The sequence below is a fragment of the Chelon labrosus genome (assembly GCF_963514085.1).
Source record: "Chelon labrosus genome assembly, chromosome: 5".
Classification (NCBI taxonomy): Eukaryota; Metazoa; Chordata; class Actinopteri; order Mugiliformes; family Mugilidae; genus Chelon; species Chelon labrosus.
The window spans coordinates 4,074,722-4,133,500 of record NC_140341.1 but is presented as its reverse complement, the minus strand read 5'-3'; the positions used below and the strand labels follow the sequence as shown (position 1 = coordinate 4,133,500).

At 41.5% G+C, this 58,779-nt stretch overlaps 2 protein-coding genes across 2 annotated transcripts; both read right to left on the bottom strand.

Annotated features, from left to right (window-relative positions):
* Nucleotides 1-5,286: 5,286 nt before the first annotated feature.
* LOC311488650 (uncharacterized protein) lies at nt 5,287-14,470 on the bottom strand. The gene is made up of 4 exons (XM_084545471.1): nt 8,211-14,470; nt 7,877-7,946; nt 7,398-7,572; nt 5,287-6,242 (listed from the first exon to the last, which is right to left on the bottom strand). The coding sequence occupies exons 1-4, from the start codon at nt 8,364-8,366 to the stop codon at nt 6,083-6,085; spliced, it is 561 nt and encodes a 186-aa protein (XP_084401597.1). The 5' UTR covers nt 8,367-14,470; the 3' UTR covers nt 5,287-6,082.
* A 4,444-nt stretch (nt 14,471-18,914) lies between these two features.
* pde1a (phosphodiesterase 1A, calmodulin-dependent) lies at nt 18,915-54,919 on the bottom strand (the record flags this gene model as incomplete). Its single annotated transcript, XM_084545089.1, has 16 exons — nt 18,915-18,979; nt 19,058-19,240; nt 20,209-20,393; nt 20,722-20,842; nt 21,919-22,000; nt 23,115-23,235; nt 24,434-24,535; nt 25,227-25,352; nt 26,336-26,436; nt 26,765-26,905; nt 27,842-27,958; nt 28,942-29,008; nt 32,756-32,938; nt 33,023-33,136; nt 40,308-40,334; nt 54,381-54,919. 16 exons carry the CDS (start codon nt 54,917-54,919, stop codon nt 18,915-18,917), a joined length of 2,274 nt encoding a protein of 757 aa, XP_084401215.1.
* Between the last annotated feature and the right edge of the window lie 3,860 nt (nt 54,920-58,779).

Genomic DNA, 58,779 nt, shown 5'->3' with positions numbered 1-58,779 from the left:
CCCTTCGCCTCCGTATCTCGCCACGGAATCAAAACAACGCCTTGTTTCGTGATTTCCTCCCCGGGCCGTACAAAAGAAATAAACAGATCATCGATTTGTACGCGCTCGGCCCGAGCTGATTTGCATTTTCATTACACAGTCCAACTTACTGCTCAGGCTTATTTACGAGATAGGACCTCAATTACAAATTCAATCAGCTTTCCTTATGACTATGTTGCTCTCCATCTCATGCGGGACTCAGGGACATATGAGAAAGATGGTAAATATTTGATGAAAGAGGAAATTAATGAGAAAATCCGCCTGAATTCTTGGAGTATAAAGCAGATGGGTTGGCGGCAATTTAATGTCACAGAGACTGTGCTCTGTCATGAAGATAAGCTGTCATCTATTCCCATCAGAAATGGATTTCAGCAGAGCTTGCAATGTAAGAACTCAATCTGACTGGCAGCAAAGTACTTCAGCACATCTTCTGTACCCATCACATCCCCATTACATCCACCGCTCCCACGGAAGCACTTCATTCTCTTCTTATAAGCACGGTGAATAGTGATGTGACACATGTCTGGGATTGTAAAGAATTGAAATTCAGCTCACAGGTGAATCTACGGAGCGGCAGAAAGTCTCGGAGTGCAAGTGTCCTCGTTGGAGATAGATTCCTCTTTTCATTTATCTCAACAGACCAGACAGACGCAAAATATTTCTGCTAGCATGCTGGCATAAACACATTCAGTCATGCTGACGCATCCTGGCAGACGTGTATTTTATTCGGTTTATTTACATAGTGCCCATAACAATTCAAACTGTCTAAAGATGCTTTACAGAACCCAGAGCCTAAAATCCCCAGAGAAAGCACTTTGGTGGCAAGAGAAAAATCATTTTTAATAGAAAGAAACCTTGAGCAGAACCCAGATCATTTGAGGGGACCCATCTGTTTGAGGCCGACCCAGTACAGACAATATTCATCTGCCTGAGACCAACCAGGTAGAGACAGTACTCATCTGCTTGAGCCTGACTGGCTAGAGACAGTACTCATCTGCTTGAGACCGACCGGCTTGAGATAGCACTCATCTGCTTGAGGCTGACCAGCTAAAGACAGTACTCATCTGCCTGAGGCCGACCGGGTAGAGTCAGTACTCATCTGCTCAAGGGTGTATAGGCAGAGACAGTATTCATCTGCTTGAGGCCATACAGGTAAGGACAGTACTCATCTGCTTGATGCTGTACATGTAGAGAAAGTACTCATCTGCTGGAGGCCAACTGGGTAGAGACAGTACTCATCTGCTGGAGGCCGACTGGGTAGACACAGTACTCATCTGCTTGAGGCTGACTGGGTATAGACAATAGTCATCTGCTTGAGGTCGACCGGGTAGAGACAGTACTTATCTGCTTGAGGCCGATCTGGTAAAGTCAGTACTCATCTGCTCAAGGACGTATAGACAGAGACAGTATTCATCTGCTTGAGGCCGTACAGGTATAGACAGTACTCATTTGTTTGAGGCCAACCAGGTAGAGGCAATGCTAAAGTAAAATAGTTTTACTAGTATTAAATGCTACTGATGATGCTGAGTTGTAGCCTGTTTTTATACAGGCTATACATATCTGCAGCTCACAGTATGTAGCACATGAGCTGTCTGTTCTCAGCACATGTATTCAGGTCAAGAATATAGATTTAACTGTTGGACAGCATTACTTTCTACTGGGTTTTTACTAGAGCCGTCATCAGCGACTAGTCAGTGTCAACTTGACTTTCATCAGATATCAGTAGACTCTAAAAAATCTGAAGTCCTGCAACCCCTAAAAAAACATGGAGTTTGTTTTTATGCAAAAAGAACATTTATTATACATGAAATCAGGCTGTCCTCTTCCTATTTAACCTTGATGGGTGTCATTTCTATGCAGCTCTGTGTCTTGTTTATCAGCAATAGTGATGAAGTGTGGGTGATAAAACAAACACAGTTGACAACATTCCCTTTCAGCGGGAAACTGAATGAATCTATTCAAAATCCAATTATTATGATACTCGGTCTGGCGAGTCCTCTTCCTCCCTCTCAGTCTGATGGTATTAGTCACGCCATCAGCCCAAATAAAGAACTGACAACACACTGAGTGTCAACAACGAGACAGATGCTTTATTCGCATCTGAACAGGCTGATAAATGAGCGGCGGGCAGTCGCTTCTCTGGGAGCTTCACACGATCTTCTAATGGTCTTTTATATTTAAACTCCACCAAATATCTTTTTTTCAGAATCCCGACTCTGCAGCACAGTAATAAAGGAGGTTCACCAGCAGAGCTGAGTACTGGTGGCTTCAGTTCAAGAGTGTAACAGTCAGTTTATGACTGTGAGAGATTGGGTTATTGTTTGGAGGGAGAGGCAAAGCTAATAACAGCCTGATACGACGCCTCACGCTGCAGCTGAGTGACACTGGCTTTGATTAGATGGTACATTTTTCTTGTAGGGGTCAGTTTATTCTTCACAGCTACAGAACTTGAATAACATCTCTGTTCATTTTGGAAAATAAAAATAAAAATGTTGGATAATACTCATTTGCTGGCAGTCGGTCCTTCGTTGATGTAGATTATTCCAACCTGACAGAATTTGTTGTAACTCTAGAGGAAACGTTGGATTCATTTTCTGGGGAACATGAATGTCTGTAAAAAAGTTAACAGCTCAGCTATTTGGATATAAGATCAAAGAGGGGGAGCAGCATTGCCCGCCACTAACAAATTACACATTAGACACTTTTTTTTTAACAAATTTCTTCTTTCTCCAAGTTAATGTGCATGTTGATGTTGTGTTACCAGAGATGGCACCCAGTAAGTCCTGATTCAAACTGCTGACAGGATTTAAAGATGAATGAACCATCAGTGACGTCACCCAGAGCGGGTTTCAAACTCAGCTCAACAAAACATCAAAAATCAGAATTGGCAAACTAATAAACTAGACCAAACCAGCAGAGCAAGCAACGTGAGCAATGTGGCAACTGCCACCACAGGCAGAAACAAACTTTTTTAACAAACCAACGGACGAGCCCCCATTTTCCATGACCTGGCTCAAGTGGCCACAACAACGGAGAGACACACCAACATTTCAACCAAACAATACTTTATTTCTTCACCAGATTAAATCAAGTTAACGTGCCAAATTAAGGATAAACATGTGAGATGTGGAAGTCAGTAAAGTCAGTGGTGTATGATGGGCATGAGTGAAGAGTATGTGTGAAAATGCTGTAAAGTGTAAAAGACATACGGCTACTCAAAAGGAACAGAACCAAAGAGTCTTATAAAGTGTCTGGGAAGAAGAGCAGAGAGCGACTGATTACAGAGCTGCCAACTCTCACGCTTTCGCCGTGTGACACACGGTTTTGCCTGTTTTCACACGCACTCACGCCACACATCCAATTTCTATACTAACCTTCATCCTCTCTAATTCATGGAGGGAATATCTCTCCATATATTTTATTGTGCCTGCCTGAGATTTTGGAAGAGATCAAATGAAGTGCCTTTTTTTTGCTGCAGCTACTTCACAGCTTTTGTTGAAATGAAGGGATTCCATGGTGACAAAGGGCTTTTCAACCATCTGAAGGCGCCGAATCTGAGAATGGAAAGAGCCCATTCAGAGGAAAGATGTTTGCTCACCGGAGCCGAACGAGCTGCAACAACCTGCTTTTATTCCTCAGCTGTTTCTCAGACTCTAAAGGAGCTACCTGAGAGGATGCTCAGTGTGATCTTACATTATGAATTAGACTCACTTTCAGATGTTTTTCTGTTTCATACTTGGTGAGAAAGACTTAGTAGTAGTAGTATCTGGTTTATCTGCATTTTATTTTAAAGGAAAGTTTCTGCTTTTTCAGCACAAGCAGATGGTTGCGACTGGACAGGTGACCTCCAGGTTACTGCTGCTGAAATCCAGAAAATATGAAAAACAGTTCAGTACATTACAGTTAATTCAGTTCCTCTGGTCCAAAGTGGAACAGGATAAAGAATGTGCCTTAACAGAGTTTTACAGGAGATATATTATGCACATTTCCAGGTCTGTATTCTTTTTCTTGGGCTTTACAGGAATATGTTTTGAATGATTTCCAGTTCAGAAACTATGAGCTGCACAGTACAGCCTCTGTCGGAAACAGGTTTGTGTTTTTGGCCGACTTACAGAAGGATCTGGAGGTTGAGATAATTAATAAAAGGAGTAAGATTCAGTTCTTTTCCTTGTTCTTTTATGTACTAACTTAAATACATCTGTACTAGCCTGGAAGTACAAGCTAGAACTTCCAAAGTTGGCCTGGAGTCTCTCCATTGGGAATTGATTATGCTCTGGCAAAGATCTGCCGGGCCAATCAAATCATTTAGAAGGGGTTTATGAGGTGATGGACAGAATAGGAAGAGCAATGTAGTCATACACTTCATCTGAGCACCGTGGAGTTGAATTTATTTACAATTTAATGACTCTGATTGGTTAGAGGACTACTAGTTTGGCTTTGTCTCTGGTCTGTTTGTTGGATTCTTATCTTTGCTTCCTCCCCGTCTCAGGTGTGCTAACTGCTTGGTGTTACGCTGCCACCTTTCTCCACTTATCCAGTTGAGCCTGCACTGTAAAATATTTTGCTGTAAATTTACAGTAATTTACTGGCAGCACGATGCCAGTAAAATGCTGTAATATATTTCACAGTATGTTTACTGTGATTACATTTACAGTACTATTTGTATTACTGTAAATTAAATCACAGTACACAACTGTGACAATTCAAATTACTGTAAACCTAGTCACAGTACATAACTGTGAATATTGAATTTACTGTAAATCTAATCACAGTACACAGCTGTGAAAATTTAATTTACTGTAAATCTAATCACAGTACACAACTGTGAATCTTTAATTTACTGTAAATCTAATCACAGTACACAGCTGTGAAAATTTAAATTACTGTAAACTCAAAATTTGTATGTTACTGTAATTTTACAGTTTAATTTTCTTTACTGTGAATCTAATCACACTACACAACTGTGAATATTTAATTTACTGTAAATCTAATCACAGTACACAGCTGTGAAAATTTAATTTACTGTAAGTCTAATCACAGTACACAGCTGTGAAAATTTAAATTACTGTAAACTCAAAATATGTATGTTACTGTAATTTTACAGTTTAATTTTCTTTACTGTAATACAAATCAGTGTTTGTCTTCATTGCTATGAACCCAATTACAGTACATAGTTGTAATCAATGATATTATTGGCATCTTAAAATATCTCACTGTGCTCTAGAAAATTTCTGTAACATATTACACAACAGCTCTTAACAGTAAAATGCCATTTATTTCTTCAGGAAAGCAATAACACAGAGTATTGTAACAACCCTTTAAAGTGCAGACTTTAAGAACCACTTAAAAATCTATAAAATGTCCTCTGATGGCCAATGGGCCTAAAAACTTTGTTTCCCATGTGGCTTTTAACAATAAACATTAAACATCAATTAACATTGTGGGGTGAGGTACTGTTAAGTACACAGTATAACCACCATACACCATCATTGTAAACACTGTACAAAATGTTAGCTCAGTTTAGCTATGATTAGACCAGTCTGTGCTATGAAGGTACAAACACAACTCCTCTTACAAAACAAATCACTAAATTAACTTAACTTACATTTTTAAACATTCTGTTTTTCAAGTAAGTTGAACAAATATTGAGGTGCTTACATTGGCAGTTGCAATTTTACCTAAAAGGAGGAGGTGGCACAGCTACAATGCAAATAAGTTTTCTTTTGAATCAAACACAACATTTTATAGAAGGGGTAGTCTCCCTTCCTTTCCTGAGTTTTCACTCTTTTCCCTAAAAGGTGTCTATTTTAATAATTTTGTATCATAGCTATCAGCTGTGCAGCATCCTTCTAAAACGTTTGCTATAACTTTTCTGGAGCGGCATGAAGGAATAAGAATAAAGAATGAAAAAAGGTATATGCCAGAACATATACTATGAAGACCTCAAATACTAGGCTGTCAACAAATCCTAGAAAGTCAACCCCTCTTTTCTCATTTTGCAAAGCCTGCAAAGAGAGAATTTCACCTAAGTTGTGACACATCCTTAATAGTTTTGCAAATCAAATTCTACAATTTCCCTAATCAAAGTGGCCACGCGGCGATTCAGACCTGTGCTCTTTCTTTGCACCTTCTTGCCGGATTTCCTGCTGACCTGTGTCTTGGACGTACACTTCGAGCCTTCAGGGTTAATCCTCAGGAAAAACCTGCAAGCAGAAGAAATAGTCTGTTAGTGCTTTTGTATGGAATGAATTTACTATCATAATGCAAGAGCATTTTACATTGATTCGAGAGCAGAATTTATCGATTTCATTCTCAGATTTTGTGATATTATCTCTCAAAACTCTGCTCTCGCTCTCAAAACTCTGCCCTCGCTCTCAAATTTGCTCTGCGCGTGCTCAAACTGTGTCCACGCACTCGGGTACGATGCTGCTCGCGCAGATTTCCTGCGCTCGCTCTCGGATCATTTGCGCTCACGGATTTCTGCTCTGCTCTCGGATTTTTGGTGTATCAACGCTGTCAACCAATAGAAGGCCGGCTGGTAGTGACCAATCAGATGATCCCTGTTTGTATACGGGTGCGTTGGCTGTTTTTCGAGGAGCGTCGCATACGGGCGGACACTCTTTCAACAGGTTTTATCCACTCCCTACCCCCGGGGCAGTAATAAATGTGATTTCTTTTATTTGTTGGACCACTGTTCGAATAAAATATCATTCAACACATACAAGAGCGTCCGAGCTTCTCATTAAAATGGCTATATTGTATAATAACACCCGCATCGAACTGTTCTTTGCGGTGTGCTGGTGCAGAAAACAATATATATAATATATATAATATAAAATATCACAAAATCTGAAAATGAAATTGATAAATTCTGCTCTCGAATCAATTTAAAATGCTCTTGCATTATGATAGTAAATTCATTCCATACTTTTGCTCCATCAATGATATTCTCAGCCACAGCAAATACAAATACAAAATAGATCCTAGTAACAGTGACGATAATCATGACATCTATTAACCACTACACACATGGACAATATAAATAATAACTATAATGTGTCATTAAAAAAAAATAGAGGCTTTGGTAAACGACAAAATAGATTGTCTGTGCTGAAACATTTAAAGGAGTAGTTTACCCCCAAATGTTTTTTTTTTCTTCCAATAGAGTATGCACATGCTTAAAGTGAATGGCAAATCGAGTGGATTAGAATACATTTACCACCATCGATTCCGGATGGGGAAGCGAGTGCACTGATCTCAAGTAATCATGGCACAAGTAATCAATAGGAAAAAAAGGAATTTGGGGGTGAACCACTCCTGCGATCTAACATGTCATAAGAGGCAAATGATGTGCTAACCTCTGAAAGAACTCCAAAGTACTGGCTGCCTCTTCCTGGTACTCTATGTTGAAGACATAGTAGCAGGCCATTAGGACAGCTGCTGCTGAGGAGAAGTCAGGAAGGTCCTCTGGCTGAATGAGGACATCTCCTTCCATAGCCAGCATCCATTTCTGAGCCTCCAGAACAGAGTCACCTGTAACACACACAGCAGGTAGAACAATTATTGTTATAGTGCATATGAAAAAGTGGACAAACAATTATTTCTATAATTAAAATACATGTGTAAATCATGTTATGGTACATCCAGGCCTTGACTTGACCCATGTACATGTAATCTCCTTCCAAATGGACCAATCCTAGAGTTGTATCAGATTCCTCAATGAGATTACCATGTGTTCAGTTGTGTGAATCTATTACATAAAATGAGGATGTTTTCATTTGATCACACTGACACGTGTCCTTCCACCTCCCATAGGCAGAGAGAATATTACACTTACCAAGAGCCAGCAACCTTGGTGTGCTTGGGAGTGAGAGACTGGCTTCTGCATCTGCTGAGGTGGTTGTCACCTAAATAACACAAAAGATCAGACAGAAAGACAGAATATTATAATATTTCAAATCATAATGTTTTTAGTCAATGCCTTTCTCATCAGTTATTCAATAAAACTTTGTCTTGTATTGACCTGAACAGTAAATGGTGTGGAAACGATGTGGACAACAGCGTACTATTTGATTACATTAGAGGAGAGTACAAAATATCTATATCCCTAAGCACAATAAATATTCAGTTGAAAAATATGTTCACAGCATCCATGTTCACAAAGTACTTACATCAGCCAGAAGAAAGAGTGAATCCTCTTTTTCTTTGAAGTAGGCCATAGTGACAAGTAGAGATGCAACACCATGGTTGATGTTGCCCACCTCGCTGATGTCTTTCAGGATAAATGTGGATAAATGACACTGCTTGCAGACAAAATGGTTGACCATTTTGATTACCTGCCTTGCCAACAGACAACTAAACAACAACTAGACTAACCACCATAAAATGCAAGATTCAGGTTAAAATGCTGCTAGGCCTACCAGTTTTGCAATGTAATTGCATAGTGTGCTTATATAAGCACAATCATTGCAGAGAAAAAAAGGTTAAATTAAATGGATGAGAGTTAATATGAGCAGTCAGTTATGTCCTCCAGACTATGGTCAAATCTGTCTTTTTCAAATTTGCCCTTTCCCTGGATTATAAAATACAATGATGAACATTAAGTAAAGCATATATAGACAACAAAATAAAAGATGAATTAATACTGCAGCCAAATACAGTATATGCAGTTTGCTCCCCTAACTACAGCACACACTGACCAAATAAAAATACTAAATTAGAGTTAAACTGCTGCTAGGCCTACCAGTTGTAATGTAATTGCCTGCTGTGCTTATATACTGTAAGCACCATCATTTTAGAAAACAAAGTTATCTTTAATGGATGAGAGTTAATATTAATTAACAGATGAGCAGTCAGTTTTAAAAAGGAGAAAGTTGATATTTAACTTGAGTTTAGCAGCTTTTTAGCAAGTTTACATTCATTTGACTTACCAAAGTAAGCTGCAGCCTTTGTGAGAATTCCAGACTATGGTCAAATCCGTCTTTTTCAAATCCGCCTTTTCCCTGAATTATGAAAGACAATAAACGAACATTAAATGATATATAGACAACAAAAGAGAAGCTTAATTAATACTACAGCAAAATATAAGCAGTTTGCTTAACTAACTACAGTACACACTGAGCTGCATGTGTTTCTCCTGTCATGAAGGAACCAAAATGGAGCTGAATTAATCAAACATATCTGAGCTATAGCCTACTAAAGAAATTGCAAATGAAAGACTAGCACAGTTACAGTATAGCCAGTAAAATGATACACAAGATTTAAATGATGTTCGTTTTGAAAGAGGAGTTCTAACAACTTTTATTTACAGGTAGCATGCTCTAGCTATATGACTTTCTTTCTCTCATTTATCTAAACATACCAAACATCATGCAAATCTAGCTTGTTATATTTGCAAATGTTGACTTCTCTGAATGAGACTAATCTATAGATGAAAGAATAAACTCACTTGTTTTCATGTATTGCCTCTGCAGCCTCTCTCTGGGCATTCAGTGCTGTAGCTCAGAGAAGGAACAATATGTCCTGTTACGCTGTTTTCCCTCCAAAACACTGTCTTCTTCCCACAATCCACTGTCGTCTTCCCACAATGCACCTCAGTCTACAGTAACTTACACTATACTAGTGTGATTTTAATGTATGTTACTGTAGAAACATTTATTTCTTTTTTCTTAAGACTTTTATCATTTTTTAAGCACAGAAATATTGTGGCAATTTTTAACACACCACATATTTGTATTTAATGATGTATATTTAATTAAAGTGCATCTTTGTAATTACATTTAGAGCACATGGGTGCCTCATTGGACATGTAAACAGTGGGCTGATGCAAAAAAATAAGCAGAGAGGACCACAAGGATAGTTATCTTTTAACTTCATTGTGCTAATTTCAACATATTTTGTGACAGTATGCTCTGGAACTATACTGTAGCATCCTGCTAGTTTATTATTCAGTGGGGGTGAATCCCACTCCCACCTATATGCCCGTGGGCACAAGTCCTAATACTATTGATTTGCTTTTTATTTGTGTTGTGTGGTTTTATGGTTTTAATGTTATTGAGATTATGCAAAATTCTGCTTGATTGTCAACAATACCAAATACAAAATGACAAAGTAGTGATTTACTGATGAGGAATCTAGTACCCTCTTGCTGTCTGCTTCAAATCACACACACCATCAGTTATGAGCTGTTCTACAGAACTGGCCAAGAACTATAGGCCTATAGGACTTTTTCTATTTGCTCATCAACAAGGACAGGATTCAGTCATCTCATCTGTCGTCCCACCATTACCACTATCAAGGCTGAACATTGATCTACGCTACCTGCAACAATTGAGGAGAGTGACTCGCGGAGCGGATGATGTAAGGTGAGTTTAATCGTCTCTAATAAAAAATGTTTTTCCATTAACAGTAGATGCGGTAATGTAATAACTGTGGATTGTGTTTTTTGATAGTCTGGTAATGCTGAATTCAAGGCCGAACTTGAGCTAGCAAATTAGCTTGTGCGAGCTAGCTTAGGTTCAGTCAATACATCGTCATTGTATTACCCTGAAGGTTTAATTTTATAAATAGCTTTGTTTTTTCCCATATACGGCAAATGAGTTGTCAGTCTCCAGTCAAATGACATCAACTTGCCACTACAGTTCAGGGCTACAGTTCGGTGCTCAGTCCTCCAGCCGAGCCACTATAGTTATTTTCCACCGTTTCTTCCTCTCCCTGACACTTTTTCCGCACTACTAGTCCTAGACCTTAATTGACGTGGAAACCGCCCAATAAGTTAATAAAATATTTATTCTTTGGCTGAGACAACTGTGTTCAAACTGCCACACCTCGGTCATTTTTCACAGTACAGATAAAATGTAAGCATGTACGTGTTCAGTAACAACTTCTGTTAGTTTAGCTGTAATTTGCACTTGTTCCAGGCCTCCTTTATAGCCACTCTCAGGCAAAATGCAGCTGCATCTTGGCCTCTGTGGTGACTGCAGGTCAGCGCTCTGTCACAGCCAGCTAATGACACTACAGTAGAGTAATTCCTGCAGCTCTGCTTTTTTTTTTTTAAATGAATACATTAATAAATTGGTTTAATTTTTCATACATGTAATTTACATTTGTTTTTTCTGTTCACAGAAGACATCAGGGATGTCCAGTTCATGAAGTGGAATTGTAAGTTTTAATTAGATTGGGGAAAAAAAAGTCACGTGTCACATTTGTGAAAATGTCTTCTAACTTCCTCATAATTTTAGATGTTTTACAATGATTGGCAAACCCCTGCAATTCGTGCCTCAGAGTGATTTGGCCTTTTCCCCCTTTGAATGTCTTAAAAAGAGAATGCAGAATTGAAATAATGGTAAGTAAATGCATTTGAACTCTTTTTATTTTGGAAAGTGTTTCACAATCTGGTGTCCATTTGTCTTTGTGTCACTCCTAGGCTGCAGGGTGACCCAAAATGTGACCCAAAATGCCATAAAAGTGACCTGGCGCCGGTGTGAACTTTAACCCCGTTTTTGAGGCACTTCTGGGAGGGCTACAGTCATGAAATTTGCATCATTTGTACCTGGTGAGTCAAAGTTTCAGAATCTGGTGTCTGTTTGTCTCTGTGTCACTCCTAGGCTACAGGGCGACCCAAAATGCCATAAAAGTGACCTGGCGCCGGTGTGAACTTTGACCCCGTTTTTGAGGCACTTCTGGGAGGGCTACTGTCATCAAAATTGCATCATGTGTACATGGTGAGTCAAAGTTTCATAATCTGGTGTCCGTTTGTCTCTGTGTCACTCCTAGGCTGCAGGGCGACCCAAAATGCCATATAAGTGACCTGGCGCCGGTGTGAACTTTGACCTCGATTTTGAGGCACTTCTGGGAGGGCTACTGTCATCAAATTTGCATCATGTGTACCTGGTGAGTCAAAGTTTCAGAATCTGGTGTCCGTTTGTCTCTGTGTCACTCCTAGGCTGCAGGGTGACCCAAAATGTGACCCAAAATGCCATAAAAGTGACCTGGCGCCGGTGTGAACTTTGACCCCGATTTTGAAGCGTTTCTGGGAGGGCTACTGTCATCAAATTTGCATCATGTGTACCTGATGAGTCAAAGTTTCAGAATCTGGTGTCCGTTTGTCTCTGTGTCACTCCTAGGCTGCAGGGCGACCCAAAATGCCATATAAGTGACCTGGCGCCGGTGTGAACTTTGACCTCGATTTTGAGGCACTTCTGGGAGGGCTACTGTCATCAAATTTGCATCATGTGTACCTGGTGAGTCAAAGTTTCAGAATCTGGTGTCCGTTTGTCTCTGTGTCACTCCTAGGCTGCAGGGTGACCCAAAATGTGACCCAAAATGCCATAAAAGTGACCTGGCGCCGGTGTGAACTTTGACCCCGATTTTGAAGCGTTTCTGGGAGGGCTACTGTCATCAAATTTGCATCATGTGTACCTGATGAGTCAAAGTTTCAGAATCTGGTGTCCGTTTGTCTCTGTGTCACTCCTAGGCTGCAGGGCGACCCAAAATGCCATATAAGTGACCTGGCGCCGGTGTGAACTTTGACCTCGATTTTGAGGCACTTCTGGGAGGGCTACTGTCATCAAATTTGCATCATGTGTACCTGGTGAGTCAAAGTTTCAGAATCTGGTGTCCGTTTGTCTCTGTGTCACTCCTAGGCTGCAGGGTGACCCAAAATGTGACCCAAAATGCCATAAAAGTGACCTGGCGCCGGTGTGAACTTTGACCCCGATTTTGAGGCACTTCTGGGAGGGCTACAGTCATGAAATTTGCATCATTTGTACCTGGTGAGTCAAAGTTTCAAAATCTGGTGTCTGTTTGTCTCTGTGTCACTCCTAGGCTGCAGGGCGACCCAAAATGCCATAAAAGTAACCTGGCGCCGGTGTGAACTTTGACCCCGATTTTGAGGCACTTCTGGGAGGGCTACTGTAAGTCCAAAATATTTCAACCAATGATTTCATTATTTTGTATTTAAAAGTTTTGTGTAATTTTGCTTAATTAAATCAATAGTTTTTAATCAATCTGTAATTACAATCTACTTAATTATATCAAGTGTCACTTTGTTGAACCCGAATGTTGTTTGAGAAACACCCTGTGTTTGCTGTGGTAAACAGCTGGGTGGAATGTTGACAATGTAACCCAAGAAATGTTTTACCAATAAAGGTATTTTTGGACAAATGCAATACTTTTGTTTTCTTCTATCATGTAAAATACAGTATAAGTTAGAACACATTTTAAATTTGAATCCTCTTAACTTAAAATGGGAAGTTGCAAAAAAATATAGCACGCAGAAATGCGGGTTTGATCAACTAGCTAAGCAGAGTTCTTGTATTGGTGAAGTTTAATATTTTTTTGTTTTAACTTGCATTATTAAGTTGACACAACAAACAAATAACAGTTTTCTTCTACAAAGATTGTTTGTTTTAACTCAAGTTATCAAGTTAAGACAGCAAGTGATAAATTGTTAAATAATTTTCATAACTTGAAAAGCAAAGTTGAGTCAACTACAACAATGTAGCACAATACATTTTTTAAACTTTAATTCACGAGTTGAAACAAAAATAAACCTCAAAATGAGTTAACATCCGTTTTAAAGGCAGCAAGTGAACTTTGATTTGCAAGTTGAACTGGCATGGAATGTTTTACAGTGTGGAGATCCTTGATGTCATCAGTGTCTGTGTGTCTGATAAAGACGTCAAAGGGCGAGGTCGCCTCTCACCCATAGGTTGTTTTACATGAACTAAAGTGGGGAGTACTTGCAGAGGCCAGAGCCTACTTTTCCCAGTGTGCAGGAATGGGCCTACAATTAGCCTACTATCATTTCACCCCACACCCACCAAACAATAAAATATGTATATTAGTCATTCACAGTAAAATATGGTATGTATTACAGTAACCAGTTGTGGAATTAACAGTCATATACTGTAAAAATCATTCATAGTAACTCATTGGATAATCACAGTAATGCACTGCTCATAATACATAACTATTGTTGAATTACAGTTATATTTTGTAATATGATTCACAGTAAATTACTTATTATTTACAGTAAGACTGTAGTGTTACTGTGAAAGTATGTGTAATTTACAGTGCTCTGCTGTAAAAACATACACAGTAAATTAGTGCCAATTGTACAATAGTCCATTGTAGAATTACTATACTTAACTGTAAACATTGATCACATTAACTTGTTGGATAATCACAGTAATGCACTGCTCATAATACGGTAACTATTTGCAGAATTACAGTTATATATTGTAATATAATTCACAGTAATATACTTATTATTTACAGTAAAAGACTGTAATGTTACTGTGACAGTGTGTGTGATTTACAGTACTGTAATGTGAAAACATTTACAGTAAATTAGTGTCAATACTACAATAGTCCATTGTAGAATCACAATACTTTATTGTAAATATGGATCACAGTAATGCACTGTCCATAATACAGTACCTTACTGTGGAAATCACAAAGATTCGTTACAGTGTGAAGTTGTATTTAAGGACCTGCTACACTTCCAGTTCTTCAGTTTACCTCTGTGTTATCTAGCTTTTGTCTGGTTTCTTCATGCAAATTCTTAGTTTGCTTGTTTTTCCTCTTTGCTGTAGCTGCAACCCATGTTCAAATGTTCTCAGTAACCTGTTCTATGCTTAGATTCACTGATCTCTGAACTACTGATTTTGAAATCTTTGTGTATTAAATTCCTGGTTTTGCGCCTGAACTCTCAAGTCCGTTTTCTAAATAGTTGAGTAATTCTCAACAGTTTGAGTCAAAATCTGACCCAATATATGCGACTGGACAACTCACCAGCACAACACATAACAATTGTAGCATTGGTCTTAGCAACAAAGGCTGAAATATACACCTGTTTGAGGACAGGTACAACGTCTGTTCAATGGGGGAGTAGAGGTGATCGTTGCAGACTCAACTTTGTTCATGTATTACGTAATATTCTGAAATTGGTACGCTACACGCTAGTTGTTGGGTTTTTGAAAAGAAGAAATCAAAATACCTTTTTATTTCAGCATGACATGAATGATGGTTTTCTAGAAATTCAATCATCAGTACAAACAATTTGTCACAACAGATGAGTAAGTTAATCTTTAAGACAGCATTTTGGGATGAAGCCTGAACGTTCATGAATTGGCAGCTTCTATATCAGTTGCAGAAAATGTCAGTGTGTGCAAGTGTTTGGAAATGGGTACATAGAACAGACTTTCCAACTGGCTGTCCTGTTAGTTGGTACACTTGTTAGTTGGGTTTTTACTCCTTTCAGTTTACCTACTCGAACGTGTGTTGTGCTTGCAAACAGTTTCCTCGGCTGCTGCGGCACTAACCGAATTTCCACTGGGATCAATAAAATCTGTCATTGTGTCAGGTGCGAGCCAAAACAAACAGTAAATCGAAGATTTTGAAAAGCGATCAGCGTTTCTGCCTTTGACGGGGGCAGTGCCACTCGCTTAAATTAAGTTGGCAAAGCTGAAGGCTTCTCCAACCGCTGACACAGGCCTGTCTGCTGGCAAACGCTGCCAATTTGAATTATAGTCTTAATTATATTGAGTTTGGTTGGACTTTCATTGGCTCCTGTTGGTTTGGCTCTTCGTCCTCGAAGTATTTTACTTATTAAGGCCCAAATTCCATTCCAACCCCTTCGTATTCACTCGTAGTCTGAATGTGGATGGTCAACTATATTATCGCAAGATCAACTAGTGTGAGATTGGATATCAATCTGTACATCAGAATAATTATACAAAATGATTTTATAAATATCAGAAAGTGAAACTTTTACCTGAGTATTTCTATGTTATGCAACTTCGTGATTTTATGTTATGTTTTTTTTATCTATCACAATTAAAACAATTGTTGTGGTCTTATAATATAAAAGGATTGAGGATTCTGCTGGTCTGAGTTGAAAAGAGTGTTTTTAATAAGTGTTTTCTTGTGTTGCTGCTGCTCCTAATGAGAAACTGATTGACTGTAACTGAAGACCAGTCTCTAAACTGGACCAATGAATTGATAAACTGCATTGACGGTTTCTGTTTGTAAATGAAGTATCTGCTGCCACCTGGTGGTTGGTATTGACACTGCAGCCACAAAACGAGGACCACCACTAGTTTATTAACACTGCCCTCTGTTGGCATCTGACGTGTATTGCAGCACATGGAAAGGTTTATGTGCATGAGCACACTTTCAGCAATTTTTTACATTTTGTCTGAGCGCAGACTGGGTTCTGGTCTTTAACTGGAATCAGATCCAGGCTGTCACAATGTTCTGGACTACTACACTCTGTCTAGGAGACAAAAGACTCTCCTGACTCACAGGTCTGGAATATTTTTCACAAAATTACATTTATCGCAAAATTTTGCATTAAACTAAATAAAGTCTGTTGCAGCTTAAAATGTTATTTTAAAACAGTGTTTAGTGCAGCTTTAAACTTTCTGCGAAAAACAACATTCAGTTGCAGTTTTAATCTTTCAATTAGATGAATGTTTAGGGGAAGCTTTAAACTGTTGTGTTTTTTTGTTGTTTTCAGCTTTAAATCTCCTGTTAAAGCAGCTTTAAAATTTTTAGCTAGACTGACGTATAGTGCAACTTTAAACTTTCCGTTCAACATTTAACAAACCAACAAACTTCCTGCTAAAGTGACATTTAGTGCAGCTTTAAACTTTTAAACACTTTAATGCCTGTAATCTTTCAAGTCAGACATATAAGTCTTTCCTTAAGACAAGAAAAGTAAAAGTTTGGATATTCTGCATGTTTCCGTCACATTAAGTTATTCTACATACATACATCTTATTAACATAGATCTTAATTTAGGGATTCTCCTCTCTCAGATCTTTTCTCTCATGGCTGCTGTTGTTAACGAGGAACTGAAGATGCTAGAAGTGTCTCCAAACTGGACCAGTCATTTGATAAACTGCAGTACGTGGATGTGTGTTATTTCTGCAGGGTGGCTCAATGAAAGGGTCACAGCAGAGGACTGGAGTTATGCGTGTTTAATACAATAATACAGAAAACAGCTGTACAGTATACAGTGCACAAACACTCACACTAATACACACACACACACACCCCTCAAATCTCACTCACTCTCACACACACACACACAGAGCCAAAGAGCACACAATGACTGTAGCACACGTTGCATCAACAAACACAGTGCTCAGAGGATCTAAAGAATTTTCACCGCCGGCCATTTTGACTCCACACCCCTTTGCTATAGAAACCGATGCGGTTGCCCTCGTCACCGTGGCGACACTATGGCGGGCACTTATTCACAGTCGGGAGAAGTGACGGCGACGCAGTCGAGAACAGGAACGACAGGAGCCGTCTGAACTCTGAGCCCCCGTCACTTTAAAGGATTATTCATGTTCTCAAACAATCCGATCGGAGATGGAGAGTATAATGTGAATGCTACCCTACGGGTACACTGGCCCAAAGCACAACAAGACGACCCACGTTGTTAAAAAATAAAAAATAAACAAATCCCTTAAGGTGGTCTCGTAAAGAAATCCACACTGGTTCACTGCTGCTGCTCTGCTCTGTGGACTCAAACATGTACAATAAACCTGATCTCTGCTTTCATATGAGCCAAATGATGGTTTGGGATGTGACTTACACCAATCAGGCATAACATTATGACCACTTTCCTAATATTGTGCAGGTCTCCCTTGTGGTGACTCATCAAAGAATGGACATGGGCCTTCTGAGGGTGTCCTGTGGTGTCTGGCAACAGAATGTTGTTGGGGGGGGGCTTTGAGGGGAGGGGCCTCTGTGGATCATCCCACAGATACTTGATCAGTTTTGGATCTAGTAACTTTGGAGGCCAGGTCAACACCTTGTGCTGTTCCTCATGTTTTTTTGAGATGTTCCTAAAGCGTTTTTGTGGCTGCATCCTGCTGGGGATGGCTGCTGCCATCAAGAAGTGTCATTGCTATGGGGTGGGGGTGCCTGGTCTGGTCTAGGTGGGTGCTACATGTCTAAGTAACATCCACACCAATGAATGCCAGGTCCAGAAGTTTCACAGCAGAACGTTTTTTGTGAATTGTCACAAGATGGTCAATGTTATTCACTTCTCATGTCAGTGGTCATAATGTTGTGGCTGCTCTGGGTTGCATTGTCTAGTCTGCATAAGTTTGCACAGGTGCACTTTATGCTCAGTCCCTTGTATCGTACTTAGTCCTGTGTCTTCATGTAGCTCCATGGTTCTGGAGGAACATCCTCTTGTCTCACTATGTCCTACTCCTGCTATAATATATGGTTGAAATGACAATAAAAACCTCTTTGACCTTTTAAACGATTATTTATTTATTGGGCAGGGTTTTAATTGCGTCTTCTCAAAAATAAAATGTCTTGTAACATAGCTGTATAAGACTGTTGGACTCCTGCACTCTTTAGGATTGAGCCACTTTAAAATCACGACAAGTTCAAAGATCACTTAAAACCAAACCGAGAGCAGAGCAACCGCCGCTCTTCGCGCAAACCTCCACGACTGCTTCTACACAGCTCCATGTCTCACCCCTCCTGATAGCGGACAAAACCTCTTCTTTGGTTTTCACCTTCGTTTCCATTTAACTGTTGACATTTCCACTGAGTCTCTAATAAAACCACACAAACACTTTCACCACTGTGAATGGTACCATAAAGCTGCTAAGAAGCCGTTATCTGATGAATGTCGCCACTTTGAATGTGATATTTTTATAGTCAGTTGTAAACATAAGGTCTGGTTGCCCTTTTCTGTTTTTTGGGGGGGAGGGGCACCGAGGGGGCCGCCGCTCTGTCCGAACAGACGAGTCTGAACTTCCATCGCCAATGCGCCGTGCCGCCTGTCGCCATGGTGATCTGCCACAGTCAGATACAGTGGGGGAGGTGGTCGCGTTGCGTCGTCAGGCGTTTTCAGGCACTTCGTCGTCGCCGTCCTCCCCCTTCCCCTCCTCCTCTGGCCCCGCCCCTGCAACGGTTACCACAGCAACAAGTGAGCATATGCATGTTGAAGTTTTTGTTGTGAGAATGAATTTTGGGCTCGTACCGTTCCAGGTCAGGTGATCTGCTGGCAGCTGCTCGGGTGACTTGTCGTCGTTTATCTCAGCCGGAGGGGCGTCGTCGGAGTCCTGTGACCGATCAGAGGGGTGTCCGTCGGGGACACTTTGGCCGTCCGAGTTGGCGTTTAACTCCACGTCCTCTTTTTCCTCTTTCTCCTTATCAGCCAGTTCTGTTCATGACAGACACAGCGGGACATTTAAGACTGGGATGAGTAATAAAAACGATATACAGTGACGTTTAAAAGGTTTTGCAGCCTTCAGAAGTTTCTACATTTCTGGTTAAAAATGATTCAAAACATCAGTGGATTTTCACACAAGTCCTGGAAGGAGACAAAGAGAACCGGATCAAACAAATGAAACAAAAATGTTATACTTGTCAATTTATTTGTGCAGGAAAATGAGCCAATATTACATATCAGTGAGGTGCACCTCTAGGATTCCAAGTTAATGTCAAGGCCACTTTAGAGTCCATCTGTTCAGAAGTGTTTCCAATCAATGCAATGAGACTTGGGTGTCGTTCTTTAATTTTAAAACTCAGGGATTTGTCTCAGTTGGATCTTCTCAACACATGTTTTTGGAAGTGCATGGTGGCAACGGACATAGGAGCTTTCTGAGGAGCTCAGGAAAAGAGTTGTTGTTGCTCATGAGGCTGGAAAAGGTTAGAAAACCATCTCTGAAGAGTTTGGAACCCACAAATAATCCACAGTCAGCCAGACTGAGAACAAAACGACTGTTACCCTCTACAGGAGTGGTCCACCAACAAAGATCACTCCATAATAGTCTAAGAGGTCCCAAAGGAACCATGGGGAACTTCTAAGCACCTAAATCCAACATCAGGAGAACACTGAACAACCAGGGTGTGATGGAAGAGTGGCAAGGACAAAGACACTGCTCTCCAAAAAGAACATTTCTGCAGTTTGATCAACATCATGTGGATAAACCAGAAGACTATTGGGACAATGTTTAGTGGACAGTTTTATTCATTTTGAGTCATTCTTATGCAGAAATGTAGAAAAATCTCTCAAGATTGCAAAAGCCTAATATTGCAGAATTTAAAGTGCACTACATACACATACATTTAACTAGAGAAAGTATTTCCATTATTTACATATACGTATCAGTTTGTGTGTGTGTGTACCGTGCACAGACAGCTCTTTCCATCGGTCCTTGTTGCTGGTGATGACGCTGGAGAGGTGGAGCCTCAGAGCGGGCAGGTCGATCGCCGTCAGAGAGAAGTCCATCTGCCCATCGTCGCTGTTCCCGTGGCGACAGCTGCTGTGTCTCTGCACCGACTCCACGGTGACTGAACCGCTTCCTGTCAGACTGCGACAGAGCAGAGTTGCGGTTGAGTCAAAAGTAGTGGTGTCCTTGGACTCAAAGACGGCGGGTACTTGAGGTTATTCATCCATCTTTATGTACAGTCCATGGTTTGGGTTTTTCAGTGTCCATTCATACTTTGCATTCAGTAATACACAGGAATGCAAAGTTTTATTTTCTAAATCTTTTATACTGATGATTCATTGGGGAGAGTTTTATGTCAAAGCCTTTTAAAGTTGAGCTTGTTGTGATCCCATGTATTTTTTATTACCAACCTCACATCTAATATACTTTACTGTGCTGGATGAAGAGGTAGCGACAGTAGTCATAGTACCTGGATCTCCTGTTTCCAGTCTCCCTGGCCTTCCTGTCCTCTTCTATCAATGGACCAATCACCTTCTCTGTCGTGTCAACCAGAACACTGAATGTCGGTTCCACGATGAAATCTATGAAACCTACAACCAGAGAGAGAGAGAGAGAGACAGACTGAGGAAAGAAGGAATAGGTGAAAGGCTAGGGATGTCCCGATCAAGTGCGTCTGCCCCCGATTCAATACCGATCTTTTAATATTCAGTATCGACCTATCCGAGTCCTGATCCGATGTTTAATGTCCTAAAGTTGGTCTCCTCTGGCCTAAAGTCTCTCCTTGTCTTCCTTGTCTTCTCCTAGAGTTGACTGGATTCAGTCCAATAAATCTTTCTGTCAAAGTTAATGTAGTGTGGAGAGGGTAGCTGGTACCTTGTGTTCTCTACTCCAGAAATGTTCTGGTCATCCAACGCTGCCATAAACTCCCTAACCCTCTCTGGAAGATTTTTCTCCTTGACGCTGTCTCCAGGAAACTTTTCTCTTCTTTTAAACGTTCAGTGTTTGTTGTTGTTGTTTGGGTGCAGCCTTTGACTGAGTGGACTCCATGGATTCTGTTTAGATGATCAACTACTACCACCTCACCAAGCATCCACGTTCAACTAGTTACTAAGCTAGCTGACGCTTGCTGGCTGACTCACTTCATTTTACACAGCAAACATGTTCAGTCACGTGATTTTGGTGATTTGATTGGTCAATGCTATCTCAAGGCAGGTGGACTCAAATGCTAACCAATGGAAATACCCACGTACAACAGCCTCTGTTCTACTTATCTGTGTTTTTCTGTTGAATGGAATTGCTTCTGTAACTTTCACAAGCAGTGAAGCCCATTAGCGAGGAAGGACTTTCGTATAAAACTAGATAAATCTGTTTGTTTCAGTGTTCAGTTAAATAATGGTTTCTTTCTGTGTGGAGTTTGCATGTTCTCCTTGTGTCTGCGTGGGTTCTCTCCAGGTCCTCCAGCTTCCTCCCACAGTCCAAAGACATGCTGGTTAGGTTCATTGGTGATTCTAAACTGGCCATAGGTGTGACTGGAGTAATACGTAATTAAAAGCTCTCAGATAAAATAGAGCTCTCAAGAAATCACGGACATTGGTTTGAGATCAAGATTGTTCATAAACCATGAAGTAATAATCGTGCGTCCTGATGGATTGGTGGTTGCTCTTACCTATCTGTGACTGGGCGATCATGGTAGCTTTGCGGTCACAAAGGGGAGAAAAGGGAAGGCCGAGTTCCACCTCTTTATCTCCCTGGAGGTAAAAGACGTAGTCAGAAAGACGACATGAACGTGATACTTAAATAAACTGCACCATCTTTTCTCTGCCCTGACACAGCAAAATAAACAGCTGTTTGCATTTTCATCCACACTGTCTCACATTTACATGCAGTGGAAACAAAATCCTGTTAGAATTTGCACAGATTTAGTTGGAAACAGAAAGAAATAAAAAATGCTGCTGATTAAATAATCACATCATTAGCACATTAGTAAATGAACTGCTGTGGAGATCATTTCAACACAATTACACCCCAGAGCAAGCTGCTGCTTTAGCTAAGCCGTCATTCTCATATATTATTCCTGTACGCATAGTTCATATCTAGTTCTTAGCTATAATGGAGGCAGATTAACATATTGAAGCAGTGTTTCATTTCCATCCAGCAATTATCGGTTATCCCAGCTCGGCTGTATTTACTGCGTGACTCATCGTAATGATACCATCATGCTAACAGACTGAGGCTAACGGTAATGTGGGGGAATTAAATGGAAGGAGGGCCCTGGATTCTCTCTGGAAATAAAATAAAAATTAAATGTGGCAGTATAAAACCAGGTTTAATGGTGTAATAAAGTGACGGTGCAGCACAGTTGATTTAGTGTCGCTCTTTAAATGCAGGGCACCACTCTTCCGTGCACACTTCTTCTGCAATACGTGGAGAAATCCTCACTTTAACAGACCTGCCTGACCACGGTTGATAAGCTATAATGGGATAAGTGCAGTTTGAGGTTTTGTACATACAACCTGATGTCTAATATTTCAAACTTTATGCTAATATTTTCTAAGAGGAGTCTTGTAAGTATTTTATTGCATTGTAAAAGTTGCCTGACGAAGCTCCACAGCCTTTTCTTTGGCTTGTATGTCTATCTGTTTGAGATTTGAGGGGAGAGGCCTCTATGGATCATCCCAAAGATCAGTTTGGGGTGCCTGGTCTGGTCTAGGTGGGTGCTACATGTCTAAGTAACATCCACACCAATGAATGCCAGGTCCAGAAGTTTCCCAGCAGAGGACTGAACTGTCACAAGATGGTCAATGTCATTTGCTTCTCCTGTCAGTGGTCATAATGTTGTGGCTGATCGATGTAGGTGTGTACCTGTCTGAAGAACTCCTCCATCAGACTGTGAGTCCACCGATAGTGCAGCGGCCAGGCTTTGGCTGGATGACTGATGTCTGCAGCGTGCAGCATCAGAGACAACACCTTCACTTTATCTATACTGGAGAGAGAGACAGCAAAAGAATTCATAATAAAACTTATTAACGTTGCAAAAGTCTTCACGTTGGACCTTTAAATTTTGGCTACAAATGGTGAAGAACTACTACAGTGTCCCGTATGTTCATCGAGCAGCGGCGTGTCTTTTATTTTGTATTTTGATCATAGCGTGCACACCGTACAGTCGTCCTCCTGCCGCTGCAGCAACACAAGCAGAACCAGCGCTCTGACAGACGGACAGCAGCGTCTTCCCCAAATCTCATTCAAGCGTGAGAAGCGTGACGGCTGCCCCCTCTGCACCTCCACATGTCCAGCAGGACTGACAGAGAGAGGGGAGCGCTATTCCTGTGAAGGCCCCTACAGAGACGCACAGGCCAATCTGGCCCAGCAGCCTGCAGGACCTTATGTTGGCCCGTTTCACCAAACTCCCACTGATGATCTGGTCGTCTCCATCAGATGTTCGAGCCTTTCACAGTCTGCCAGAGAGCAGTGTTTGTGTGTGTGTGTTTTTTTTTTTTTTTTTAGGAAGCTGCAGAAGAATCCAATTTTGGCAGCTGATGGGTATCTGCCTATTGGGGATTTTAAATGCAAGATCTTGCATTTTATCAAAACGGCTACAAAAGCATCAGAACGGAGCTTCAGCCCAGCTTCAGCATCAAAACTTCTTCCTCTTTTGTCTTAATGGTGGTTGGCCAGCATCAAAGCTGCCAAAAATCAAAGAAGAAGAAGAAGGAAAAACAGAGAAAACTTTCCTGGAGCCAGTGTCAAGGAGAAAAATCTTCCAGAGAGGGTTAGGGAGTTTATGGCAACGTTGCATGACCAGAACATTTCTGGAGTAGAGAACACAAGGTACGAGCTACCCTCTCCACACTACATTAACTTTGACAGAAAGATTTATTGGACTGAATCCAGTCAACTCTAGGAGAAGACAAGGAAGACAAGGAAAGACTTTAGGAATTTACAGGGCACAGGAACTTACAGGAACTTTAGGACATTTAAGATCAGATCAGGACTCAGATTGGACGATACTCAGTATTAAAAGATCATCCCTACTACTAGATCTGTAGTAACGTTTTTATCGATTAGTTCTTTCATTAATCTATTGATTACCCATAATTAAAACCTGCAAGGCTACGTTCTGATGATGTAGCAGCTGAAACAAAAGTGAGCTGGAGGTCAGAGGTCACGGTAGCAGTACTGACCCGTGTGTCTGTGTCAGGGCGTTCCTCATGGTCTTGATCTGCTGGAAGTGACAGGACATGTCTGTGGACATCACCATCTCTATCACCAGAGACCTCAGCTCCCTGTCAATAATCAAGACATTACAATCATCAGTTGATTTAGGATCAAGACTTGGCCTAAGGTTAAGTTTAATCTCCAGGAAATGCATGAAAGACAATGACATGTCCTATGAAGTGATGTTTTGGACATTTTTAGAAATTGCGAAATTTGGGCCTGTCCTCACTTTGGAAAGAAGGTTTTGAAAGTTAAAACTTTGCTTTAAGTTTGTAAGATATTGTCAAAAGCTAATTTAAAACATATTTGTTGAGTCTCCAAAGACTCTTCTAATCTCTTGAATGTGTAAAATAACCAATCCACCGAGTTATAAAAAGATTTTTAACCATTATCTAGATTAGATTTCCTTGAATCAAGCCAAAGACAGCAATACACCTGGATAGAGTAGCCAAAATTTTGAGTTTGTTATTTAGTTATCCAAAAAAGCGTTTAAAAAAGGCAACTGGACTTGTAGAGTTTTTTGAGAAGACGTTTCACCACTCATTTCAGCGGATCTTCAGCTGAAGAAGCTACTCAATGAGTGGTGAAACGTCTTCTCAAAAAACTCTACAAGTCCTGCCTCTTTTAAACGCTTTTTTGGATATACCTGGATGAATGAGAACCTTCACAGACACTTTGTTATTTAGTTGGCTAAGCTCAAAGTAAGAGCTGTGAAGGTCCTCACAAAGATGATGCAAACATGCATTTGTGAGAGCAAACCTCCAGTCGTCCTTGTTCAGGTTGACCAGGATGTTCATGTCCTCCTCAGCCATCAGCCTGTAGGCGGCGCTGACGTGATGGTTCTCCAGCACCGACCTGTCGTTGTACAGAATGGCCACTTCCGACCTGACAGACAGACACGACGTCCAATCAGACACTGTCATCCGCTGTGCTTCGTATACAGAAGAGTTTTTTTGTGCCCGTTATTTTTCGCTCATTGCTCCAGGGACAGAAAACCTATTCAGATCCAATCCTGCTGAGCTGATGATCCTCCTTTTTCTTCTCATGCCTTTATGCTAACATGCTAAGCTGAGATAGAGAACATGGTAAATATTATACTTGCTAAACAGCATTCAGCTCAAAGCATTACTGTCCTTAAATGCAGCCTCAGACCTGCAGACACAGAGCCCTGATATTTATGGGCCTTTTCACATTTGTTGGTGCTCTGAAGCCGGGAGCATTCATACCTCAGGTGGGTTTGTTTGGGCAGTAATTGCACTCCATTTGGGAACAAATGGTGGTCTGAGCTTGCTTTTAATCCCTCTCCAGACTGGACTGGTTCATTTGCTGTGTGAAAACATGTTACCCACGGACCAATACAACTACCTTACAATTATGTTACCGAGCAGCTTGCTGCTGCCATACACCTATGCCGGGAGATGTATCTGGTAGTGTGCCTTCTCATCGTACATATATAAACTTTGTTTTCTCCGTAGCCTAGATGGTTGATGAAACTGATCTTGCTGTTCATATACAGAACCACAGAACAGCAATATATGCCAACGCCCAATTTTCTATTGTATTTTTTTCCTGAAATCCATTTTTTTCTGCAAGATTATGACCATTCACAAAACTGTTTGCAAGAACGTAGTGTTGAAGGTGTGTCAGAACTTTGTCTCAATTGCCCTGTAAACACAACTACACCAACGCTAAATGTAAATGCAACACTGGAACCATATTTCATCAATTGCTCGATGAATCTGAACAAAATATAGGTGCCAAAGCACCTTACATCACTTTCAAAGTCACACCAGAGACCTAATTCTTAAAAAGTTGTGTGCGTGGAAACTTGCCCTTGCATGTAAAACAGAATAACCTGATTCTGTTACCTGGTGTGGATGTGGAAGTTGTTGGTGGTTCCTGTGTGTTCAAAGTCGTGAATTGCTGCTGCAAAAACCATCGCGAGAATCTCTAGCTCGCTGAGCCAGTGCTGCACATAAACACACACAAACACACTGTTAGCTGAGGGGTTTACTTCATGATATAACTCTACATAGAGCCCCTGCACAGACAGTGATACACTATCCCACCACTAGAGAGTGACGCACTGATCTCTGTGTATATGTGTGTGCATGTATTTCTGTCTTTTTGAGGACTCGAGAGTATTAGACGTCAGAGCGAGGACATTTTTGGAAAGTAATGATATTTCGCCCTCTTTCTAGGACACACATTCAAAAGGTCTGTTTGAGGGTTCAGGTTAGGGTTAGTATAAGAGACTACACAAAGCATGCTGGGTATTGTGTGTGTGTGTTTGTTACCATCAATCCGGTGTGTAGCATCAGGAAGTGGGCCGTCTGAGTGACGTCAGCGGCGTGGATCAGGTTGTGGTAGGGGTTCCTGTGTTTGCTGTAGCCATTCTCCAGAGCTTCTACAAACTGCACCAGAGCCGGCACCGGGATCTGAACACAGTACTGTAGGTGGTACAGGCACTACATAGCCCCGGCCCCATAACATGAGTCTAGTAACTCTCTACTGGGATTTCATTATGGGTCATGCTCCAACCAATACAGAAAAAAAAAAATAACAAAAATTCTCTGCATGCAAGTGGATAGTCCTACAGCCAATCAGAGCAACAGAGTATGTGACATTCTGAACAAATGTCTTAATTGTAGTTTGTTCTTAAAAGTTATGTTGCTGGATTTATGACTGCCTAAAACCAGAGTATAGTCAGTTCCCAACAGAGAAACTCCAGACCAACTTTCTGCCACAAATAATTTGAAGGCATGGGTGTTGGTTTGACTCCCAGACTAGATTTTAAAACCTATACTGTGCCCCTGTAAATAATTAGACACTTAATGGCCCAGGTGTCTTTGGCATCTTTTGTCAAAAGCTTGATGAAAAGTCCTGTCGCTCCCTGCTAACTTGATGATGAATGACATTTTAAACAACCAGCTGAGGATGTTGTTGAAGTCAAACCGTGAATCCAAATTTATAGATGGTAAAACAGGTCATGAATGTTGTAATTTGGAATTCTTTATCTTGTAATTCTGAGGGGCTGATTACGAAATTGGCAGCTTTTAATTAAGAGACACAAGAGTCAGTTTTCTTCCAGGTTGCATGTTGGACTGTTTCTCGGCTAGTTGAAGCAACCTCCTGCAAAATTAAATTACATTAAATTTTAAAGAATGTGTATTTGTGCACAAACCAAAGCCAACTTCTCTTTTTTTGTGCTAAGCTAAGCTAATCGTCTACTTTCCATTTAATGAGTTCATCGTTAACTTGTTCTCTTGGAGAAACTAAAGCCAAACTGCAGCTTCTCTGCCTACTTAACCCCACCCAGCCCGACATTAGGCCCCACCCACCCTTAGGTGTTATACATATGAAGCTGTGTGTACCCTGAACCTGTTGATGAGGTCATAGCGGGTCAGCAGGTCATAGACCAGGAACTTGAGAGCGTGGTCTCCCGTGCCCTCGTGGAAGGAAAAAACATCGAAGGACCACTGATCCACCTCCTGGGTAAAAAAAATTATAATTTACCATGAAATAATTAGGACAGAGCGAACACAGCAGGTGAGAATAAGCTGATGGGTTCATGCAGTGTAACGAGGACTTCTGCCAGTAGAGGGTGTCCGAATAATGTTTGCTCACATGGGGAGAAGATGGAGCAGCAATTAAATTAATTATTATAATTATTTAGTGGCTCACAATTATCCTTGAAGTTGGTGATATAATGAGTCGTGTGTTTTGTGCCGGGGGAGAAGTATAGAGCAGAATAATTATAAATCCAGCCTAATTTAATTTTTGTTCTGGAAGGGTTAGGGAAGGCGTGTTTTTCTCTTCCGTCGCCTCCTTTGGCTTCCTTTCCTGCCTCTCTTTGTGCTTTTTAATTTCATCTTTAATTTCCCATCTTCTTATCTCATTTCCTACCACATTTCCTTCTTTTTTACTGCATTCTTTCCTTCGGTAAGTCATACTTTCCTTCCCTGCCACCTCAATTCTTCCACCTCTCTTCATATATATCCTTTCTACTTTTTCAACTTTCTTACTAACTTTTTCCTTTCTTCCCTTTTACTAATCCTTTGCTTTCTTCAAATCTTACTCTCCTCATCTTCTCTTTTTCATCTCTACCTTTTGTGATCATCTCCTTTTATTTCTAGATTACCGTTTCCGTTCTTCTTTACTTTTTTATCTTCTCGCTTTCTTCCCTACCTGCTTATTCCCTTTCATTTTTCCATTGCTAACTATTCCACGAACTTGTTTCCATCTCCTTTTTTTTACTTCTTCAATTCCCCTTTTCCCTTGCCTAACTTTTTTATAACCCCTCTTTCATTCTTTGTTTTATTTGCTTCCTCTTTTCCTATTTTCGGGTTTCTGCAGAAAATCAAACTGAGCTCAGACAGAAAAAAGGTTTAGATGTTTTTATTTCCAATGAATGCAGGATCAGTATAATAAAATGTCTCTTCCTGCCAGGGCGACTGCAGCAATACATTTTTACCTTGAGTGCTGTCAGAGCTGTGGGAGGGTAGGTCAGACCAGCCATGTTGGACGTCCGTCTGTACATCCTGTTGTCACACACGGAGTATAAAAAAATTTAAAAAATCACACCAAAATCTCACACATGGACACAGTCAGTGGCGTGCATATAAACACTCCTCACACGGACCCCCCCACCCCCCTCCCCACACAACTCCTTCCGCCGCCCTCCTCCACAGTTTGTGACCAGGATGGATTGTTTGTTGCCGTGGCAACCGTGCTCTAAACACACACACATAGAAAGAGCACTGCCTGCCTCGCCGCAGCAGATATTTTTTGATTTCATGCGTCATTAAGCTGCAGCAGATGAACTGATACTGTTCCATCACCGCCAGTCATTTACACTCTAATGATGTTGGACCTCACAGTTTCCCTGCACCGTCTCCATCTCCATCTACAGCCAGCGCTAACGTCGTTACGCGTCGTGTCCGACCTCGTAATCACATCTGCGGCGAAGTCGGCAGGATGTTTATTTTTGAAGAAAATCTGCGACTGTTTTCTGTTCTGTCCGCAGGTGTTCCAGATTTCTGCTGAAGATCAAAAATAACTCAACCGACTGAACGTTTCTAAGTATAACTCTAGTTTGACGCGTTCATCAGACTTTCAGGTGACGCACGTTTCCCTCTGTTTTTGTATAATTAGCCACATGTCCAACTAATCCTCCAGCCTAAACTATTTTATAGGTTGTTTGTCATGAAACACAGGAGAGAACCAGTCGCAGGAAATATGAACTGTTAAAGTAAATAATAATGCAACAATAATGTACAAAAAAAGTTTGTGCTACGAGTTATACAGACTAGTCGACTGGTCAGTTTGACAACATCATGACAGTAACATGGACGCCTCCTGGAAGACAGGTGAGGAGTCCAGTGGATCGTTCATCAAGTGTGTGGACATACTTCACTAAAGATGAAGCCCATACTACCGTGACATGTCAGTCCTGAAATACAACTAAAGTACTACTGCAATGCATCAGAAAAGGCTAACGCTAACACTAGCAGAGGAACGGTCCAAATCCTCTGGACAGCAGTCAGTTAACAACTTCACCAAACGTCCTGTGGTAACAGAGAGAAGGAGGCTGCACATTAACTATTTGATAAAGTTATTAGACCTTTAGCTGCTACACTATCCCATCTAACGACACGCTGTGGAGTACTATTAAATGCTACTGATGGTGCTGAGGTGCTGCATGTTTTTATACAGACTATACATATCTGCAGCTCACAGTATGTACAGTAGCACATGAGCTGTCTGTTGTCAGCATATGTATTCAGGTCAAGAATATGGATTTTATTGTTGCAAAGCATTGCTTTACACTTACTTTTTAATAGTGATGGCTTGATTTTCATCACATAATAGGCGACTTTGAAAAACCTCTAGATTGTGCACAAACAGCTCTTGTTTGAATTACAATAAACACCGTGTTAAAACTATGAAATGGAAGAAAAAAATGACTACACTCACACACACACACACTCACACAAGCTGGAGCTGCACTAAAAGAGAAAAATATTCAAAGCCAGAATAAAAGAAAAAGTCAATACACTGCTGTGGCGCGCCAGCACTTCGATAGAAAAATGTTCTTCAAGCAATTTTCGGGAGGACAATAACACAGGATGTGTCCCTGGTTGTTTGAAGAAAACGCTTGTTTGTGTTTTTTTTTTCGGCTATAAAATACAATTTGTGCCAGTACACGAGGAACATCCCACAACAAAATATGTTCATGAACGGTCATGGTTAAAACGCTCATCCACCCCAACCTCCTCCCTGACCTAGCTTAGTGACTGTACAACAATATTCTTCTTATCGGCCCCGTCATAATCACAAAGGACACTAGAGGGGGCTGCTTCTTGACTGGAAACAAGCCTTTTAGGGGCATTTGCTGAAACCGCAGATGCTGTCTCTCGAAAGTGCAAGAGGTCTCGTATTAATAGAATACCTCCATGGGCAAAATAATCTTTCTAAAGGGTTGTTTGTCACGGTTGGACAGTCTCACACAGTCATGTGAGTGTATTGTGCAAGTTTTTCCAAACCTATGAGCACTGACATGCGGCTATTACAGCCTCCATATTGAATCTGGCTACAGGGGGTTTGGCCCTTTCAACCTCAGAAGCATTACTAAGGTTTAACATCGACCTAAAATGGGACTGTGTTAGGACATACGACCTGTTCCGGAAGTGTTCTCGTCTGTAGAATGACCCCATAGCTCGTTTGTGACAGCAGCTTATAAAGACCTTTTAGCGTAACAGCTCCCTCTAGTGGGCGTAGTAGAAATGGCGACATCAAAAGGACGAAGTGAGGTGAGCATGGAGAGGAGAATGGGGTGGATGGATGGGTCAGACGACAACACACATTTTATTTTCCGTTTCAAACCGTGACTGTTATTGTAACCATGACGACATATGCAACCTCTAAACTTAACTGAACAGAGATGAAAATGTAAAATATGTGCTGTTTTTCCTGCTGCAAGAATTGCTAACCTACTGAAAAGGATTGCTTAGTTTGGGAGGAGACGTTGCATATACTAAGACGTGCAAAATGTACCGTAGAGTTTCTGAGACGTCTGCAACTGCAACATAATCAAACCCCGCTGTATACCGTTTTAGACTTGTCATCTTCCCCTCTAGGTGGATTTATCCATGCTCTGCAGTTAACAGCAGGCTTTTGGCAGCCATTTCCAAAATGGGTTCCTTCAGTGACTTTCCTTTTGTTTGTTTTTTGGCAATTTTGACGCCGTTACAGATATTTCAACGTGAATATTCACTTCATTGAAGAAACCTATAATCACGTCACGTTATCAAACATGACACAGCAGGTAGATATGGTCATTTACCTCATTTGCTACATGTAATTTATTAATCTGATTGTATTATTTAAAAAGATTCACACGACATTATCTTAAAATTTGCATTAATGTATCCCATATAAGTTGAATCTAGGAAAGGGATTTTTCAGTGCAACCTAATGTTGCATAGGTCCACTGGGTAATTATTATATTCTGTCGTCCTCAGTTTTCTCTAACACCATTCAAATATTTGATTTTTAATCCATCTTTGCCTGAGTGAGGACAGAACTTGGGGTTTTCTTGCCAGCAAAAAGGGCAAAATTAAGACCAATCCTGTTTGGGAAAACCAAACCAAGAGAAGTATTTCATGTTAGTTTTGCTTTGTCTGTGGTCAGCAGATTACCATGAAGGGATATATGGAAATGGTTATCACTTTATACTTGTATATATAGGTCCTATAGGCACTTCTGTTATTCACTTTTTAATCTATTAGTCCATATGTCAGGCATCACAAGGGTTATATTTACCTGACGTTAAATGTCATCAGTCTTTCTATTACCTCCTCCTTTTTTATATGATCTACTGTATTCTCTCTAATGCTGTACTTTTATTTCTATTGCACCGGAAACCTAAGCCCCTTAATAATGTCATATTATGTAAGAACATAACGCTCATAGTGTTGGTTAATTTAATAATACCCATGTAAGGGAACAAACAGAGGCTGAGTTTAAATCCTCCTTCATGTTTTAAACCGTGTGCTCTGATTATTTCATCTGTCGGTTCACTGCTAATGGAGCCAGAGGCAGCGATATTCGTTTAAATATTTTGCGTCCATTAGCAGCAGTTAGGATGAATCTGATTATTGGTGGAGCTGTGGAGAGAGCTCCTTGTTTAATGTGAATTTATTTTCACTGCACAAAAACATGAACGCAGACCTCTGCTCATTTAGAACTGAGAGCTTCAGCATTAACCTGACGAGAGCTGCGTTTACCTCTCGACAAATATCCCAGCCTGCACCGCGTGGACGATGCTCCTGAATCTTGGCTTCTCCTCGGGCCGTCGCTTGGCCACGCCCATCTTCCTGCTGAAGGTGCAGGCCAGCCAGTCACGAACCTCGCTGGGCACCGACTCCACCTGCAGGTCGCTGAGCTCGTCCTCGGTGTCCAGGAGACGCCTGCGGGGTGGAAAGACGCAGTCACGATCTGGATTTATTTATTTATTTTTGTGACCGTGCGTCCGACAGCGCGTCCGGCCTCACCTGGTCTCGTCGGTGTACACGGCGTCCAACATGGCAGCAGCGAGCTCCAGGTTCCTGCGGAGCTCCTGCATGTCCACGACGCCTCGGTCCATCTGCTCCAGGACCCCCTTCAGCCTGAGAGCAAACACACACAGACATGCTCTCAGTTACTAACATTTACATAATACTGGAGGAGAACGGACACATCCAGAGTGTACTGCTTTTGTCCTCTTGTCACAGTTCCCTTTGAACATTCAGTGTAATAGGATCCGCTGAGGTGACATAACATGCATGATGTCTGCTGCTATGTAGCTATGACTGCACCTTTTTATGTGTGGTTATGCAACTCTAAAAAGGTTTTGCTCTTTTATATCATTGAGTTAAGGACGTTTTTTCTCTTTTGCTGCCTTCAAATGAATACAGTGAGCTTGCACTTATGGCATGTGAAGTCATGCAGTTTTGCACGCTAACGGCCGGGTAACCTAACGTAGGAAATGCAAAGGCATAACAAAAGCATGGAGGTAGGGAATATCAACATTGTCCTCAAACATACATATCGCCAGGTGGGAAAAATGTTTTGATCTTGGGGGGACAGAGTAAAGCGGGGGATGGGCGAACTTCTTGACTCAAAGGCCAGAGTGGGTTTTAAAGTTTGACAGATGAGCCGGACCAATAGCCAAATATAAAGTACCTGGGAGGAAAGATGATAGACTCGGCTTTAGCAAAAAGTCAAATCCAGTTTTTTGCAAGGAAAACTTATAGAAAAGAATATATACTTATATTGTGTGACACGTTATTATGCATATTTATTTCTAATACTTTATACATGATGTTGAAAAGTTTGCGTGTCGCTCTCTTCATTTTGAAGTACATTTTTCTACCCAATTTCATATCGCCAGGCTACACACAATATTTTCCATCTCCCCCCATTTTTGAAACGATCAAAATACAGGTCACAGTTTGGGTACTGACGTCACTTAAAATGTCTACTTGTGTGGTTGTAAGTACCAGAAGACGGATTGTTCTTGGGCTTCTCTCATGATAAGCGTAAAAACTACCGGGACCCGACTTAAGGTTAATAACATATGTATGAAGTGGAGGCATGACGACAGAGACCCCAAAAATAAAAAGTTTACTTTGTTTAATAAAGACGACAGGTGAGACATGATGAGCTTCTCTGTACACCTCTTCTTCTGGATTGTCCGTTCAGCAGTCAGACTCTTTAACATCAGCATTTCTTAGCGCTGCTGCTGCTGAGCTTCTTTCTTGGACATAACGCATAAGTCCCTGTATTACTTCACATCATTACCTCGTGTTTTTTTGGTGCAATATTTGGTGCAACTCCTATTGTCTTTATTTATGAAATTCATGAATGTTATTAGGTATATTCAGCCTCCTTACCACTGCCTACCTTTAATTAGCACTAGTTTGTTTTTCAACTCTCAATTTACCGGTTGACCTACGTTCCAACCCTCACCTATGGCCATGAACTTTGGGTGATCGTGAATACAAGAGGCCAAAATGAGTTTCCTTTGCAGCCTTAGAGATAGGGTAAGGAGCTTGGACATACGGGAGGAGCTCATAGTAGAACCGCTGCTGCTCCTCCACGAGGAGTCAGTTGAGGTGGCTAGGGCATCTGGTAAGGACGCCTCCCGCACGCCTCCAGGAAGAGGTGTTTTGGGCATGTCCTACTGGAAGAAGGCCCTGTGGCCGACCCAGGACACAATGGAGAGATTATATCTCTTGTCTGGCCTGGGGATTCCTCCCGGAAGATCTGGTGGAAGTGGCTGGAGAGAGGGCTGTCTGGACATCCCTGCTGAGGCTGCTGCCCCCGCGAAACAGACCCGGATAAGCGGGAGAAGACGACAACGAAGACTTTTTGGTTTTTCAACTTTTTGGTTAGCTATTTTAAATCTGATGCAATATGTAAATATTTTTTGTACCTTAACATATTTGCTTTTATATAGTTTTTCTCATCTTATCTTATTCTATTTTTTGTATTTTGCACTGTTGTTCAGAGCCACTGTAACATCCTAATTTCCCAACAAAGATAAATAAAGTCTTATCTTATGCAGCAAAAACATTTCCTTAGACTTTTCCAGCTATTCCCATTTAGCCACACCTCCTCAGGTGAGGCTGATTAGGACAATTAAGACCATGAAGCACCTTCCATTGCAGCGTTTCAATCTAGCATTTGATGTTCTGCATGTTCTCCCAATTACAAACTATTTATCTGCAGATCCTTCTTGTCACATTATACTTTTGTTCTGTATGTTTTTTTTTTGTTTGTTTTTTTTCCGCACTGTGGATGGAAGTAGTTGGATGGAAGTCACTCGACTGCTGCTGGAGGGGCGCACTCAGGTCCAGGTGTACTAATCAGGCAGCCGACACAGGTGCATCGAGTGCTCTCGGTTCTTTATCTTGAGCTGGTTCCCTCTCTCCTTCTGTTCTTTGTCTCTGAGTGCGTTGAACAATTAAAATCATTTAGTTTCTGCTTCTGATTTAAGAAGGAGACAATAAATGCTTTAACGTGGAACCTGCTGTTTGCTTCACTCAGATCAGTCCTATCAAGTCCAGTAAATTCCTAACTGGAAGAAGTAGACATTAAATCATGTGCTCCTATGTGGCTGAGTCTCCTGTAAGCTTTATGTACAGCGTTATTTATTTATAAAGCTCTAGAGAAGCCACTCCTGAGCAGAAACTCCTGTGCAGACAAAGTCCTCCAGCCTCTTTACAAGTCTTTGTTTTTTTTTTTCTGTATTCAGTTAGTGTTCAACGTATTTTTATCACTGTGAAGACACCTCTGACAGCTTACATAACTGTTCCTTCTTTTCAAAAAAACTTTGCTCAGTCAGACTCGTTTTAAAAACTCAGGGTTGAAGCTCCAGAGATTGATTTTTATTGGGAGTTCATTTGGATGATTTAGAGAAGTTACTCATCCTCCCAGACTCTACTACACAGGACGTCTGCTCTTCTTTATTTAGTCCCTTCTCTGTCTATAAAGAGAGGACAAAGATCGATGTACTCATCTTCTGATGGTCCTCTGGATACGACTGATCCAGCTTCCCCAGAGCGTTTTATCCCTTCATGTGCTGCCCTCTGAGAGACCTTCAGTTTTAATTTGATGCTGAACTTGTGACACATTCCTTGTCTGCCTCCATCACAATGCTACTAAATCAGAAATGATTTGATAACAGGTGATCAGTGGCTGCAGGTGCATTTAGAAGTTATCTGAATGCTGTTTCAGAGGAAGGAAACGACAAATCTGAGCTTTAACACAATCAATGCCACTAATCTGATCATGGATGGCACTATGACGAATGCTACTACGACTGTGAACATAATGAGACATATCGATGATGTTCATATCTTATAAATTATATATCATGATGTATTTATACATCTTGTCTAGTTTTATATGTATATTTACCTCTCTATACCTCTGTAACTCTTTACGTCTGACATACAGTATATATAATTACATACACACATACAATATAGCTCATGTCCACTTTATATTTCATTCTCTTATATATTGCACATTTACACTTTTATATCCTATTTTTCCTGTATTTTATATCATTATATACGATGTACATCCACCTTATATTACCCCATATTTTCATATCTTTGTATATCACATATATACAGTCTTGTATATTGTGCATGTACATATATCCTTGTATATATTTTATTTTATTTTAATTTTCTCTGCCTATCTGTCTCGATTGACTGATGATGTAGAAATGGTGTTCAAAATATTTAAATCCTCAAACTTTGAGATTATTTCCGTGAAAATATGAGAGGTCTTTTATTTTTTCCATCAGTGATTAAAGTCTCTCTCTGTAGCGCCACCTGGTGTACGGATGCCAGTCCGAGATTTGTTCAAAACGGACATTTTGAGCATTTTCAGAGTTGTTTTTAAGATGTCCAGCGCTACTTGCGAGAGACCAAGCTGATATCTTCAAATATTTTCTCCCACCAGCAATCGAAAACCAGGAAATAATTTATAATTCTTGTAAATATTGTGTATAGATTTATTTTTATTTATTTATTTTTTTGTTCTTTTATTGTTGATTTTAGCTTTTTGTTATGTTTTATGTATGGTTTCGAGTGCCTGTACATTGCTGCTGCAAAGGTGAAATTTCCCAGTTTGGGATTAATAAAGCATCTATCTATCTATCTATCTATCTATCTATCTATCTATCTATCTAAACAGTTTATAGAAAAGAAACAGATTTTTTAACAGAAGGTTAAAAATAGAGATTTTTTTTTTTCACAATTTTTGCTTAAAATCTCTTTGAGATTATGACAGCCAGTCCATTATTTGACTTATTGCTTCAAAATGTTTTAAGATCCACAAAAAGACTTAAGGCTTTTGATTGATTTGTTTTTTGATGTACACTTATAGACGTGAGCTGAATGCCACCATCCACATATAATACACTGCGGTCCGTGGAGATTTGTTCTATTTTACACATCACAGGAGCAGAGGTGGTCGTCAGAAAAAGACTCCACACACCTGCTGCTTACTGCACCCACACAGCTGCTGTCCCGTTCACACCGCAGAACCAGAACATGAAAATCTGTTTCCTCCAGATGGACACATGACACCGTGCCTCCTGTCAATCAGCCGACACCCACAGTAAACAACGGGAGTCTCCTCCAGGAAGTAAACATGTCGTGTTATTTGCTTTAAGTTCAGTTTTTTTTTTTTTGCCGAGATGCAGTTTGAAAAGTTCTCAGATAAAATAAATGTATTTTTGATGCTGATCCAAGTCCTAACATCACAAACCTTTTCTAAGGGAGCTTTACACCAGAACAGTATGCAAGTTATATCAAAGAATATTTAGTAAAAAAAATTGTAGTCAAAAGAAAAAAAAATTCTAATCAAATATTTTTCGTTTGATTGGAAAAATTTGTAGAAGCAAGTAAAGAAGATTGACTGCGCTTCAGTTAGCTACAAGGCTAGCCTAATGGCGATCACAGCTAGCCTTAGCCAATGCTAATTATTAGCTTTTTCCAACCGGATAAAACAATCAATTTGGATTCTCCAACATCTAACAAAGAATGCACTCAGTAAATCTTCAGATTACCAATATCCTGAAAAATCCTAACTAGCCTATCTTAGTCTTATTCTAGCTTAATCTGTATTTTTAAAATTTTATACAACCTAATCACAGCTTAAATTATTTTAGAAAATTAAGACATTTACATAATAAATATATGAAAAGATACGTTTTGTTTAAATGAAACTATTAAACTATGAACAAGAAAATATATAAAATCTTTTTTTATGCATAGAAACATTTAATTACTTAAAATAATGACATAATTATAACAATAAATTATTAATTTTTTCAGTTTGTTGAATTTGAGGCTTACACAAAACAATGAACATGAATGCAGCAATCTCTTTTTAAATGATGGTGAGGTCTCACTGTTTTTACAACCCAAATAGACAATTAGTTAATTAATAGAGAAAATGATTACACCAGATGCCTTCTTATATAAAATATTTAAAAAGTGTGGCATGGGACCATTTTTACAAACAGAGATTTTCAATTATGTGCAAGGTTGCACGAGAACTTTTACTCAAGTGAAGGACCTGAATACTTCTACCCCCAGGGGATGGACGGATGGATTTGTTTGATATTAGTGGCTTTTTTTCCTTCACTGCAGGATGGAGGGCTGGTTTGAATGTTTACAACAGAGGACACTGGTGACAGGGAGACATAAAGACTGCGCTGCGACCAGGCATCCTGCTGTTACCATGATAACCAAACACGTTCCTGTAAACTGGATGAAATCTGTTTTAGTTGCTATGGTTACAGCTGGAGTTGGAGCGGGAGGCGGGAGCGAGAGGTGGAACTAAACTTCTGATGCCGTAGAGATTCAAGCATGTAAAAGCTTCCTCTGTTTTCAGTGATATAAAATTAGTAGTTTATAAAGTAACCCGGACCCATAGGTGCCTGATAATAGTGGTTCATTTAAGTGATTGTTCTCGCTGCAGCACCGATAGGGTGGTATTTGAAGGTGCAGCTGAAAGTGAATGACAGCCTGTCACGCTGTTCGTGTTTTGAGTTGGCACTGTGTGGGAGAATGGGAGGTTAGGCTTCTTTTCTTTCATTGTTGACACCTACACATTTTCCTAACCGCCAAGAATATGTCCATAAATATGGAGACATGCAATTAGGGGACGGCGTTGACTGCAACAAATGTCACAGCACAGAGTGAGAACAGGAAGAAAACATCGCTCAGGTGGCCAATTGGAGATCATCAGCCTCAGAGGCTTCACTGGACCATGTGTTAAACGCCTGAAACGCATCCTCACTGCACACATTTACAGTCGGATTGGACAGAAATAGAGACAGACAGGTGTAGAGACAGACATGTGTGTGTGTAGGAGGAGTGAGAGTCTCTTTAGCGCAGTACTTCAGACTGAGGGCTTCCTATAAGTGTGTGTGTGTGTACTTGTATTGCTCGTGTTGTGGGGACATAAATCTGTTTACGCAACAACGCTGTGGGGACTCAACTTAATTTTGAGGACACATCATGTAAATGATTAAATTTTAGGGTTACGCAAGAAGTGAATTTGATAAGCCCCCAGGAGATCAATACAAATGAGCCTGGACATTGTCTTTTTTTCACTTTTTTCATTATTGATTAAGCTCTCTCTGCAGCGCCCCCTGGTGTGTGGAGACCAGTCTGCAAATATGTTAAAAAGTTATTCATAAAGAGTTTAATTAAACCTATTTTTAAATGGGTATTTATTGTCCTTATTTGATTGTGATTCAGTTAAATGCCTCTTTCAGACCTCTTTTAAAACGCCTTTTCTCATTTAAGTGAGTTTTAATTGAGTTTTAGATTGTGTTTAAAATGTGTTATGGTTTAATTGTTTTGATTATCTTGTGTCTGAAACTGCAATAGTACACCTTTGTTAAGCTCCATTTAATGCTGACTTAAAAGTGTTATAGAAATTAAAATAACAGATTATCATTATTGCTGTTGTTATCATTATTATGGCTGTTATCATTCTTCAAAAATGTCTACTACTTGTGAAAGACCAAGTTGACATCTTCAAATGTCTTGCTTTGTCTTGCAACCATCCAAACCCAGAAATATTCAGTTTACAGTGAAAACAGAGAAAATAAACAGATTTGAAAGGCTGAACATAGAGACTTTGTGACACTCTTTGCTTCCTTGAGATTATTTTTCTGGCGATCAGCCAGTCAATTATTTGACTAATCGTTTCAGCTCTGGATACAAGAAAGCGGCTGTTTGTGTGTGTTTGTGTGTGTCTTACCTCTGTGATGTACTTTTGTATTTCTGCCTGTAAACAAAAAGAAAAAAAAACGAGTTACTTAAATGAACCAATCACATGCTGCATTCAAACAGTCCTCATCATATAAATGATGCACACTCGTCCAAATTTAGTTCTCCCAAAACACAGTAGTTGAAAGACTATGAATATATTTTTCTGATTGCAGTCCAGTGTTTTAAGTCTAATTCAACCAGGAAAATCACAAACTGTAGCCCTTGATCAAACAGCAGCCCAAAATAGCTCTTGCTCAGAACTTGATTTATTGGTTTGACGTGTTACTCTGCCGTCAGCAGGAAGCTGTATTTATAACTGATCATTCTCAGACAGTAATGCTTATTGGACTAAATTTGTCTACCAAAAAGGTAGAAGAAGCTGCAGAAAAAACAGCTGAAACATGTATAAAAAGGTAAGTGACGTGGATGTGTGATGACTACGTTCCTCTCTGCAGTCCATCCACAGTTAAAATACCACACAATATTACTAATGCTAATGCTAGGAGGCCAAAACCATGCATCAAGCAAAACCAAAAACTAAATCACACTGACCCGTGTGGTCATTCAGATCGGAGGGCACTTTCTATTATCAGAATCTGAATGATTTTGTCCAAGTCTCATGTCAGATTTATACCTGTTAAAATGTATTTTTGTTCCAGTTTCAGCTGGACTCCGTTCTTAGTTGTTGTTGTTTTTAAATCAGGAGAGAAGCCTCTTCTGTAGTGTGAAATCGACACATGCAAAGTGTTGCAAAAACAGCAGGAAGGCAGCTGTTGGAGATTGGCTGCTGATTCGGCTGCTTGACAACAGGGTGAGAAGTTGCAGCAGCAGCGACGTGGAGGCAGCTGAGGAACTTTAAACCTTTAAAGTGCCTGATTGCTGCAATTTACATCAACGTTCATTTGAGTCACACCACTGACAAATATGAACACAGTCATGGCATGCATTACTATTAGATTCAGTGTTATTTACACACCCTGAAGATCACATACTATTCTTAAAGGATTGAAGGGGGGGGCTGCATCCTGGACAGGTCTAAAACAGTCTATTATAGGGCTAACACCAGTTAATTTAAAATGCATGTTCAAGCATATGCGAGAAAGCCAGAAGACCCACGCAGGCACTGGGGGAACATGCAAACTCTGCACAGGCCCAAGCTTGCCAGCAGTTTGAGGCAACAGTGCTAACCACTGCACCATCGTGGCGTCCTATCACATATTAACAACTGTAAATCCGTGTAGCAACTCCACAAATACACTGCAAAACCTGCCTGAGAATCATTGCAGTTTTACATCACAGTAAACCAGAGGTGGATGTCTGTACATCCAATAGAAAGTTACAAACAGGAAATGATAATACCTATGTTAAACACAATGTAAGGAAACATAGGATTGTATGTATTTCACCATTATAAGTTCTGTTTACATCCATCAAAATCCCATAATATGAATATTATTTCCAGATTTTACACCCTGATAATCCTCAAAATAACAACTAGACAAAGAATAATTTCATGATATGTCTCAGGGAGTGAAAACTATTCTATCAGCCCCCCCAAAAATGCAGCCATTTCTGTTATGCGCCAACCAGAGCTGAATATGCACCCTATCCACCTTCTTTGCATTCATTTATAGTGTCGCGCTCCATTTTCTGACTCCCCCTTTCTCATTCACTCCTCTGGGCATGACGGCTGACACCGAACTCACAGCCTGGAGCCCGACATTTGAATCCACTGATGTTGATTATTCCTGCCTTTTGCTGAGGGGGAAGTGGTTGTTTGCGTGACACAGTTGCATCAATGAAATTTTTGGAAGCTTGCAAATGTAAGTGTGCAGAAAACTCAAGCTCCTTTTTTCCATAACGCAGACACCTGAAACCTTTTTTTTTTTTTTTTTTTTAAATCTTCACCATCTGGTAACTTGTTATCTACTAAATGACTTCTAATTTTATGACAATATGAAGCTGTATCACATAATGACCTCCTGCCGATGTGTGCAGCATGTGAAGCAGAGCAGAATCACATTGTGCAAAGAGATCGTTGCCATTGGCTGCAAACTTCTGCTGTGCTACAGTAATGATGGGGGGAACAAATTAATGAGGTGCATTTTCTAAAGATGACTGTCATTTACAAGTCATGCACAGATTCGGCTGCCGTGAGGCCTAAATGTTACAGAAGCCACTTTGATCTTGGACCTGCAGCAAAAATCTGAGCCAAATGTGAATGAACTACGTCGGTGACAGCTGGACTCTGAGTGAGTCCCTGAATAAATCGTGGCTAAGATGATGTTTCGTGTCTCTTTGCTGTCATGCCACATCTCTTTGCAGCAGCTGTTTCAGATCTCTGTGTGGCGTTTGTGTCTCTAAAATCATTTTGGCATTTCTTTCTCGTTTTGTCTTTTTGTTGCACATTCATTGCCAGGTGTTTAGACAGCTTTTTGTTCTCATTTGTCAGTTTGCAGCCACTTAGCACGCAATTATTTATATTCTCTTTATAAATGTTTTGCACTTTTAGTCGTTTCTTAGTCATTTTTGGTGTCACTGTTTATACATATACTGTTGGTCGTCCTTGTAGTCATTTTGAGTTTTTCTTAGTCAGTTTGCATCTCTTCAGGTTTTTTATTTTATTTTGTCTTGTAGTTGTTTTGTATTTATTTATAGTAATTTAGCAAATCTCCATTTTTGGTTGAACATTTAGCCATTTTAGTCAAAAAATTTTAACCTTTAATAATGCCTTTCTGCAAAACCATTCTCTACATTTACGACCCCCACTCGTACACACGGTAGTGAGCACACTCTGGGCTGTTTTAGGTGCTTATTCAAGGGACCTCACCCGTGAACACAGAGGGGATTAAAACCAGTGACTTCACAGTTAGAAAACTGTGGAGATTAAAACCGATGACCTTGCAGTCTGAAAACTGCGTCTCTTTAACCACTTTCCACCAAAACATATGCCCCGTGTGAGGCTCGAACTCACGACCTTCAGATTATGAGACTGACGCGCTGCCAGACTGCGCCAACGAGGCCTTGGTACACCCTGCTCCTGCACCTGTGCCATGCACACCCATTCAAAAACCGAAAACTCAAATATTTAGAATTTGCCCCACCCCCACCCCGACAGAGACACCTCACCCGTGAACACAGAGGGTTTTAAAAACAGTGACCTCACAGTCCGAACAACTATTTAGAATTTGCCCACCCCGGATCACCCGACACACTGCATCTGTGAACACAGAGGGAATTTAAACCAGTAACCCTGCACTCAGAAAACTGTGTCTCTTTAACCGCTCTCCACCAAAACATATGCCCCGTGTGAGGCTCGAACTCACGACCTTCAGATTATGAGACTGACGCGCTGCCAGACTGCGCCAACGAGGCCTTGATACAACCCCAACCCCAACCGAGGCGCCTCACCCATGAACACAGAGGGGATTACAACCAGTGACCTCACGGTCTGAAACCTGTGAGGGTTTAAAACCGATGACCCTGCACTCAGAAAACTGCGTCTCTTTAACCACTTTTCACAAAAATGTATGCCCCGTGTGAGGCTCGAACTCACGACCTTCAGATTATGAGACTGACGCGCTGCCAGACTGCGCCAACGAGGCCAGACTGCGCCAACAAGGCCTTGGTACAACCTCCTCCTGCACCTGTGCCATGCACGTCCATTCAATAATCCTTCCACACTTGCAATCACTTAAAAGTTGAACACACAAATATTTAAAATTTGCCCCACCCCCACCTGTGAACACAGAGGGGATTAAAACCAATGACCTTGCAGTCTGAAAACTGCATCTCTTTAACCACTTTCCACCAAAACATATGCCCCGTGTGAGGCTCAAACTCACGACCTTCAGATTATGAGACTGACGCGCTGCCAGACTGCGCCAACGAGGCCTTGATACATCCTGCTCCTGCACCTGTGCCATGCACGCCCATTCAAAAATCGAAAACTCAAATATTTAGAATTTGCCCATCCCAGATGACCCGAGGCACTGCACCCAACGCAACTCACCAGTGAACACAAAGGGGTTAAAAACGGTGACCCTGCAGTCAGAAAACTGTGGGGATTAAGACCGATGACCCTGCACTCATAAAACTGCTTTCTATCAAAATACGTGCCCCGTGTGAGGCTCGAACTCACGACCTTCAGATTATGAGACTGACGCGCTGCCAGACTGCGCCAACGAGGCCTTGATGCAACCTGCTCCTGCACCTGTGCCATGCATGCCCATTCAAAAACCAAAAACTCTAATATTTAGAATTTGCCCCACCCCCACCCCAACTGAGGCACCTCACCCGTGAACACAGAGGGCTTTAAAAACAGTGACCTCACAGTCCGAACAACTATTTAGAATTTGCCCACCCCGGTTCACCCGAGGAACTGTACTCAACGCAACTCACCCGTGAACACAGAGGGGGTTAAAACCAGTGACCGGAGCACTCAGAAAACTGTCTCTCTTTAACTGCTCTCCACCAAAACATATGCCCCGTGTGAAGCTCGAACTCACAACCTTCAGATTATGAGACTAACGCGCTGCCAGACTGCGCCAACGAGGCCATGGCACATCCTGCTCCTGCACCTATGCCATGCACGCCCATTCAAAAATTTAAAACTCAAATATTTAGAATTTGCCCACCCCGGATCACCTGAGGCAACTCACCCGTGAACACAGAGGGGATTGAAACCAGTGACCTTGTGGTCTGAAACCTGTGAGGGTTTAAAACCGATGACCCTGCACTCTGAAAACTGCATCTCTTTAACCACTTTCAAACAAAAGCTATGCCCCGTGTGAGGCTCGAACTCACGACCTTCAGATTATGAGACTGACGCGCTGCCAGACTGCGCCAACGAGGCTTTGGTTCAACCTCCTCCTGCACCTGTGCCATGCACACCCATTCAAAAACCAAAAACTCAAATATTTAGATTTTTCCCCATCCCCACCGAGGCACCTCACCTGTGAACACAGAGGGGGTTAAAAACTGTGACCCTGCACTCAGAAAACTGCTTTCTACCAAAACACATGCCCCGTGTGAGGCTCGAACTCACGACCTTCAGATTATGAGACTGACGCGCTGCCAGACTGCACCAATGAGGCCTTGATGCAGGCTGCTCCTGCACCTGTGCCATGCATGCCCATTCAAAAACTCTGATATTTAGAATGTGCCCCACCCCTCAGGCAGGAGGCTACGGAGCATTAAGAGCAGGACCACCAGACTGAGGAACAGCTTCTTCCCGGAGGCTGTGAGACTGTCGAACCACTGTCACTTTAACTCCATTGCACACTACCTCAATGGTACAGGACTGAATATCACTGATCATTCATTACAGTTAACTTTTAGTGTTGATACTCTATATTTATACACTGTACAATAGATAGCTAATTTTATTCTCTATATTTATACTTTTCTATATTTATACTTTTTTTACTTATGGCTTGAATCAGGACCAGAGAAACCAGTTTCGTTCCTTCCCTTGTACCAACATGTGTTGTAATGACAATAAAGAATCCTTGAATCCTTGAATCCAACCGAGGCACCTTACCCGTGAACACAGAGGGGTTTAAAAACAGTGACCTCACAGTCAGAACAACTATTTAGAATTTGCCCACCTCAGATCACCCGAGGCACTGCACCCAACGCAACTCACCCGTGAACACAGAGGAGGTTAAAAACGGTGACCCTGCACTCAGAAAACTGTGTCTCTTTAACCGCTCTCCACCAAAACACATGCCCCGTGTGAGGCTCGAACTCACGACCTTCAGATTATGAGACTGACGCGCTGCCAGACTGCGCCAACGAGGCCTTGATACGTTCTACTCCTGCACCTGTGCCTTGCACGCCCATTCAATTTAAACCAGGATTTAAACCAGTGACCTCGCAGTCAGGAAACTGTGGAGATTAAAACCGATGACCTGATGCGCTGCCAGACTGCGCCAACGAGGGCTTGTCTCCATGAATGGCCATTCAATAATCCTTCCACACTTGCAATCACTTAAAAATCGAACACACAAACATTTAGAATTTGCCCCACTCTCCCAGTGATAAAGCATGATTAAATACAATAGATTTCCATAAGCCTTTAATCTGCTGTTTGGTTTTGTCAGTACATTTTATGCAACACTACTTCTCCCAAATCAGACCCGAGGGTTCACTGGATGTAACATTTAAAATATGGAAAATAATAAAGGAACTGGCGTAGTAACAAGCTTTGGTTAGCAAAGTGAAGGGCTGCAGCTTTTCTCTATCGATAAGATTTAATAAAGTCAGGAGAAATAAAATACTGCCGAAGGGTTTGTGTGATGAGAAAGCAAAGCTAATATAAAAAAATAATGTGTTTCTATACGCATCAGAGAAAAAAACCCTGCTGGGATGTCAATTTGTACAAGAGACATAAACCCCACCAGTAAATGACGACCATCTGAACACTTCATTTGGTCTGAAATTAGCCAGTCACAGCTCTGGAATCTGACCCCAGCAGCTAATCACAGCTCTGACACGTCTCAGCTTTGAAATGTGACAGCAGGAACCTGTTATTTCATGGTCGAATGGTAATTGTACGCCGGCCTGCGTGGGCGGATCAGCGGCTGAAATACAAAGCGGGGTACAAGCAGGGTGAGTGGCGCCAGGATGCTGCATTGTTTTCTTGGTGGTAAAAAAAAACAAAAAAAACAAAAGCATGCTGCAGCACCAACAGTGACAGGTGAGGACAGAGATAGTTTCTGGAGAATGACTCACCACTCTGTCATAACTTATCCAGGCTGGCGACGCCTTCAGGGAGAGTTTTTTATTTTTTATTTTTTAAATGTAATTTGGCTTCATTTACTTTTTTTGCTTTCAGTTTCTGGTGGCATATTTTGCCAATTTCATCTACTCATTATAATACTGAGAATATTCTAAGTATTTTATTCTCTTTTCTGCACGGCTCTGTTTGTGATGCACCACTGCAGGGAAAGCATTTCGAGCTTCTGATTTTCTTTATGGTTGACTCCATCGAGAAACCGCCTACGTCGAGGCTGAGCATCCTGACCTGAAGACATAGACGAACCTCCAACCAGAAAATGGGAAATAAACCAACTCCCGCAGTGTGCACATTGGACATACACACTGCTGTGCAAAGACATTTTAGGTGTTAAGATTCTTATCGGCCCCAGATTCATCTCTGCAGCATGGCAAACTTGAAAGAGCTGTCTCCTATCTAAACTTGTTTCTGCACAGTCGCCTTATGTGCTTATTTTATTCTAGTAACTAGACTTATCTGATTTCAGCTCTATACATATACCATTTTCCCATTCAGTGCTCTTTCTTTATTTTTATTATTTTCTACATTGTAGATTAATACTGAAGACATCTAAATAATGTCTGCACATTGGCCACATTTTGCTTTCAAACTCTTGGCATTCTCTCAATCAGCTTCAAGAGGTAGTCACCTCATAAGGGAATGGTTTTCTAGGAGCAGATGTGTCTTGTCAAGAATTAGTGCCGTTTCTTTACTTCTTGTTTGACACCTGCTGTGTTCTGTTGTGTTCTGCAGAGGTAGGATTGGCGCAAGGTTCTCTATTCGACCACTGTTCCAATCCATATCATGACCATGACCACTCAACTACATAAAGAGAAACAACAGTGGGTCTTTACTTCAATCAGGAAAATTTCAAGAGTCTTGAATGTTTCCTCAGGTGCACTCACAAAAACCAATAAACGTTCTGATGAAACAGTTTCTCATAAGGGAGCCGTAGACCGAGAGTTAAAGTTCATTAGAGTTTCCAGCCTCAGAAACCACAAATTAACACCTCTTCAGATTAGAGCAAGAAGAATAAGACAAAGAAGACGAAGTGAAACACAAGGAACAGACATTAGACCAGTGGAAATCTGGTCTGAGAAGATTTTTGTTTCCACGTCTCTATGAGACCCTGAAAAGGTGACGAATGGTTCCCACATGTGCGGTTCCTACCGTGAAGACATGGAAGAGGAGGATGTGTGACGATGTAGGGGAGCTTGGCTGGTGACACTGTTGGTGATTATTCAAAATTCAAGGCTCAATTAACCAGCTACCATCACATTCTGCAGAGACGTGCCATCAGATGTGGTCTGAGCTTAGTGGGACCACCACCTCCAGCCTATGGAAGGACTATTTGACCGGAGACATAACCTGGCCGCCACAATCACCAGATCTAACCCCGGGTTAGGTGGTTTGGGAGGAATTGGACCTCAGAGCAAAGGCAAAGCAGCCAACAAGAGCTCAACACCTGTGGGGACTACTTCAAGACCGTTGCCAACAATGCCAAGAGTGTACAAAGCTGTTTTACACTATTATTACATTATAATATACAATTATTGTAAAATACTTATGCAACGGTCATAACGGTCATAGCCTAAACCTTATTATTGAGTTAATTGTGCACTTGCTACTATTTGCATTTCTGGTTAGACGTCAAGCTGCATTTCGTTGCATATGTAGTATTGTTTTATTCCGAAGTTTCATCCCTCTCTCACCAAAACTAAAAGACTGGAATACATGAATGCAAAATGAAGCAGCTCAAAACATGAATGGCAAGTAAACGAAAAGCTGCCCTGCTCTCTTTTTCTTTCTTTCTTTCTCTCTCCTCAGCGGAGAGTTTGCTGCATCGAAATGCCCTTCTGTTACCACGGAAACTAGGGAGGACGACAAGAAGAAGAAGAAAAAAAAAACACTACACTTATTTGTCCCCCCCTCTCTCCAAACAAGCATCGACTCTCTTGTTTGTTAATCTGCGTCTGTCGGGAAGAATTAATACGACCAGTAAATACACGAGAGGGCACTTTGGAGTTCAAGCAACGATCACGAAAGACGAGGCAGCTGGTTCCGTGATGAGAATGATGAAGATGAACAGAGCTTCTGATTTTTTAGCTGTTTTGTGTCGCTGCTCTTTGTGGTTGTGGCACTTACTTTAATTTGGATGAAATTTAGGAGGTTAATTGATAACGTGGCGCCGTCGTATCACTAATTAACATTCGGAACAGCTGTGACTGCAGCTCCCGTCACCTCTCGCCTGCAGGTGGAGCGGGTTTTTAACAAAGAAGTCGCTCCTTTCTGAGTTTGGCAAGGTCGCCGACGACAGGAGGAATATTTGTGAACGGAACGGCTCGACGAACGTACCTGACTGAACTGTAAATACCAAAGTCTGCTGAAATGAAGCTTTATTCTTTAATAAGTAAAAATAAACAGTGATAAAAAAAATATCTAAAGTACATGTAGAGGACATAGACGATTAGAAATTCTTCATTTTGACACACAAATAGCGTCTCCACTTCTTATTAGCTTGTTTTGTACGTCACATGAAACAGCAGGTGGACTGAAACTCAAGCTTTTTCCACACAGCAACAGTGTCGGAGGAGGTCAGGGCAGATGGATGAGTCAACCAAACATGGCACTTCAAAAAGGACGACAGCTGTTCTTTTCAGTATCTTGTTTTAACTGAGGTCGTGTTTTTAACCAGAATCCTAAACATCAATCGTTCATTTTCCAGGTGTTGTTTTTGTTTTTTAACCAAGTTGAAAAAGCACAAAAATATATTTCGTGTAGGTACTAGAATGCGTGCAAAAAAACAAAGTATTCTCCATCAGATAGTTGTTGAGATATTTCAGTCTGGGAACTGGTTAATTCTGCACTGCAAACGTCTTTTCTGCTGTTTTGTTCTTCACTATGTCTCAAAACCGACAAGTTAGAGGCTGCTGACTATTGTTCAGACCTCACATTAACATCCATCCTATTCAATCTAAATGCCAGTGGCCAGCTTTATGTAATTATGCTCACGCCTGGCGTTAAATTGCATCTCCACATGTGTTGCCCCAGCCAACACTCGAGATCCAATCTCAGTTCTGGCCCTTGTATGCAAATTGACACGAACACAACTGCAGTCAGAACAGCCGTTTGTTGTTGTGTGCTGCACAATTTGGGGAGTTGATGCATATATTGGAAGAAGCTGTGAAGTCTCTCATTTGATTGATCTTCGCCCTGACATTAGTTATTTTAGAGACCTGCGCAAAACTCAGATTATAATTTAAGCCCTAAAACCTTTCACCGCTGTGCAGTTTGAAGCAATGACAGAAAAATCTCTGGCGATATTTGGGCTGCTAACTCACCTGCTTCTCATCAACTAATCAAGCCTGGGACTCTACTTAAGGACTTTCAACTCTCCCACTCATTGCAGGTTCTTCAGTTTATCGACCTATGAACCTGCCATTAACTATTTCGTCTAGCTCGGAAATGTTATTCCTGATTTGTCTTCTTTTCTTCCTTGCTGCAGGTGCAGCACAGATTCCTTGTGTCCTTTAGATCTCCAGTTCAGTTCTGTTAACCTTTGTTTCATTAAACTCCTGAGTTTTTGAATTGTCTTTAGTCACATCAATAATTACCCATATGATTATAAGTTCTTGTTTAGATTTATTTATCATTTAGTTAGTTAACAGCTACAAGGACAGAGTATATGATAAGGACATGACTTACGCTGCTCAGGTGATCGTTTGTAATAGTGGTTGTGTGTTTTATTTCTGAATGAATGAGTTAAACTCTGAGTAGGTGGTCTTTAATGTGACACAGGACTCATTGTGTGTTCACACTACCAAAGGAATGAGGTCCCAGACCACCTTCATACGTGGACTAGGTGTGTTCATACCTGTTCTTTAAGCAGGTCAGATGTTAATGCGAGGTCTGAACAGAACCATAGTTTGAAGTTCAGCGGCGGCTGGTGTGATTTTTATACCTGGGTGGGAATACAACTGCTGAGAACTTCTGCTTGCGCACAAGTAAAATAAATAAAACTCGACTCAGCTTCTCTATCTCGCAGTGTCTTTTCTCGCAGAGCAGAAGGATCCTCCGGGAAACTAAACAAACCTTGGACGGTGTTCACTCTGCGTGACGGAGTTCCCTTAACCTCAGAGTTCAGCCTTGTCAGGTTAGCCGACGAGCTGCTTCTGTGTTGTGTTCTGCATCTTTTATTTTTACACCTCCAAGTGTTTCTCTCTCTCTCTCATTGAATCACTGCTGACACCGAACACATTCACTTGCCAATGTTTATTTGCAGGATTTGGCAAAAACGAAACACTTGTCTTGGCGTCGGCTTCTTCAACCAACACACCAACTCATGCTGGTAAATGTTTGGTCCTCGTGATCTTTTGCTCCGTTGCCAACTAGTTACTAAGACAAGATGCTGTATAGTGAGTGGGGTCTGCTGAGCAAACCTAAAGTTGCCAAGGGGCGTCATTTGTGCGATGTTTCGAATAATTAGAGAAACACTAATATACGTCTTATTCAGTTGTTAGTTGCGTGAATTTTACAGACATGAAGCTCTTTCATGCGGTTGAAGGCTCCACATTTCCAAAACAACAGCAGACCCAAAAAGGACCAGTGTTACAACTAGAGTACATCTCAAAATCTAGCCTGAAAGCCAGGCAAACTGCCCCGACCCACAAAGTATTTGTGGCGGAAAGTTGGTCTGGAGTCTCTCCATTGGGAACTAATTATGGTCCTGCAAAGATCTGTCAGGCCAATCAAACATTGGCCAATTAGGCCAATTTAGAATCACCAATGAACCTAACCAGCATGTCTTTGAATGGCGGGAGGAAGCTGGAGTACCTGGAGAGAACCCACGCAGACACAGGGAGAACATGCTGTTCATTTTATGCTTTGGTAATCTGTCTTTTATTATTAACTGTATGCTGTTACCAGCCCAGAATCCCAATTTAACCATAAAACCTTTTACAGTGGACAGTTGGCATGGAGTGATTCTCCACTGGGGACTGATTATGCTCCTGCAAAGATCTGCCGGACCAATCAAATCGTTTGGGAGGGGCTTTATGTGGTAACAGCGACGCCATCCTACCGGTCGTGCCGTGCAGTTGAATTCAATAAAAGCTGTTAAAACAAGACGGCTCAGGGCGCAGCCGACAAAAAAGAATGAAAGGCTCTTAATCTGTGCATCTCTAAATGTTATGGTCCACTAACTGCTATAAATGTGTTTCTTAAATGCTTTTCTTTATTAAATTAATTTTATGCTTCAGTAAACTGTCTTTTATTATTGACAGTATGCTGTTACTAGCATGGAAATTATCAACAAAACCTTTTACAGCGTACAGTTGGTCTGGAGTCTCTCCATTGGGAACTGATTATGCTCCTGCAAAGATCTGCAGGGCAAATGAAATCGTTTGGGCGCACAGTCATCTGAGCTACTACAAAATGGCTCTGATTGGTGGGAGGATTATCCAACTGCATTTGTTTTTTTTTAAAAAACGCTTCCCGTAATGAAATCCAAATGGCTACGCTAGGCTGATCAGAATCACGAATCCAATCCAGAGAGCTCGATCACAAAAATTACTACGTCTCTTTTGAGCTGGGAAACGACAGAATGCAAACATGTCTCCAAGGACCGGAGCAGACTGCCTGCTCATCGCATCATTAACTGAGCTGCATCATTGACAGTATTGACGAGTATAATTGTCGCCCCTCAGCCGGCGACGCTGAAGAGTTGTATTCTGTTCCTGCCCTCTGTTCACCATTACTGTGAGTGGTTTTCTGTTTTTTTCTATCAGCAACTAGAGAATAATAAGAAATGTGACTGTGCCAGGTGTTGATGCTGGCACTGACATTAGTGGATATTATCACAAATTGTTGGGAGGAGGTCAAAAACTTATAAAATGATGTCGTCATTTTTATTCCCCTGAGCGTAAATTACCCACAATGCTCCTCAACCTCTGACATCCAGGTGTGTTAAACAAGCAGCACTTGGTGTGGGTCAGCTCTTTATGGATTTACGTCATGAACATGAGCATAAACATCCATTCCTTTTAAGATGTGCCTGTATTTGAACAAGTTCTTTCTTTTAAATGCTGGGTATGAATGAATTGATTTTTAACTGAAAGTTTGTAGAGCAAATGCATATTTGAGCTTTAAATCAGCACCAGTACTAATGTGTTTATTCACAAAATGTACATTTTATATATAAATTCTTCATTTCAGTTATCTATTTTTCACCTTTTCTTTGAAACAACTTGTATCGAGACTCAACTCTTGTATCAGCAACTATAAAAGATCAGAATTTAGCTTTTTTGTGTCTTTTTTTAATAACATGTCTAAAACAAAACCTTACGCAATGAACCTTGGCGCCGTTTAACTACGGATATCCTTAACGAAGACAGCAAAGATGTGGAAATTAATAAGGTGAGAGTGTTAACATCCACACGGTTCATGGTGTCATTTCACAAGATTCATGTTCATTCATTAAAAGAAAAGAGTCTTTAATGGCCTTTAATTGTCAAATTGGTCCAGTCTAAGAGCTTTTAAGGATCCGCAGAGTCCCAGAGAGACAATGAAACGAGGACGGAGCATCAAATCAGACATTCTGTGTTTTTGTTCTCTGCCTTCATCTCCTCATCTCCTCATCTCCTCATCTCCTCATCTCGCTCTCCGTCTCTTTTGCCTTTTTCATCCTGAGAGTTTTTGCTGCATCGCAACGCTCCGCCGTTGCCATGGCAACAATGGAGAACAAGAGAGGCGTGCAGTTTTTTTTTTCTTCTTTTTGTTTTTTCTTTTTTTTTTTAATTTAAACATCTGCTGCTGCTGTGGCCTCAGATTCATACAGATGTGGCCACGCTGCAGCAACGTTACACACACAGAGAGAGAGAGAGAGAAGATATACAACAGACCTGAAGCTGTGACCACAAACACACAAACACACACACACACACACACACACAGTCTCTCTCTCTCTCTCTCTGTCTCTCTCACACATATTCAGTGATGTCGCACGCCCACCGCTCTCAACTCATTTTCTGTCATTCGCTTTCCCTCCATCCTCAGTCTGTGCCAGCATCTCCACGGCAACCAGGCGACCACACTGATGCCGTCGCACCAGTCACCGTCTGATTCTTTTTGGAAACGGGTTCACTAATTAATAATAATGATAATGATAATGACAATCAGCAGTGCCGTTGCGTCATCAAGCGTCTACATTACATCACCATCATCATCACCATCATCATCACCATCATCATCATCACCCAGCTGACTGGGTGATCCGTGTTTACTCACATTCCTCTCAGTCGTATCAGGACCTGGTTGTTGTGATTCTGCTCCAGAGTGTCCACAAACTCCTGCGTCTCCTCAGTCTGTTGCACCTCCTCTTGCTGCTGCTGCTGCTGATGCTGCTGTTGCACCTCTGTCTGCTCTTCCTCGGTCTGTGACATCTCCTCCTCCTCCTCCTCTTCCACCTCCTCCAGTCGTAACCCCTCACTTTGCTGCACCTCCTCTCCTTGTTGCATTTCCTCCTCCTCCTCCTTTTCTTCTTCTTCTTCTTGTTGCCGCAACTCCTCCTGCTGCTCTTGCTCCTCTTTCTCGTTTAACAGTGTGTCACCCTCTTGCTGCACCTCCTTCTCCTCCTCCTCTTCTTCCTCCTCCTGTTGCATCTCCCACTGCTGCACCTCTACCTCCTTCCTCTGCACCTCCCCATCCAGGTCTCGCTCCTGTTGCTGCACTTCCTCCTCCTCCAGCTCTCCCTCCTGTTGCTGCTGCACCTCCTCAGCTTCCAGCACCTCCTCGGGGAGCTGAGACTCCTCCGCCTCCTCGTTCATCTCGCTCGCGGGTCGGTAGAGGCGCTCACAGAGCAGAGTTGGGTCTCTCAGATTGACGGAGCCCTGAAAACATCAACTCAGGTCGTAGCAGAGAGTCCTCGAGTTCTAGGGAAACTTCATCCAACTTCCTGTGATGTCACCTGACAAGTCCCGGCCAATCCCCCCCCCTACCTCCCCCCCCGAAAAAAAACAATCTCTTATCCGATCCGTGGAGGGAAGTTGAGGGGTTAAAGGTCACACGAGAGCGCTTCTTGGGCGAACTGCAAAAACAAGAGGAAAAACTCAGCGGACGACTTCCTTCCTTCCCCGGCTCACTGCTCAGCTCTGCGCTCCGACACTGCGGCAGCTAAACGATCCCTCTGAATGTCCCAGAGCATCGCCGTAGCAACGCAAAGAGGAAGTCAACCAGCAATAAAGACGGGATGGGGAGAGAGAGAGAGAGAGAGAGAGAGAGAGAGATAGAGAGAGAGAGAGAGAGATGGAGGAGGACAAAGGAGAAGCAGAGAACATTGCAGAGTGTTTCCGTGGTAACTCAACAACGGTTGCCAGGAGTGATGGAATCCTGCAGCCGACAGACCTGCCTCTTCCTCCTCTTCTTCCTCCTCCTCCTCCTCCTCCTCCTCACCCCCCTCCCCAATTCAAACGCACATAACTTTACGCTCCGTTCAGATGCACACAGCGAACGGGCATCTCAAGCCGTCCTCCTCTGCTGTCTCACCCGCTGCATCCCAGAGAGTCACATAGAGGGAGATGAGTGTGTGTGTGTTTTTATTTTTTTTAGACAATGATGATGTAATGTTCCTGAAAATGAGAGTCACAAATCCTCTCCAGTCAAGTGGCACAGTCGCACAGTCAGAGTAAAGTGGAGCTGGCGCCACCTAGAGGCCGCGCTGCTCGACACAGCCACAAAGTGAACCGAACTTCATCACCTTCTGACGAGCAAATCAAAACCAAATTATTTCCTCCCTGTGTCCGAAATTGAAATCTCCTGTAATTTAGTTCCAGGGGCCCCGGCGGGAAACAAAAGGTGGCGTTCAGGGGCGTTTCTGATGACACTCTGGTCTGAGTGAGTTTTAATTGAGATTTTAATTAGGTTCTCTTGTTTTTTTGTTTTGTTTTCATCACCTTTGTTTCATGCACGTGTATTAGCATTTGTAGGTCTGCTGCGAAGTGTATTGTAATGCTGAATTGAAAAGTGCTCTACAAATAAATGTTATTATCAGGAACAGTTGATCATTTGTGCTGCATCTGTTGCAAGAAACCTTTCAAACTTCTCTCTGCGGCTTAAAGTGGTTTTAGTTGTGGATACATGAGACATGAGATGTGGACAGGTTTAGATTTTCGGTTCATATCATATATATGTGGTAAAACTACTAAAATTAGTTTGACACAACAGTTGGAGTTTGTATGTAGTCAGTCAATGGGATGAGTCAAGCATAAGGAACATCTGGGACCAGCTACTTACCTGTAAGCAACTTACAGACCCTAGTCATTCATTCATTCATTCGTTTTCTGTAGGGGGCTGGAGCCTATCCCAGCTCTCATTGGGACGAGAGGCGGGGTCCACCCTGGACAGGTCTCCAGTCTATCACAGGGCTAACACAGAGAGACACTCACACCTACGGCCAGTTTAGAATCACCAATGAACCTAACCAGCATGTCTTTGGACGGTGGGAGGAAGCTGGAGAACCTGGAGAGAACCCACGCAGACACAGGGAGAACATGCAAACTCCCGTCTTTTAGAACTGAAGAAGCTACTTGGATGAAGTCCGTTTGCCCTTTGTTTTAGCTTGTTCTTCTGGATACACCTTGACCTGGATGACTGAGAACCTTCGCACACATAAAGCAGAAAAAGTGGTGCTAAAGTTAAGGTGGCGACCTGCAGCAACGTTTCAAATACTTGGTTGGAAACACTCTTACTGTTCTCAGACGTCATGTTGAAGCCTCAGCTGGTCAACAGCAGGTTCTTCGCCTTCGCTCATCATCAAACTCTTGTTCACTCCACCACTATATACATTTCTTGCGGGAAAATTGCATTATTCATTAGGCAGAGCTCTGATAGGCTGCGGGTGACTCCTGGGGCCACGCCTCCAGCCAATCAGAGTAGGCGAATAATGTACAATCAATGTAAATAGAATCTAAAGTTGGAGGAGAGAGGAGAGCCTGGGCTGTAAGGTAAGACAGACTTAGGAAAATATTTTTAGTTTAAACTGAACACTTCCCTCCTGGGAATTATTCAAGCTGTAAACCTTCCACTGAGGCAAAGCTGCGAAATCATCCTGCAGAAGCAGATGCTGCCAGAGCTGAATAACTCTCCAGGGTGGTTGTTCCAGATCAACAGAGCTGAATGAGACTCTGCAACACTTGTCGTCTATTTAAGTCCGCACTGAAAACACAACCACAGCTTCCTTACGGAGTAACTCACACCGGCGACTTGCGTCAAACCGAGCCAGTTCTTTAAAGCTGTACGAGAATTTTTTTAAAATGGAAGGAGAATAAGAAAAAACGAAGGAGAAGGGACGGGATGGATAGATGAGAAATAGATACAGTGTGAACACAATAGATCAACATTGTAAAATCTAAATTGAAACCGGTTGAAACTTTGCACAAATGCATTTCTTTATGTCTTGCTTTTAACTGAGTCTGACTACTCAACACACAATGACCGCAAAGGACAAATTAACAACAAGTTAACATGTCATGGTTCAACTTTGGTAGCGATACCAGCAGTAACCACTAGATGGTGCCATTTATCACTTCAGCAGCTTTAGCAACAACTTTTAGCGAAACAGAATATGAGTCTGGTAACACGTCGTGTGGATTTCATTATGGGGCAATTAGATAGTCCTCCAACCAATCATTTAGTTGTAAACAAATTCAATCAGTGCTCAAATTGCTGCTGCTACTGTTTCATCAATCACTGACCAAAACTATTTGATTGATTGGCCCTCCAGGTCTTTGCTGCAGCATAACCAGTTCCCAACAATTCCAGACCAACTTTCCACTGCAAAAATGTCGTGGGTGGGGGACGTTTGTCTGGCTTCTTGTTTCCCAGTCTAAACGATGAAAACAGACTACTGCCACCTGCTGGTATGGAGGTGCACCAACTTGTGTGTCCAAGTGCAACTTTCCGATCCGTCCCTGCTACATGTTTTAAGTCAGTTAAATCTGGATTAAAGTTCTTACCAGGTCTTTTGGTTCTTTGCAGCACAGTGATTGGCTGCTTTGTGGACACGCCTCCCGATGCTGCGCCTGCTTCTGATTGGGTGCTGCGGCCGAGTCACCGCTTTCAGTGGCTGCAAAGTGTCACCTGGTGGGGGGAGAGGAAGAAAATGGGCAGACAGCAAGAACAGCTGAGGAGATCACCCTACACACCCCTCACACACACTCTTTGCCCTCCTTCCCTCAAGCCATCAGACTCCTACATTGCCTGGAACTGGACTGAAAACACACAGTGTCACTCACTGACAATCAAATCATGACTTTATTCAGTCCTTTGCACACACTATGCTGCTAAACTGCTGTTAATCAGTGAAATGTTAACAATCAAGTACCCCCACTCACACTTTGTAGGTCTGTCCATTAGTCTGTGCTGCTCTCTGTTGTAGTATACTGTTTTTGTAAGTGTATAGTGAATAGTGTTTAGTAGTGCACTGTCTGCAATGTTTGTTTCTGCTGTCTGCATGAGCTTGTACATGCACACTTTATGCAGAACTGTGTAAATTATACTTAGTCCTTTGTCTTCGTGTAGCTCAACATACTGCAATACTTTGTAGGTCTCTCTTGTGGTGACTCATCAGTGAATGGACATGAGCCTCCTGAGGGTGTCCTGTGGTGTCTGGCAACAGAATGTTGTTAGT

Excerpts from the sequence above, each read along its gene's own strand:
- LOC311488650 (XM_084545471.1), bottom strand. The coding sequence starts at position 8,366 with ATGGTCAACCATTTTGTCTGCAAGCAGTGTCATTTATCCACATTTATC. Across the intron at positions 7,573-7,876 it reads ACCAAGGTTGCTGGCTCTTG|GTGACTCTGTTCTGGAGGCT; the intron begins GTAAGTGTAATA and ends TGTGTGTTACAG. Across the intron at positions 6,243-7,397 it reads ACTTTGGAGTTCTTTCAGAG|GTTTTTCCTGAGGATTAACC; the intron begins GTTAGCACATCA and ends TTCTGCTTGCAG.